The sequence below is a fragment of the Eucyclogobius newberryi genome, unplaced genomic scaffold, assembly GCF_026437365.1.
Source record: "Eucyclogobius newberryi isolate DKJ021-1_F unplaced genomic scaffold, fEucNew1.0.hap1 SCAF_465, whole genome shotgun sequence".
Taxonomy (NCBI): Eukaryota; Metazoa; Chordata; class Actinopteri; order Gobiiformes; family Gobiidae; genus Eucyclogobius; species Eucyclogobius newberryi.
In genome coordinates, this window is record NW_027316129.1 from 1 (window position 1) to 51135 (window position 51135).

At 52.2% G+C, this 51135-nt stretch overlaps 1 protein-coding gene and 1 long non-coding RNA gene across 3 annotated transcripts; both read left to right on the forward strand.

Annotated features, from left to right (window-relative positions):
* Window positions 1-4632: 4632 nt before the first annotated feature.
* Window positions 4633-5948, forward strand: LOC140380410 (uncharacterized). Its single transcript, XR_011931028.1, has 2 exons — window positions 4633-4793; window positions 5593-5948. It is a non-coding gene; the product is annotated as an uncharacterized lncRNA (long non-coding RNA).
* Window positions 5949-14523: 8575 nt separating this feature from the next.
* On the forward strand, window positions 14524-47747 carry LOC140380411 (uncharacterized). Of its 2 annotated transcripts, none has more exons than XM_072464413.1 (14): window positions 14524-14810; window positions 20671-20837; window positions 20963-21112; window positions 28306-28434; window positions 29701-29837; window positions 31375-32391; window positions 32606-32882; window positions 35735-35891; window positions 36764-36835; window positions 36906-37021; window positions 44715-44944; window positions 45157-45346; window positions 47125-47258; window positions 47547-47747. In XM_072464413.1, the coding sequence occupies exons 2-14, from the start codon at window positions 20816-20818 to the stop codon at window positions 47730-47732; spliced, it is 2817 nt and encodes a 938-aa protein (XP_072320514.1). In that variant the 5' UTR covers window positions 14524-14810; window positions 20671-20815; the 3' UTR covers window positions 47733-47747. The 2 variants fall into 2 exon arrangements, with proteins under 2 accessions (XP_072320514.1, XP_072320515.1); XM_072464414.1 differs by having other exon boundaries at window positions 14524-14797.
* The last annotated feature ends 3388 nt before the right edge of the window (window positions 47748-51135 follow it).

The following is a 51135-nucleotide window of genomic DNA, read 5'->3' on the forward strand; positions in this document are numbered from 1 at the left end:
CCATAATACTGCCATAATACTGCCATAATACCACCATAATACTGCCATAATACCGCCATAATACCGCCATAATACTGCCATAATACTGCCATAATACTGCCATAATACTGCCATAATACCACCATAATACTGCCATAATACTGCCATAATACTGCCATAGTACCACCATAATACCACCATAATACTGCCATAATACTACCAAAATACTGCCATAATACCACCATAATACCACCATAATACTGCCATAATACTGCCATAATACTGCCATAATACTGCCATAATACTGCCATAATACTGCCATAATACTGCCATAATACCACCATAATACTGCCATAATACTGCCATAATACTGCCATAGTACCACCATAATACCACCATAATACTGCCATAATACTACCATAATACTGCCATAATACCACCATAATACCACCATAATACCACCATAATACTGCCATAATACTGCCATAATACTGCCATAGTACCACCATAATACCACCATAATACTGCCATAATACTACCAAAATACTGCCATAATACCACCATAATACCACCATAATACTGCCATAATACTGCCATAATACTGCCATAATACTGCCATAATACTGCCATAATACTGCCATAATACTGCCATAATACCACCATAATACTGCCATAATACTGCCATAATACTGCCATAGTACCACCATAATACCACCATAATACTGCCATAATACTACCATAATACTGCCATAATACCACCATAATACCACCATAATACTGCCATAATACTGCCATAATACCGCCATAATACTGCCATAATACCACCATAATACTGCCATAATACCACCATAATACCACCATAATACTGCCATAATACTGCCATAATACCACAATAATACCACCATAATACCACCATAATACCGCCATAATACCACCATAATACTGCCATAATACTGCCATAATACTGCCATAATACCACCATAATACTGCCATAATACTGCCATAATACCACCATAATACCACCATAATACCACCATAATACCGCCATAATACCACCATAATACCACCATAATACTGCCATAATACCACCATAATACTGCCATAATACTGCCACAGTACCACCATAATACCACCATAATACTGCCATAATACTACCATAATACCACCATAATACTGCCATAATACCACCATAATACTGCCATAATACTGCCATAATACCACCATAATACCACCATAATACCACCATAATACCGCCATAATACCACCATAATACTGCCATAATACCACCATAATACCGCCATAATACCACCATAATACCGCCATAATACCACCATAATACTGCCATAATACCACCATAATACTGCCATAATACTGCCATAATACTGCCATAATACTGCCATAATACCACCATAATACCGCCATAATACCACCATAATACTGCCATAATACTGCCATAATACCACCATAATACCACCATAATACCACCATAATACCGCCATAATACCACCATAATACCACCATAATACTGCCATAATACCACCATAATACTGCCATAATACTGCCATAGTACCACCATAATACCACCATAATACTGCCATAATACTACCATAATACTGCCATAATACCACCATAATACCGCCATAATACTGCCATAATACTGCCATAATACCGCCATAATACCACCATAATACTGCCATAATACCACCATAATACCACCATAATACCACCATAATACCGCCATAATACCACCATAATACTGCCATAATACCGCCATAATACCGCCATAATACTGCCATAATACCACCATAATACCGCCATAATACCACCATAATACCACCATAATACTGCCATAATACCACCATAATACTGCCATAATACTGCCATAGTACCACCATAATACCACCATAATACTGCCATAATACTACCATAATACTGCCATAATACCACCATAATACCGCCATAATACTGCCATAATACTGCCATAATACCGCCATAATACCACCATAATACTGCCATAATACCACCATAATACCACCATAATACCACCATAATACCGCCATAATACCACCATAATACTGCCATAATACCGCCATAATACCGCCATAATACTGCCATAATACTGCCATAATACTGCCATAATACTGCCATAATACTGCCATAATACCACCATAATACTGCCATAATACCACCATAATACTGCCATAATACTGCCATAATACTGCCATAGTACCACCATAATACCACCATAATACCACCATAATACCACCATAATACCGCCATAATACCACCATAATACCACCATAATACCACCATAATACCACCATAATACCACCATAATACCACCATAATACCACCATAATACCGCCATAATACCACCATAATACTGCCATAATACCACCATAATACTGCCATAATACTGCCATAATACCACCATAATACTGCCATAATACTGCCATAGTACCACCATAATACCACCATAATACTGCCATAATACTACCATAATACTGCCATAATACCACCATAATACCACCATAATACTGCCATAATACCACCATAATACTGCCATAATACTGCCATAATACTGCCATAGTACCACCATAATACCACCATAATACTGCCATAATACCACCATAATACTGCCATAATACTGCCATAATACCGCCATAATACTGCCATAATACCACCATAATACTGCCATAATACCACCATAATACCACCATAATACTGCCATAATACTGCCATAATACCACCATAATACCACCATAATACCACCATAATACCGCAATAATACCACCATAATACTGCCATAATACCACCATAATACTGCCATAATACTGCCATAGTACCACCATAATACCACCATAATACTGCCATAATACTACCATAATACTGCCATAATACCACCATAATACCACCATAATACCGCCATAATACCACCATAATACTGCCATAATACCACCATAATACCACCATAATACTGCCATAATACTGCCATAATACTGCCATAATACCACCATAATACCACCATAATACCACCATAATACCGCCATAATACCACCATAATACCACCATAATACTGCCATAATACTGCCATAATACCACCATAATACCACCATAATACCACCATAATACCGCCATAATACCACCATAATACTGCCATAATACCACCATAATACTGCCATAATACTGCCATAATACCACCATAATACCACCATAATACCACCATAATACCACCATAATACTGCCATAATACCGCCATAATACTGCCATAATACCACCATAATACCACCATAATACCACCATAATACCGCCATAATACCACCATAATACCACCATAATACTACCATAATACTGCCATAATACCACCATAATACCACCATAATACCACCATAATACCACCATAATACCGCCATAATACCACCATAATACCACCATAATACCACCATAATACTGCCATAATACCACCATAATACTGCCATAATACTGCCATAATACCACCATAATACCACCATAATACCACCATAATACCGCCATAATACCACCATAATACTGCCATAATACCACCATAATACTGCCATAATACTGCCATAATACCACCATAATACTGCCATAATACCGCCATAATACTGCCATAATACCACCATAATACTGCCATAATACTACCATAATACTGCCATAATACTGCCATAATACTGCCATAATACTGCCATAATACCACCATAATACTGCCATAATACTGCCATAATACTGCCATAATACCGCCATAATACCACCATAATACTGCCATAATACCACCATAATACCACCATAATACCACCATAATACCGCCATAATACCACCATAATACTGCCATAATACCACCATAATACTGCCATAATACCGCCATAATACTGCCATAATACCACCATAATACTGCCATAATACTACCATAATACTGCCATAATACTGCCATAATACTGCCATAATACCACCATAATACTGCCATAATACTGCCATAATACTGCCATAATACCACCATAATACTGCCATAATACCGCCATAATACCACCATAATACTGCCATAATACTGCCATAATACTGCCATAATACCACCATAATACTGCCATAATACTGCCATAATACTGCCATAATACCACCATAATACTGCCATAATACTGCCATAATACTGCCATAATACTGCCATAATACTGCCATAATACTGCCATAATACCGCCATAATACCACCATATTACTGCCATAATACTGCCATAATACTGCCATAATACTGCCATAATACCGCCATAATACCACCATAATACCACCATAATACCGCCATAATACCACCATAATACTGCCATAATACTGCCATAATACCGCCATAATACCACCATAATACTGCCATAATACTGCCATAATACTGCCATAATACTGCCATAATACTGCCATAATACCGCCATAATACCACCATAATACCACCATAATACCACCATAATACCACCATAATACCGCCATAATACCACCATAATACCACCATAATACCGCCATAATACCACCATAATACCACCATAATACCGCCATAATACTGCCATAATACCGCCATAATACTGCCACATTACCAGTTCCTGCTTCAGAGCATGAGTTCCTGAAAATGTCGGTGTTTTTTCTTCCTGCTCAGATTCTGGACGGTCAGCTGACCGATAAATACCACGAGGTGCAGCAGCGAGTGGACACTAAGGCCAAGGCCGTGCTGGAGGCCAAGAGGAAAGCGGAGAGTATGAGGGAGGAAGCCAAAGCGCTGCTGCAGGACGCTCAGGCCAAGCTCAGCCGACTCGCAGGTTTGGACTGTCCCAGACTCACAACACAAACCGCCACCTTGTCCAAACTGTTACAGACCAAGCAGTGAGAGCAGTAAATGAGGCTAAAACAATAGCTGCTAACATGAACAATCTCTGCTTTTTGCTTCCTTAACACCACTTTTTATCATCATCAATAAAGAATAAGAACTATAAAGTGTTATAAATGCTATGCACCAGTCAAACCTTGAGTGAATGGCCTTTAAAAACACAGAGGAGCAATATGTTTGCACTTATAATCTACTAAATACATTCAAATGAAGGGAAAGAGAAGGTCGTCCCGGCGGGTGTGGCCTCACCCCGGCGGGTGTGGCCTCATCCCGGTGGGTGTGGCCTCACTCCGGTGGGTGTGGCCTCACCCCAGTGGGTGTGGCCTCACCCCAGTGGGTGTGGCCTCACCCCAGTGGGTGTGGCCTCATCCCGGCGGGTGTGGCCTCACTCCGGTGGGTGTGGCCTCACCCCAGTGGGTGTGGCCTCACCCCAGTGGGTGTGGCCTCACCCCAGTGGGTGTGGCCTCATCCCGGTGGGTGTGGCCTCACCCCAGTGGGTGTGGCCTCATCCCGGTGGGTGTGGCCTCACCCCAGTGGGTGTGGCCTCACCCCGGTGGGTGTGGCCTCACTCCGGTGGGTGTGGCCTCACTCCGGTGGGTGTGGCCTCATCCCGGTGGGTGTGGCCTCACTCCGGTGGGTGTGGCCTCACTCCGGTGGGTGTGGCCTCACCCCAGTGGGATTCTTTGTCCGTTCTGTTTCTGCTCGATCACTTCACACTTTGGTTTGGGCAGAACTGGAGCAGAATTATGAGGAAAACCAGAAGAAACTGGAGGGAAAAGCGGGACAGCTCGATGGTCTGGAGGACAAGATGAAGGACATCCTCCAGGACATCAACAAACAGATCCAGATCTACAACACCTGCCAATAACAGACAGGACCAGGACCAGGACCAGGACTGAGACCAGAACCAGGACCAGGACCAGGACCAGGACCAGGACCAGGACTGAGACCAGGACCAGGACCAGGACCAGGACCAGGACCAGGACCAGGACTGAGACCAGAACCAGGACCAGGACCAGGACCAGGACCAGGACCAGAACCAGGACCAGGACCAGGACCAGGACCAGGACCAGGACCAGGACTGAGACCAGGACCAGGACCAGGACCAGGACCAGGACCAGGACCAGGACCAGGACCAGGACTGAGACCAGAACCAGGACCAGGACCAGGACCAGGACCAGGACCAGGACCAGGACTGAGACCAGAACCAGGACCAGGACCAGGACCAGGACCAGGACTGAGACCAGGACCAGGACCAGGACCAGGACCAGGACCAGGACTTGCATCTTAAACGTTTCAGACGTTCATTTATTAAAAATGTCTTTTATCATAAATAATCAGATTTCACACTGAATATGAAGAATAAACATAAACGTTTGATTCTCTGTTTGAATAAAATCATGTGACGTGAGTGAAAGGACTTTAGAAACACAGAGGAGCACCACCTGATGACATCACAAGGTGGGGCAGAGTTATGACTGCTTAAAAAGGAGGAAGTACATCAACTGTTTTAATGAAGCAGAAGTGAAAGCAGTGACCAGCAGTGACCAGCAGGTGGTGCTCTGTGTGTTGAACCACCAAAGAATAAAAGCTCATGAACCACAAACATGTCCAGGCTCTGTTTCTCAACAAAGGGGCCTACGGGGGGAGAGAGGGGGAGAGAGGGGGCCTACGGAGGGAGAGAGGGGGGAGAGGGGGGCCTACGGGGGGAGAGAGGGGCCTACGGGGGGAGAGAGGGGGGCCTACGGGGGAGAGGGGGGCCTATGGGGGGAGAGAGGGGGAGAGAGGGGGCCTACGGAGGGAGAGAGGGGGGAGAGGGGGGCCTACGGGGGGAGAGAGGGGGAGAGAGGGGGCCTACGGGGGAGAGAGGGGCCTACGGGGGGAGAGAGGGGGGAGAGGGGGCCTACGGAGGGAGAGAGGGGCCTACGGGGGAAGAGAGGGGGAGAGAGGGGGCCTACGGGGGAGAGGGGGGCCTATGGGGGAGAGAGGGGGGAGAGAGGGGGCCTACGGGGGAGAGAGGGGCCTACGGGGGGAGAGAGGGGGGAGAGGGGGCCTACGGGGGAGAGGGGGGCCTACGGGGGGAGAGAGGGGCCTACGGGGGGAGAGAGGGGGGCCTACGGGGGAGAGGGGGGCCTATGGGGGGAGAGAGGGGGAGAGAGGGGGCCTACGGGGGAGAGAGGGGCCTACGGGGGGAGAGAGGGGGGAGAGGGGGCCTACGGAGGGAGAGAGGGGCCTACGGGGGAAGAGAGGGGGAGAGAGGGGGCCTACGGGGGAGAGGGGGGCCTATGGGGGGAGAGAGGGGGGAGAGAGGGGGCCTACGGGGGAGAGAGGGGCCTACGGGGGGAGAGAGGGGGGGGAGAGGGGGCCTACGGGGGAGAGGGGGGCCTACGGGGGGAGAGAGGGGGGAGAGAGGGGGCCTACGGAGGGAGAGAGGGGCCTACGGGGGGAGAGAGGGGGGAGAGAGGGGGCCTACGGGGGAGAGGGGGGCCTACGGGGGGAGAGAGGGGGGAGAGAGGGGGCCTACGGGGGAGAGGGGGGCCTACGGGGGGAGAGGGGGGGAGAGAGGGGGCCTACGGAGGGAGAGAGGGGCCTACGGGGGGAGAGAGGGGGCCTACGGAGGGAGAGAGGGGCCTACGGGGGGAGAGAGGGGGGAGAGAGGGGGCCTACGGAGGGAGAAAGGGGCCTACAGGGGGAGAGAGGGGGAGAGAGGGGGAGAGAGGGGGCCTACGGATGGAGAGGGGGGAGAGAGGGGGCCTACGGGGGAGAGGGGGGCCTACGGGGGGAGAGAGGGGGCCTACGGAGGGAGAGAGGGGCCTACGGGGGGAGAGAGGGGGAGAGAGGGGGCCTACGGATGGAGAGGGGGGAGAGAGGGGGCCTACGGGGGAGAGGGGGGCCTACGGGGGGAGAGAGGGGGCCTACGGAGGGAGAGAGGGGCCTACGGGGGGAGAGAGGGGGAGAGAGGGGGCCTACGGAGGGAGAGAGGGGGGAGAGGGGGGCCTACGGGGGAGAGGGGGGCCTACGGGGGGAGAGAGGGGGAGAGAGGGGGCCTACGGGGGAGAGAGGGGGAGAGGGGGGGCCTACGGAGGGAGAGAGGGGGGAGAGAGGGGGCCTACGGGGGAGAGGGGGGCCTACGGGGGGAGAGAGGGGGGAGAGAGGGGGCCTACGGGGGGAGAGGGGGGCCTACGGGGGGAGAGAGGGGGCCTACGGGGGGAGAGAGGGGGGAGAGAGGGGGCCTACGGAGGGAGAGAGGGGCCTACGGGGGGAGAGAGGGGGGAGAGAGGGGGCCTACGGAGGGAGAGAGGGGCCTACGGGGGAGAGAGAGGGGGAGAGAGGGGGCCTACGGAGGGAGAGAGGGGGGAGAGGGGGGCCTACGGGGGGAGAGAGGGGCCTACGGGGGGAGAGAGGGGGGCCTACGGGGGAGAGGGGGGCCTATGGGGGGAGAGAGGGGGAGAGAGGGGGCCTACGGGGGAGAGAGGGGCCTACGGGGGGAGAGAGGGGGGAGAGGGGGCCTACGGAGGGAGAGAGGGGCCTACGGGGGAAGAGAGGGGGAGAGAGGGGGCCTACGGGGGAGAGGGGGGCCTATGGGGGGAGAGAGGGGGGAGAGAGGGGGCCTACGGGGGAGAGAGGGGCCTACGGGGGGAGAGAGGGGGGAGAGGGGGCCTACGGGGGAGAGGGGGGCCTACGGGGGGAGAGAGGGGCCTACGGGGGGAGAGAGGGGGGCCTACGGGGGAGAGGGGGGCCTATGGGGGGAGAGAGGGGGAGAGAGGGGGCCTACGGGGGAGAGAGGGGCCTACGGGGGGAGAGAGGGGGGAGAGGGGGCCTACGGAGGGAGAGAGGGGCCTACGGGGGAAGAGAGGGGGAGAGAGGGGGCCTACGGGGGAGAGGGGGGCCTATGGGGGGAGAGAGGGGGGAGAGAGGGGGCCTACGGGGGAGAGAGGGGCCTACGGGGGGAGAGAGGGGGGGGAGAGGGGGCCTACGGGGGAGAGGGGGGCCTACGGGGGGAGAGAGGGGGGAGAGAGGGGGCCTACGGAGGGAGAGAGGGGCCTACGGGGGGAGAGAGGGGGGAGAGAGGGGGCCTACGGGGGAGAGGGGGGCCTACGGGGGGAGAGAGGGGGGAGAGAGGGGGCCTACGGGGGAGAGGGGGGCCTACGGGGGGAGAGGGGGGAGAGAGGGGGCCTACGGAGGGAGAGAGGGGCCTACGGGGGGAGAGAGGGGGCCTACGGAGGGAGAGAGGGGCCTACGGGGGGAGAGAGGGGGGAGAGAGGGGGCCTACGGAGGGAGAAAGGGGCCTACAGGGGGAGAGAGGGGGAGAGAGGGGGAGAGAGGGGGCCTACGGATGGAGAGGGGGGAGAGAGGGGGCCTACGGGGGAGAGGGGGGCCTACGGGGGGAGAGAGGGGGCCTACGGAGGGAGAGAGGGGCCTACGGGGGGAGAGAGGGGGAGAGAGGGGGCCTACGGATGGAGAGGGGGGAGAGAGGGGGCCTACGGGGGAGAGGGGGGCCTACGGGGGGAGAGAGGGGGCCTACGGAGGGAGAGAGGGGCCTACGGGGGGAGAGAGGGGGAGAGAGGGGGCCTACGGAGGGAGAGAGGGGGGAGAGGGGGGCCTACGGGGGAGAGGGGGGCCTACGGGGGGAGAGAGGGGGAGAGAGGGGGCCTACGGGGGAGAGAGGGGGAGAGGGGGGGCCTACGGAGGGAGAGAGGGGGGAGAGAGGGGGCCTACGGGGGAGAGGGGGGCCTACGGGGGGAGAGAGGGGGGAGAGAGGGGGCCTACGGAGGGAGAGAGGGGCCTACGGGGGAGAGGGGGGCCTACGGGGGGAGAGAGGGGGGAGAGAGGGGGCCTACGGAGGGAGAGAGGGGCCTACGGGGGGAGAGAGGGGGGAGAGAGGGGGCCTACGGAGGGAGAGAGGGGCCTACGGGGGAGAGAGAGGGGGAGAGAGGGGGCCTACGGAGGGAGAGAGGGGCCTACGGGGGGAGAGAGGGGGAGAGAGGGGGCCTACGGAGGGAGAGGGGGAGAGAGGGGGCCTACGGGGGAGAGGGGGGCCTACGGGGGGAGAGAGGGGGAGAGAGGGGGCCTACAGGGGAGAGAGGGGGAGAGAGGGGCCTACGGGGGAGAGAGGGGGGAGAGAGGGGGCCTACGGGGGAGAGGGGGGCCTACGGGGGGAGAGAGGGGGAGAGAGGGGGGCCTACGGAGGGAGAGAGGGGCCTACGGGGGAGAGGGGGGCCTACGGGGGGAGAGAGGGGGGCCTACGGGGGAGAGGGGAGCCTACGGGGGGAGAGAGGGGGGAGAGAGGGGGCCTACGGGGGAGAGAGGGGGAGAGAGGGGGCCTACGGAGGGAGAGAGGGGGGAGAGGGGGGCCTACGGGGGGAGAGAGGGGCCTACGGGGGGAGAGGGGGGGCCTACGGGGGAGAGGGGGGCCTATGGGGGGAGAGAGGGGGAGAGAGGGGGCCTACGGGGGAGAGAGGGGCCTACGGGGGAGAGAGGGGGGAGAGGGGGCCTACGGAGGGAGAGAGGGGCCTACGGGGGAAGAGAGGGGGAGAGAGGGGGCCTACGGGGGAGAGGGGGGCCTATGGGGGGAGAGAGGGGGGAGAGAGGGGGCCTACGGGGGAGAGAGGGGCCTACGGGGGGAGAGAGGGGGGGGAGAGGGGGCCTACGGGGGAGGGGGGGGCCTACGGGGGGAGAGAGGGGGAGAGAGGGGGCCTACGGAGGGAGAGAGGGGCCTACGGGGGGAGAGAGGGGGGAGAGAGGGGGCCTACGGGGGAGAGGGGGGCCTATGGGGGGAGAGAGGGGGGAGAGAGGGGGCCTACGGGGGAGAGAGGGGCCTACGGGGGGAGAGAGGGGGGAGAGAGGGGGCCTACGGGGGAGAGGGGGGCCTACGGGGGGAGAGGGGGGGAGAGAGGGGGCCTACGGAGGGAGAGAGGGGCCTACGGGGGGAGAGAGGGGGGAGAGAGGGGGCCTACGGAGGGAGAGAGGGGCCTACGGGGGGAGAGAGGGGGGAGAGAGGGGGCCTACGGAGGGAGAGGGGGGAGAGAGGGGACCTACGGGGGAGAGGGGGGCCTACGGGGGGAGAGAGGGGGCCTACGGAGGGAGAGAGGGGCCTACGGGGGGAGAGAGGGGGAGAGAGGGGGCCTACGGAGGGAGAGAGGGGGGAGAGGGGGGCCTACGGGGGAGAGGGGGGCCTACGGGGGGAGAGAGGGGGAGAGAGGGGGCCTACGGGGGAGAGAGGGGGAGAGAGGGGGCCTACGGAGGGAGAGAGGGGGGAGAGAGGGGGCCTACGGGGGAGAGGGGGGCCTACGGGGGGAGAGAGGGGGGAGAGAGGGGGCCTACGGAGGGAGAGAGGGGCCTACGGGGGAGAGGGGGGCCTACGGGGGAGAGAGGGGGGAGAGAGGGGGCCTACGGAGGGAGAGAGGGGCCTACGGGGGGAGAGAGGGGGGAGAGAGGGGGCCTACGGAGGGAGAGAGGGGCCTACGGGGGAGAGAGAGGGGGAGAGAGGGGGCCTACGGAGGGAGAGAGGGGCCTACGGGGGGAGAGAGGGGGAGAGAGGGGGCCTACGGAGGGAGAGGGGGAGAGAGGGGGCCTACGGGGGAGAGGGGGGCCTACGGGGGGAGAGAGGGGGAGAGAGGGGGCCTACGGGGGAGAGAGGGGGAGAGAGGGGGCCTACGGGGGAGAGAGGGGGGAGAGAGGGGGCCTACGGGGGAGAGGGGGGCCTACGGGGGGAGAGAGGGGGAGAGAGGGGGGCCTACGGAGGGAGAGAGGGGCCTACGGGGGAGAGGGGGGCCTACGGGGGGAGAGAGGGGGGCCTACGGGGGAGAGGGGAGCCTACGGGGGGAGAGAGGGGGGAGAGAGGGGGCCTACGGGGGAGAGAGGGGGGAGAGGGGGGCCTACGGGGGGAGAGAGGGGCCTACGGGGGGAGAGAGGGGGGAGAGAGGGGGCCTACGGAGGGAGAGAGGGGCCTACGGGGGGAGAGAGGGGCCTACGGGGGGAGAGAGGGGGGAGAGAGGGGGCCTACGGAGGGAGAGAGGGGCCTACGGGGGGAGAGAGGGGCCTACGGGGGGAGAGAGGGGGGAGAGAGGGGGCCTACGGGGGAGAGGGGGGCCTACGGGGGGAGAGAGGGGGAGAGAGGGGGCCTACGGAGGGAGAGAGGGGGGAGAGGGGGGGCCTACGGGGGAGAGGGGGGCCTACGGGGGGAGAGAGGGGGAGAGAGGGGGCCTACGGGGGAGAGAGGGGGGAGAGAGGGGGCCTACGGAGGGAGAGAGGGGGAGAGAGGGGGCCTACGGGGGAGAGGGGGGCCTACGGGGGGTGAGAGGGGGGAGAGAGGGGGCCTACGGGGGAGAGGGGGGCCTACGGGGGGAGAGAGGGGGGAGAGAGGGGGCCTACGGAGGGAGAGAGGGGCCTACGGGGGGAGAGAGGGGGAGAGAGGGGGCCTACGGAGGGAGAGAGGGGCCTACGGGGGGAGAGAGGGGGGGGAGAGGGGGCCTACGGAGGGAGAGAGGGGCCTACGGGGGGAGAGAGGGGGAGAGAGGGGGCCTACGGAGGGAGAGAGGGGGGGAGAGGGGGCCTACGGGGGAGAGGGGGGCCTACGGGGGGAGAGAGGGGGGAGAGAGGGGGCCTACGGAGGGAGAGAGGGGCCTACGGGGGAGAGAGGGGGAGAGAGGGGGCCTACGGAGGGAGAGAGGGGGGGCCTACGGGGGAGAGGGGGGCCTACGGGGGGAGAGAGGGGGAGAGAGGGGGCCTACGGGGGAGAGAGGGGGAGAGAGGGGGCCTACGGAGGGAGAGAGGGGGAGAGAGGGGGCCTACGGGGGAGAGGGGGGCCTACGGGGGGAGGGAGGGGGGAGAGAGGGGGCCTACGGGGGAGAGAGGGGCCTACGGGGGGGAGAGGGGGGAGAGAGGGGGCCTACGGGGGAGAGAGGGGCCTACGGGGGGATAGAGGGGGAGAGAGGGGGGCCTACGGAGGGAGAGAGGGGCCTACGGGGGAGAGGGGGGCCTACGGGGGGAGAGAGGGAGGCCTACGGGGGAGAGGGGGGCCTACGGGGGGAGAGAGGGGGGAGAGAGGGGGCCTACGGGGGAGAGAGGGGCCTACGGGGGGAGAGAGGGGGGAGAGAGGGGGCCTACGGAGGGAGAGAGGGGCCTACGGGGGGAGAGAGGGGGAGAGAGGGGGCCTACGGAGGGAGAGAGGGGCCTACGGGGGGAGAGAGGGGGGAGAGAGGGGGCCTACGGAGGGAGAGAGGGGCCTACGGGGGGAGAGAGGGGGAGAGGGGGGGCCTACGGAGGGAGAGAGGGGGGAGAGAGGGGGCCTACGGGGGAGAGGGGGGCCTACGGGGGGAGAGAGGGGGGAGAGAGGGGGCCTACGGAGGGAGAGAGGGGCCTACGGGGGGAGAGAGGGGGAGAGAGGGGGCCTACGGAGGGAGAGAGGGGGGAGAGGGGGGGCCTACGGGGGAGAGGGGGCCTACGGGGGGGGAGAGGGGGAGAGAGGGGGCCTACGGGGGAGAGAGGGGGGAGAGAGGGGGCCTACGGAGGGAGAGAGGGGGGAGAGAGGGGGCCTACGGGGGAGAGGGGGGCCTACGGGGGGAGAGAGGGGGGAGAGAGGGGGCCTACGGGGGAGAGAGGGGCCTACGGGGGGATAGAGGGGGGAGAGAGGGGGGCCTACGGAGGGAGAGAGGGGCCTACGGGGGAGAGGGGGGCCTACGGGGGAGAGAGGGGGGCCTACGGGGGGAGGGGGCCTACGGGGGGAGAGAGGGGGGCCTACGGGGGAAGGGAGGGGGCCTACGGGGGGAGAGCTGGGGGAGAGAGGGGGCCTACGGGGGGAGAGAGGGGGGAGAGAGGGGGCCTACGGGGGGAGAGGGGGGAGAGAGGGGGCCTACGGGGGAGATAGGGGGGAGATAGGGGGCCTACGGGGGGAGGGAGGGGGCCTACGGGGGGAGAGAGGGGGGCCTACGGGGGAAGGGAGGGGGCCTACGGGGGGAGAGCTGGGGGAGAGAGGGGGCCTACGGGGGGAGAGGGGGGAGAGAGGGGGCCTACGGGGGAGATAGGGGGGAGATAGGGGGCCTACGGAGGGAGGGAGGGGGCCTACGGGGGGAGAGAGGGGGGCCTACGGGGGAGAGAGGGGGAGAGGGGGGCCTACGGGGGGAGAGAGGGGGCCTATGGGGGGAGAGAGGGGGGCCTAGGGGGGAGAGAGGGGGCCTACGGGGGGGAGAGGGGGGAGATAGGGGGCCTACGGGGGAGGGAGGGGGCCTACGGGGGGAGGGAGGGGGCCTACGGGGGGAGGGAGGGGGGGAGAGGGGGGAGGGAGGGGGCCTAAAGACAGTGGAACGTGTCAGCGATGCAGGAGGAGGTACGATGCAGGAGGAGGTACGATGCAGGAGGAGGTACGATGCAGGAGGAGGTACGATGCAGGAGGAGGTACGATGCAGGAGGAGGTACGATGCAGGAGGAGGTACGATGCAGACGAAGTGTTCAGTTTAAGACATAATAAGTATATTATACTGAAAAGACCAGACGGGGAACGTGAGGCTTTATTAAAGCTCCTAAAGGAGATCAAACTGAAGAGGAAGGTGGGACTGTACTGAAGTGTACTCCAGCCCAGCAGGGGGCGCTACTCCAGCCCAGCAGGGGGCGGTAATGCACCTACTGCCGCGCGCCAAGGAACCACAAGAAGAAGAAGAAGAAGAAGACGTGACCGCGCAGCCGGCAGAGTGCGCGCTCCCGCTCCACACATTAAAGGACTAAACTCAAACTAATGACAAACTGTTAATTTACCCGCGGGAGGAAAATGTGCCGCCCGAGCCCCGGGTAACGCGCGTGGTCCCGAGTCCCGGAGCTCCACGTCCCGGAGCTCCACGTCCCGGAGCGGCGGAGGAGCTGCGGCCTGCGGCGGAAAGCGGCTCACAGCCCCGGGGATCAGCTGCGGTGCTCCGGCCTTCGTCTCCACACTGTCCCCCCGTAAGTGACGCGTGTTCCCCGGGTCCAGCTCCGAACAGAGCCGCTGGTCAGACGCATGTCACGGTTTAATGTCGCGGTCAAAGTGTTTTATGTCCAAACTGTGCCTCCGCTAGCATTAGCATTAGCATACACAAGAGCTAACGTTAGCTTCAGCTGTAGCTTCTGGAAGAAAAGCCGTAATCTCCTTAAACTCTTCCGAACACAAACGTCATCTTTATAGTTATAACGTGTATTTCGTGCTTTCGCTGTGTCACGTGGTGTTTCAGATCGTGTTCAACGTGAAATAACGTCATAATGTCTCATGTTCACGTCATTTGTTTATTTGTGAGTCTCGAGCACGAAACACGTTTAACCTGCTCACGTGACACGCAAGACAGGGCAGAAATAAATAAATATATATATATATATATATATATATGACATGACATGACTGTTTGGTTTTGGTTTCATTTGTGACGTGAGTGTTATCTAACAAAGGTCAAAGGTCATCTGACACCGCGCTGTGACCTGGGCCTGTCACGTTAGCACGGCTCTGTCCAGTTGCAGCTACAGTTCATGTTTGTGCTGCAGAAGGAGAAATAAACGCTCATAAGGATAAAAGTGTTGCCACGGTGATGAGCCGGACACATGGTCATCCTTGTTCTGGCTCTGACGGTGGTTGAATGACACTGAACTCTTGACCATCAGTTCTGACCTTCTCGCCGCTCCTGACGCTCATGTGACCACGTCGCTCTTATGCTAAAGAACCTGCGTCCGCTCCATTCCGTTCACTTTGAGCCCTTGGACTTTGAAGACGATGAATCATAAAGGCAGAGGTACGAGTCAGATCCACGCATAAGGCAGTCTGGGTGGAATAGTCTGAGGAATAAAGTCTGGCAGAAGAAAAAGACTGTGACGAGGAGGTGGCGCTAAATGCACGTAAAATACACGTACGTAAATGCAAATATGCTGAGTACGTCTTCTTGAAACGTAGTACTTACAGCAGTACTTACAGCAGTACTTACAGCAGTACCTACAGCAGTACTTACAGCAGTACCTACAGCAGTACTTACAGCAGTACTTACAGCAGTACTTACAGCAGTACCTACAGCAGTACTTACAGCAGTACTTACAGCAGTACTTACAGCAGTACCTACAGCAGTACTTACAGCAGTACCTACAGCAGTACTTACAGCAGTACTTACAGCAGTACCTACAGCAGTACCTACAGCAGTACTTACAGCAGTACTTACAGCAGTACTTACAGCAGTACCTACAGCAGTACTTACAGCAGTACTTACAGCAGTACTTACAGCAGTACCTACAGCAGTACTTACAGCAGTACTTACAGCAGTACTTACAGCAGTACCTACAGCAGTACTTACAGCAGTACTTACAGCAGTACTTACAGCAGTACTTACAGCAGTACTTACAACAGTACTTACAGCAGTACTTACATCAGTACTTACATCAGTACTTACAGCAGTACTTACAGCAGTACCTACAGCAGTACCTACAGCAGTACTTACAGCAGTACTTACAGCAGTACTTACAGCAGTACTTACAGCAGTACTTACAGCAGTACCTACAGCAGTACCTACAGCAGTACCTACAGCAGTACCTACAGCAGTACTTACAGCAGTACTTACAGCAGTACTTACAGCAGTACCTACATCAGTACTTACAGCAGTACTTACAGCAGTACTTACAGCAGTACTTACAGCAGTACTTACAGCAGTACTTACATCAGTACTTACATCAGTACTTACAGCAGTACCTACAGCAGTACCTACAGCAGTACCTACAGCAGTACCTACAGCAGTACCTACAGCAGTACTTACAGCAGTACTTACAGCAGTACTTACAGCAGTACCTACAGCAGTACCTACAGCAGTACCTACAGCAGTACTTACAGCAGTACTTACAGCAGTACCTACAGCAGTACTTACAGCAGTACCTACAGCAGTACCTACAGCAGTACCTACAGCAGTACCTACAGCAGTACCTACAGCAGTACCTACAGCAGTACTTACAGCAGTACCTACATCAGTACTTACAGCAGTACCTACAGCAGTACCTACAGCAGTACCTACAGCAGTACCTACAGCAGTACTTACAGCAGTACTTACAGCAGTACTTACAGCAGTACCTACAGCAGTACCTACAGCAGTACTTACAGCAGTACTTACAGCAGTACCTACAGCAGTACCTACAGCAGTACTTACAGCAGTACCTACAGCAGTACCTACAGCAGTACTTACAGCAGTACCTACAGCAGTACCTACAGCAGTACTTACAGCAGTACTTACAGCAGTACCTACAGCAGTACTTACAGCAGTACCTACAGCAGTACCTACAGCAGTACTTACAGCAGTACCTACAGCAGTACTTACAGCAGTACCTACAGCAGTACTTACATCAGTACCTACAGCAGTACTTACAGCAGTACCTACAGCAGTACCTACAGCAGTACCTACAGCAGTACCTACAGCAGTACCTACAGCAGTACCTACAGCAGTACTTACAGCAGTACCTACAGCAGTACTTACATCAGTACCTACAGCAGTACTTACAGCAGTACCTACATCAGTACTTACAGCAGTACCTACAGCAGTACTTACATCAGTACTTACATCAGTACCTACAGCAGTACCTACAGCAGTACTTACAGCAGTACCTACAGCAGTACCTACAGCAGTACTTACAGCAGTACTTACAGCAGTACCTACAGCAGTACTTACAGCAGTACTTACAGCAGTACTTACAGCAGTACTTTTTTGAGAAGGTCTGGTCTAATATGGAGTGAAGAAGAGAAGACCTGGATCAGAAGAAGACCTGGATCAGAAGAAGACCTGGATCAGAAGAAGACCTGGATCAGAAGAAGACCTGGATCAGAAGAAGACCTGGATCAGAAGAAGACCTGGATCAGAAGAAGACCTGGATCAGAAGAAGACCTGGATCAGAAGAAGACCTGGATCAGAAGAAGACCTGGATCAGAAGAAGACCTGGATCAGAAGAAGACCTGGATCAGAAGAAGACCTGGATCAGGAGGTTCAAAGTGCTGGTCGTGTGTAGCTCAGGTGAGATGGCAGAAAGCTTCTTGTGTCGCTGATGTCACTTCCTGTGTCACAATAAGAGTCCCATAAACATAAACCTGTTAAAGTTACATTTAAATAAAGTTACATTTACAATGGAAACAGAAGGAGAAGTATTTGCATTACTCGAGTATCACTCTTAAATCCTTTGAGCTGCAGAGTCTGGCCCGGGAATCGAACCCATGATCTCATCATATTGTAGTTTTCACGTCTCGACTTCAGGCACTGTGTCTTGTGTCACCGGTCACTCCGTCCTGCCCTGACCTATGGTCATGAGCTTTAATGACCCAAAGGACAAGATGGTGGCTCGGGCATCTGTTCCGAAGCCTCGCGGGGAAGACCCAGGACACGCTGGAGGGACTATGTCTCTGGGCTGGTCTGGGGACGCCCCGGGAGGAGCAGGAGGAAGTGTCTGGGGAGAGGGAAGTCTGGGAGTCCCTGCTCAGACTGATGCCCCCGCGACCCGGCCTCGGGTAAAGCAGAAGATGTAACTTGAAGCAGGGCCAAGCAGAACATTCAAACTGAACTGTTCTTATGAAGCAGAACATGCAAACTGAAGACTGTTCTTATGAAGCAGAACATGCAAACTGAAGACTGTTCTTATGAAGCAGAACATGCAAACTGAAGACTGTTCTTATGAAGCAGAACATGCAAACTGAACTGTTCTTATGAAGCAGAACATGCAAACTGAACTGTTCTTATGAAGCAGAACATGCAAACTGAAGACTGTTCTTATGAAGCAGAACATGCAAACTGAACTGTTCTTATGAAGCAGAACATGCAAACTGAACTGTTCTTATGAAGCAGAACATGCAAACTGAAGACTGTTCTTATGAAGCAGAACATGCAAACTGAAGACTGTTCTTATGAAGCAGAACATGCAAACTGAAGACTGTTCTTATGAAGCAGAACATGCAAACTGAAGACTGTTCTTATGAAGCAGAACATTCAAACTGAAGACTGTTCTTATGAAGCAGAACATTCAAACTGAAGACTGTTCTTATGAAGCAGAACATTCAAACTGAACTGTTCTTATGAAGCAGAACATTCAAACTGAAGACTGTTCTTATGAAGCAGAACATGCAAACTGAAGACTGTTCTTATGAAGCAGAACATGCAAACTGAAGACTGTTCTTATGAAGCAGAACATGCAAACTGAAGACTGTTCTTATGAAGCAGAACATGCAAACTGAAGACTGTTCTTATGAAGCAGAACATGCAAACTGAAGACTGTTCTTATGAAGCAGAACATGCAAACTGAACTGTTCTTATGAAGCAGAACATGCAAACTGAACTGTTCTTATGAAGCAGAACATGCAAACTGAACTGTTCTTATGAAGCAGAACATGCAAACTGAAGACTGTTCTTATGAAGCAGAACATTCAAACTGAACTGTTCTTATGAAGCAGAACATGCAAACTGAAGACTGTTCTTATGAAGCAGAACATGCAAACTGAACTGTTCTTATGAAGCAGAACATGCAAACTGAACTGTTCTTATGAAGCAGAACATGCAAACTGAAGACTGTTCTTATGAAGCAGAACATGCAAACTGAAGACTGTTCTTATGAAGCAGAACATTCAAACTGAAGACTGTTCTTATGAAGCAGAACATGCAAACTGAAGACTGTTCTTATGAAGCATAACATTCAAACTGAAGACTGTTCTTATGAAGCACAACATGCAAACTGAACTGTTCTTATGAAGCACAACATGCAAACTGAACTGTTCTTATGAAGCAGAACATGCAAACTGAACTGTTCTTATGAAGCAGAACATGCAAACTGAACCGTTCTTATGAAGCAGAACATGCAAACTGAAGACTGTTCTTATGAAGCAGAACATGCAAACTGAAGACTGTTCTTATGAAGCAGAACATGCAAACTGAAGACTGTTCTTATGAAGCAGAACATGCAAACTGAAGACTGTTCTTATGAAGCAGAACATGCAAACTGAAGACTGTTCTCATGAAGCAGAACATGCAAACTGAAGACTGTTCTTATGAAGCAGAACATGCAAACTGAAGACTGTTCTTATGAAGCAGAACATGCAAACTGAAGACTGTTCTTATGAAGCAGAACATGCAAACTGAAGACTGTTCTTATGAAGCAGAACATGCAAACTGAAGACTGTTCTTATGAAGCAGAACATTCAAACTGAACTGTTCTTATGAAGCAGAACATTCAAACTGAAGACTGTTCTTATGAAGCAGAACATTCAAACTGAAGACTGTTCTTATGAAGCAGAACATGCAAACTGAAGACTGTTCTTATGAAGCAGAACATGCAAACTGAAGACTGTTCTTATGAAGCAGAACATGCAAACTGAAGACTGTTCTTATGAAGCAGAACATGCAAACTGAAAACTGTTCTTATGAAGCAGAACATGCAAACTGAACTGTTCTTATGAAGCAGAACATACATGCAAACTGAACTGTTCTTATGAAGCAGAACATGCAAACTGAACTGTTTTCTTCGGTTTAGGCTCAGATGAGACACGGACTGTAATGTTCTGCTTGTGCAGCTGCGCCACTGTCTGGTGTTCCAGTACTTGCAGTACTCGCAGTACATGCAGTACATGCAGTACTTGCAGTACTTGCAGTACTCGCAGTACTTGCAGTACATGCAGTACATGCAGTACTCGCAGTACTTGCAGTACTCGCAGTACATGCAGTACTTGCAGTACATGCAGTACTCGCAGTACATGCAGTATTTCTTGGACCTTCTGGGCTGAATAATGGGCCCCGCCCCACAACGTTGGTAAATCTTTTTAAGCTGCTTAAACCCTTCTCATCTTTCAGGTCCTGATTCGGCTCTGGAAGAGTTCACACCAGAATCATCGCCAAAATAGCCGGCCCGGGCAGAAAGAGGCAACCCTCGGATTCAGAGCCCAGCAGTGGAAGCGAGAGCGGCGACGGGCGCCCACTGAGCGCCAAGTGCCTGAGGATGGACCGCCCAGCAGGAGGAGGTACAGCCTAAAGAGTCTACTGTCCGCTAAAGGAGCCTGTGTTTGTAGAATCGATTAGCCCTAGTCTGAATAGGATCTTATTTGAACATCAGAAAACCCCATGATTCATCTTGTTTGTCCTGTAGGGGGCAGCGGAGGGGGCAGGTCCCAGCAGAGGGCGGGGCCGATGGACCACACCTCCAGTAAAAAGAAGCAGAAAGATCGAGTGAACCTGGAAAGTCGAGAAGCAAAGAGGGCGACAGTCACCGAGCGAGTCATCGCCGAGGTCAAGAAAGGTACGTGTCCCACCACCGGGGGGCGTGTTTGTGTCCCACCACCGGGGGGCGTGTTTGTGTCCCACCACCGGGGGGCGTGTTTGTGTCCCACCACCTGGGGACGTGTTTTTGTGTCCCAGTCCCACCACTGGGTGTGTGTCCCAGTCCCACCACTGGGGGACGTGTTTGTGTCAAGAGAGAAACATGTGAACAGCAATAGAGGTCATTCACGTGACGTCACACGACGCCCCCCACGCTCCACCATGATCCCCCCACGCTCCACCAGGATCCCCCCACGCTCCACCAGGATCCCCCCACGCTCCACCAGGATCCCCCCCATGATCCCCCCACGCTCCACCAGGATCCCCCCCATGATCCCCCCACGCTCCACCAGGATCCCCCCCATGATCCCCCCACGCTCCACCAGGATCCCCCCCATGATCCCCCCACGCTCCACCAGGATCCCCCCACGCTCCACCAGGATCCCCCCACGCTCCACCAGGATCCCCCCATGATCCCCCCACGCTCCACCAGGATCCCCCCAGGATCCCCCCCACGCTCCACCAGGATCCCCCCCACGCTCCACCAGGATCCCCCCATGATCCCCCCACGCTCCACCAGGATCCCCCCATGATCCCCCCACGCTCCACCAGGATCCCCCCATGATCCCCCCACGCTCCACCAGGATCCCCCCCACGCTCCACCAGGATCCCCCCATGATCCCCCCACGCTCAACCAGGATCCCCCCACGATCCCCCCACACTCCACCAGGATCCCCCCACGATCCCCCCACACTCCACCAGGATCCCCCCACGCTCCACCAAGATCCCCCCACGCTCCACCAGGATCCCCCCCACGCTCCACCAGGATCCCCCCACGCTCCACCAGGATCCCCCCCACGCTCCACCAGGATCCCCCCCACGCTCCACCAGGATCCCCCCCACGATCCCCCCACGCTCCACCAGGATCCCCCCACGCTCCACCAGGATCCCCCCACGCTCCACCAGGATCCCCCCCACGCTCCACCAGGATCCCCCCACGCTCCACCAGGATCCCCCCCACGCTCCACCAGGATCCCCCCACGATCCCCCCACACTCCACCAGGATCCCCCCACGCTCCACCAGGATCCCCCCACGCTCCACCAGGATCCCCCCACGCTCCACCAGGATCCCCCCCACGCTCCACCAGGATCCCCCCCACGCTCCACCAGGATCCCCCCACGCTCCACCAGGATCCCCCCCACGCTCCACCAGGATCCCCCCACGCTCCACCAGGATCCCCCCCACGCTCCACCAGGATCCCCCCACGATCCCCCCACACTCCACCAGGATCCCCCCACGCTCCACCAGGATCCCCCCCACACTCCACCAGGATCCCCCCACACTCCACCAGGATCCCCCCACGCTCCACCAGGATCCCCCCCACGCTCCACCAGGATCCCCCCCACGCTCCACCAGGATCCCCCCCACGCTCCACCAGGATCCCCCCCACGCTCCACCAGGATCCCCCCCACGCTCCACCACGCTCCACCATGATCCCCCCCACACTCCACCAGGATCCCCCCACACTCCACCAGGATCCCCCCACGCTCCACCAGGATCCCCCCACGCTCCACCAGGATCCCCCCCACGCTCCACCAGGATCCCCCCCACGCTCCACCACGCTCCACCATGATCCCCCCACGATCCCCCCACACTCCACCAGGATCCCCCCCACGCTCCACCAGGATCCCCCCCACGCTCCACCACGCTCCACCATGATCCCCCCACGCTCCACCAGGATCCCCCCCACACTCCACCAGGATCCCCCCACACTCCACCAGGATCCCCCCCACGCTCCACCAGGATCCCCCCCACGCTCCACCATGATCCCCCCACGATCCCCCCACACTCCACCAGGATCCCCCCCACACTCCACCAGGATCCCCCCCACGCTCCACCAGGATCCCCCCCACGCTCCACCAGGATCCCCCCCACACTCCACCAGGATCCCCCCACACTCCACCAGGATCCCCCCCACGCTCCACCACGCTCCACCATGATCCCCCACGCTCCACCATGATCCCCCACGCTCCACCATGATCCCCCACGCTCCACCATGATCCCCCCACACTCCACCATGATCCCCCACGCTCCACCATGATCCCCCCACACTCCACCAGGATCCCCCCCACGCTCCACCATGATCCCCCACGCTCCACCATGATCCCCCACGCTCCACCATGATCCCCCCACACTCCACCATGATCCCCCACACTCCACCAGGATCCCCCCCACGCTCCACCAGGATCCCCCCCACGCTCCACCAGGATCCCCCCCACGCTCCACCACGCTCCACCATGATCCCCCACGCTCCACCATGATCCCCCACGCTCCACCATGATCCCCCCACGCTCCACCAGGATCCCCCCCACGCTCCACCACGCTCCACCATGATCCCCCACGCTCCACCATGATCCCCCACGCTCCACCATGATCCCCCACGCTCCACCATGATCCCCCCACGCTCCACCAGGTCCGGAGAATTAACGCTGTAGAATTAACATCGGTTTTATTTAGGCGTTGACCCTCTGTTCAAAATTGGGACTTGTGAACCATGGGACCAGAAGGTTTGGATAATGTCCGGGGTACAAGACATCCCAAAGACTGTGATTTAGGCATCAAATATGGATCTGAGTTGATTGATCTAAATATTGACCTCTGTGTAGCTCATCCAAGGAGTTTGTGGACTCATCATTTACTTTTGAGATCACTTTCCACGCTCTATCAGTGCAAAGGAACGCAACTCTGGACGGACAAGGGGGCGGCAACGTATGCGATCACGTGGTTTTGTGACGTTGGTGAATGATCTCTATAGAGACAGAGACGTAGTCCCTCCAGCGTGTCCTGGGTCTACCCTAGGGCCTCTTCCCCTTGGGACATGAACACCTCCACACGGAGGCATAAGCTGGAAGAGCAGCGGCTGTACCCCGAGCTCCTCCCCTCAGTTGGACCTCTTGTGTCCTCCATCTTGCAGCTCTTCTTTGTGCCGTGTCCTTATAGAACATAAATGATGGAGATTCTCCTGCTCTTTGGCTTTAGTAAAAGCTCAGTCTGCTGTGTCTCGTGTGTGTCGTCTCTAAAGCGGCGTGAGGGCGTGGCCCGTTTGTGTCTCGTGTGTGTCGTCTCTAAAGCGGCGTGAGGGCGTGGCCCGTTTGTGTCTCGTGTGCGTCGTCTCTAAAGCGGCGTGAGGGCGTGGCCCGTTTGTGTCTCGTGTGCGTCGTCTCTAAAGCGGCGTGAGGGCGTGGCCCGTTTGTGTCTCGTGTGCGTCGTCTCTAAAGCGGCGTGAGGGCGTGGCCCGTTTGTGTCTCGTGTGCGTCGTCTCTAAAGCGGCGTGAGGGCGTGGCCCGTTTGTGTCTCGTGTGTGTCGTCTCTAAAGCGGCGTGAGGGCGTGGCCCGTTTGTGTCTCGTGTGCGTCGTCTCTAAAGCGGCGTGAGGGCGTGGCCCGCGTGACAGTAGAAACCTGCTGAAGGGCGTGTCCGCTCTCACTGGCCCAGTTTGTGTCTTTCCTCATAGTTTTCATCATTGTCATAATGAAACTAACATGAACTTATGAGACTGACTCGACCTAACGCCACGTTCAAGATCAGAAACACCAGAAGACGAGCATTTTTCACCAGATGAAAGAACGACATGAAGAGCTTTGAAGTGAGCCGTTTGTCAGAGCTCATTACAGCGTTCAGAATAAGCGGTATCACAAAATGCGAAAGTGTGTTTGTGTCGCAGCTTTTGTGATACAAAAATGTGTCAATTGTGTAACCAAAGCTCCTAAAAGTTCTGATCACTGTCAATCCATCGTCAAAAACATCATGACACATGTAGGACGCTGTGTGGACATGACACATGTAGGACGCTGTGTGGACATGACACATGTAGGACGCTGTGTGGACATGACACATGTAGGACGCTGTGTGGACATGACACATGTAGGACGCTGTGTGGACATGACACATGTAGGACGCTGTGTGGACATGACACATGTAGGACGCTGTGTGGACATGACACATGTAGGACGCTGTGTGGACATGACACATGTAGGACGCTGTGTGGACATGACACATGTAGGACGCTGTGTGGACATGACACATGTAGGACGCTGTGTGGACATGACACATGTAGGACGCTGTGTGGACATGACACATGTAGGACGCTGTGTGGACATGACACATGTAGGACGCTGTGTGGACATGACACATGTAGGACGCTGTGTGGACATGACACATGTAGGACGCTGTGTGGACATGACACATGTAGGACGCTGTGTGGACATGACACATGTAGGACGCTGTGTGGACATGACACATGTAGGACGCCGTGTGGACATGACACATGTAGGACGCCGTGTGGACATGACACATGTAGGACGCCGTGTGGACATGACATGTAGGACGCCGTGTGGACATGACATGTAGGACGCCGTGTGGACATGACACATGTAGGACGCCGTGTGGACATGACACATGTAGGACGCCGTGTGGACATGACACATGTAGGACGCCGTGTGGACATGACACATGTAGGACGCCGTGTGGACATGACACATGTAGGACGCCGTGTGGACATGACACATGTAGGACGCCGTGTGGACATGACACATGTAGGACGCCGTGTGGACATGACACATGTAGGACGCCGTGTGGACATGACACATGTAGGACGCCGTGTGGACATGACACATGTAGGACGCCGTGTGGACATGACATGTAGGACGCCGTGTGGACATGACATGTAGGACGCCGTGTGGACATGACATGTAGGACGCCGTGTGGACACATGTAGGACGCCGTGTGGACATGACATGTAGGACGCCGTGTGGACATGACATGTAGGACGCCGTGTGGACATGACACATGTAGGACGCCGTGTGGACATGACACATGTAGGACGCCTTGTGGACATGACACACGTAGGACGCCGTGTGGACATGACACACGTAGGACGCCGTGTGGGCATGACACACGTAGGACGCCGTGTGGGCATGACACACGTAGGACGCCGTGTGGACATGAGACACGTAGGACGCCGTGTGGACATGAGACACGTAGGACGCCGTGTGGACATGACACGTAGGACGCCGTGTGGACATGACACGTAGGACGCCGTGTGGACATGACACGTAGGACGCCGTGTGGACATGACATGTAGGACGCCGTGTGGACATGACACATGTAGGACGCCGTGTGGACATGACACATGTAGGACGCCGTGTGGACATGACACATGTAGGACGCCGTGTGGACATGACACATGTAGGACGCCGTGTGGACATGACACATGTAGGACGCCGTGTGGACATGACACATGTAGGACGCCGTGTGGACATGACACATGTAGGACGCCGTGTGGACATGACACATGTAGGACGCCGTGTGGACATGACACATGTAGGACGCCGTGTGGACATGACACATGTAGGACGCCGTGTGGACATGACATGTAGGACGCCGTGTGGACATGACATGTAGGACGCCGTGTGGACATGACATGTAGGACGCCGTGTGGACATGACACATGTAGGACGCCGTGTGGACATGACACATGTAGGACGCCGTGTGGACATGACACATGTAGGACGCCGTGTGGACATGACACATGTAGGACGCCGTGTGGACATGACACATGTAGGACGCCGTGTGGACATGACACATGTAGGACGCCGTGTGGGCATGACACACGTAGGACGCCGTGTGGGCATGACACACGTAGGACGCCGTGTGGGCATGACACACGTAGGACGCCGTGTGGGCATGACACACGTAGGACGCCGTGTGGGCATGACACACGTAGGACGCCGTGTGGGCATGACACACGTAGGACGCCGTGTGGACATGACACATGTAGGTCGCTGCTGTCTCAGATCGAGAGTCTGAAAGTGGGAGGAGTCACAGATTCAGACTCTGAGGTCAAAGGTCAATATCTCCTAAACACACGTGCAGATCTTTCACTGCCAGAACATTCATATTTACAGTGTCACGTGACACGACCTCGTTTCAACAATCAGGAGAGTATTTTGGGCTCAGCCAATCACACGCTCCGAATGTGGAGCCGGAGCCGAGACGTGTGCTTAGGGACCGTCATCAAATAGAAAAACGAAAAATGGAATAGAACGTCAAATAGAGCGGTACAATTTGAACACAATAAATACACCATGATGGTCGCCACAGCAACCTGTATTTTTCCATCAGAATAATACATATTTTCTGTGAGTTTAAAGACAATTCATATGTAAATGAGACTCTGAGAAGTCGTCTGATGATGATGTGGAAGAACGTTGTAAATAAGACCGTCTGACTTTGTGTCAGTTTTCTGTTTCATGTGAAAAAAAGATGTTTAAAAAGTGTTTAAAAGTTAATTTGTTAAGAGTTTTTTTAAAATAGAATGTTTACAAATACATTTTAAATAAATAATCGTGTTCCATATCAATGGAAAATATTGATAGTCACTTTCGTGTTTTGCTCTGCAATTATGAAATTGCTATATAAATTTGAAAAAATGAACGGATTGTTTAGCTGCTGCTGCACAAGAGAAACTCCTTCATCTGACCCTTGTGTGACCCCATGTGACCCCTGTGTGACCCCATCTGACCCCTGTGTGATCCCTGTGTGACCCCTGTGTGACCCTTGATGTTCACCATGTTTGAGATGGTCATCACAAAACTGGACATGAACACACCACCGTCGCCACAGCACAACACTGGACAACAACACACACAGGGGTCAGACAGTCTGACCCCTGTGCGTTCTGTCTGACCCCTGTGCGTTCTGTCTGACCCCTGTGCGTTCTGTCTGACCCCTGTGCGTTCTGTCTGACCCCTGTGCGTTCTGTCTGACCCCTGTGCGTTCTGTCTGACCCCTGTTCGTTCAGTCTGACCCCTGTTCGTTCAGTCTGACCCCTGTGCGTTCTGTCTGACCCCTGTTCGTTCTGTCTGACCCCTGTGCGTTCTGTCTGACCCCTGTGCGTTCTGTCTGACCCCTGTTCGTTCTGTCTGACCCCTGTGCGTTCTGTCTGACCCCTGTGCGTTCTGTCTGACCCCTGTGCGTTCTGTCTGACCCCTGTGCGTTCTGTCTGACCCCTGTGCGTTCTGTCTGACCCCTGTGCGTTCTGTCTGACCCCTGTGCGTTCTGTCTGACCCCTGTGCGTTCTGTCTGACCCCTGTGTGTGTTGTTGTGTTGCAGATGTGTTCGTGGACTGGAAGCAGAATGCCAGTGACGTGATCGTGCGTCTTCGTTGTGGAGACGGAGTTCAGAGTCCAGACGACGTGAGCTGCAGCTTCAGCGACACTCACGCGCTTGTCCGAGTCCCCGGTGAGTAGAGCCGTGACTTTAGAGCTCCACGGTGAGTAGAGCCGTGACTTTAGAGCTCCACGGTGAGTAGAGCCGTGACTTTAGAGCTCCACGGTGAGTAGAGCCGTGACTTTAGAGCTCCACGGTGAGTAGAGCCGTGACTTTAGAGCTCCACGGTGAGTAGAGCCGTGACTTTAGAGCTCCACGGTGAGTAGAGCCGTGACTTTAGAGCTCCACGGTGAGTAGAGCCGTGACTTTAGAGCTCCACTGTGAGTAGAGCCGTGACTTTAGAGCTCCACGGTGAGTAGAGCCGTGACTTTAGAGCTCCACGGTGAGTAGAGCCGTGACTTTAGAGCTCCACGGTGAGTAGAGCCGTGACTTTAGAGCTCCACGGTGAGTAGAGCCGTGACTTTAGAGCTCCACGGTGAGTAGAGCCGTGACTTTAGAGCTCCACTGTGAGTAGAGCCGTGACTTTAGAGCTCCACGGTGAGTAGAGCCGTTACTTTAGAGCTCCACGGTGAGTAGAGCCGTGACTTTAGAGCTCCACGGTGAGTAGAGCCGTGACTTTAGAGCTCCACGGTGAGTAGAGCCGTGACTTTAGAGCTCCACGGTGAGTAGAGCCGTGACTTTAGAGCTCCACGGTGAGTAGAGCCGTGACTTTAGAGCTCCACGGTGAGTAGAGCCGTGACTTTAGAGCTCCACGGTGAGTAGAGCCGTGACTTTAGAGCTCCACGGTGAGTAGAGCCGTGACTTTAGAGCTCCACGGTGAGTAGAGCCGTGACTTTAGAGCTCCACGGTGAGTAGAGCCGTTACTTTAGAGCTCCACGGTGAGTAGAGCCGTTACTTTAGAGCTCCACGGTGAGTAGAGCCGTGACTTTAGAGCTCCACGGTGAGTAGAGCCGTGACTTTAGAGCTCCACGGTGAGTAGAGCCGTGACTTTAGAGCTCCACGGTGAGTAGAGCCGTTACTTTAGAGCTCCACGGTGAGTAGAGCCGTGACTTTAGAGCTCCACGGTGAGTAGAGCCGTGACTTTAGAGCTCCACGGTGAGTAGAGCCGTGACTTTAGAGCTCCACTGTGAGTAGAGCCGTTACTTTTGAGCTCCACGGTGAGTAGAGCCGTGACTTTAGAGCTCCACGGTGAGTAGAGCCGTTACTTTAGAGCTCCACGGTGAGTAGAGCCGTGACTTTAGAGCTCCACGGTGAGTAGAGCCGTGACTTTAGAGCTCCCTGGTCAGCCCCATGGTCAGACGTTGCTCCGGCCTCTTCCTGACCTCTTGTCTGTTTCAGATGGACGTGAGTGGAGCTGTTCTCTTCAGGAGGAGATCGAGGCGTCGTGCAGTCGTGTGCAGTACAAAGAAAAGGCTGGACTGCTGCACCTCGTCCTGCACAAGAAGATCCCCTTCCACATCTGGCCCTCGCTCATGGTACAGACGCTCAAGCAAAGGATCATGGTCTATGTAGTCCAGCTGCTCTGCACATCAGCACTTTAGTAACACAGGCCTCTATTCACAATGATGTGTGAGGGAGTGGTCAGTGGTCCAGATGTGTGAGGGAGTGGTCCAGATGTGTGAGGGAGTGGTCTGTGGTCCAGATGTGTGAGGGAGTGGTCTGTGGTCCAGATGTGTGAGTCTGTGGTCCAGATAAGATAAGATAAGATAATCCTTTATTGTCCCACATGGGGAAATTTCATTGTTGCAACGCAGGTAGATACAGAAGTAGATCCAGAAGAACAGATCACTTATAGGAAGTCTGAAAAACACTTTCAGTAGAAGATCTCCTATAAATAAATAAAAACTCCCATAGACAAATAAATAAATAAATACCATTGCGTGTGATCCTGACAGTAATTGCACATGAATATGTGTCACGACAGCACATAGATTGCACATGAATTTCACAGTAATTGCACATATGACAGAATTGCACATCAGTATTAGGTTAGGTCAGTATTGCGCCGGGATAACGTGACGATCTCCGGGTAAGACGACTGTTCTCCGCAGTTTCATGAGTTCCTCCTTTGTGTAAACGCGGTACGGCACCGGCCGGGGGGCGGGGCCAGAGCCGGGGGGCGGGGCCGGAGCCGGGGGGCGGGGCCGGAGCCGGGGGGCGGGGCCGGAGCCGGGGGACTCAGAGCCAAGACACATCGCCACGACACGACGAAAACACTCAATCCAGCCGAATAAAGTCAAAACAAGTTAATTTAAAGCGATTCCAGTGCGTGTCCCGATCGTTGGTGAAGTTCCTCTTTCATATAAACGTGTATATAAACGTGTATATAAACGTGTATATAAACGTGTATATAAACGTGTATATAAACGTGTATATAAACGTGTATATAAACGTGTATATAAACGTGTATATAAACGTGTATATAAACGTGTACCGACGACACGCCGTACTTTAGCGCGGCCGGAGGGCGCGGGGGGGGGCTGGTGGGCTCGCTCGGAGCTAGCTCACGTCACAACAACGCAACGAACGCAACGAAAAACGCTCAAATCCAGCCGAAAAAAGTCAAAAACAGTTGAATTAAAAAACTATTCCAGCGCGTGTCCCTATCGTACAGCAAAATAGAAAAAATATACTAACTATATTTACAAAATATAGGAGATAAAGCACAATAAGTGTGAGAAAGAAGAGAGAGCGTTTACACCGGGCTGCCAGCTGTACCAGCGCCTTATGACGATGTGTGAGGGAGTGGTCTGTGGTCCTCTTCTACAAATTGTTGTTCCATGAAAGCATTTTGTCAAGCGCGCGGCGAGGCCTGTGTGTGCGGGGGCCCGTGTGTGCGGGGGCCCGTGTGCGTGGGGGCCCGTGTGCGCGGGGGCCCGTGTGCGCGGGGGCCCGTGTGCGCGGGAGCCCGTGTGCGCGGGAGCCCGTGTGCGGGGCCCGTTCACAGATGCTTTGCTCTAAACCTGATCTCACTTCTCATTGAATCGTTGTTTGTTTTTCTGGTGTTTTCAGTCCAATAAAAAGAAGGAAGTCGTGCAGAACCCGCCAAGTGTTCTGAAGAAAGCGGAGACCCAACAGAACCAGACCCAACAGAACCAGACCCAACAGAACCAGACCCAACAGAACCAGACCCAACAGAACCAGAACCAACAGAACCAGACCCAACAGAACCAGACCCAACAGAACCAGACCCAACAGAACCAGACCCAACAGAACCAGAACCAACAGAACCAGACCCAACAGAACCAGACCCAACAGAACCAGACCCAACAGAACCAGACCCAACAGAACCAGAACCAACAGAACCAGACCCAACAGAACCAGACCCAACAGAACCAGACCCAACAGAACCAGACCCAACAGAACCAGAACCAACAGAACCAGAACCAACAGAACCAGACCCAACAGAACCAGACCCAACAGAACCAGACCCAACAGAACCAGAACCAACAGAACCAGAACCAACAGAACCAGAACCAACAGAACCAGACGCAACCCTGCGACCAGAGGAGGGGCAGCAGCAGGTCTGATCGTAAACGCGTCCTGCAGCACAGAACAGGGAGCGAGAAGACTTCAGAGGAGACTTCAGAGGAGACTTCAGAGGAGACTTCAGAGGAGACTTCAGAGGAGACTTCAGAGGAGACTTCAGAGGAGACTTCAGAGAAGAACAGGACAACGAAGGACGCTTCAGGAACCTGTGATCATGAGACACTGTCCACAGCTCTGCCTCTGACCACTGGACAGAGCACGCAACAACACACACAACAAGAGGAAAACACGCAACAAGAGGAAAACACGCAAGAGGAAAACACGCAACAAGAGGAAAACACGCAAGAGGAAAACACGCAACAAGAGGAAAACACGCAAGAGGAAAACACGCAACAAGAGGAAAACACGCAAGAGGAAAACACGCAACAAGAGGAAAACACGCAAGAGGAAAACACGCAAGAGGAAAACACGCAACAACACACACAGGAGGACAACATGGCGGTGTGTGGAGACTCTTCCAAACACGAGAAGCACCCTCAGGTCAGTGGAACATGAGTTTGCATGAGACATAGATGAGATAAGATCAGGCTTCATTAGTCCACACAGTGTTACACCTCACAAGGAGGAGGACTTATAGGAGACTTTTTTTAAATAAACACTCTTAATAGAGAAGCTCTTACAGATGCAGGAACTTGCTGAACGTTTGTATGTCAAATGCTCAAAACGACGTATTCAAACGATTTTGTATTTCCAGGATTCAGAATCTCCAGATCAAGAGCAGGAAACGAGGACATTACCATCACCACCAGAGGGCGATGTACAAACCGAAACTGCCAATGCAGAGCAGCAGAGGGCTCCAGACAGGCCACAGACTGAGAGCGCCGCGGGGTCAGAGGTCACGGCGGGGTCAGAGGTCACGGCGGGGTCAGAGGTCACACTGAACAGAGCTGAAGATGTTTCACTGAAGCAGAGCAACTTTGAAGAGAAAGAGAAGAGCGACCAGTGCAAAGAAGAGACGCACAGGCAAGAAGGTACGTTTGTCCGAGTTACACAGAGAAGAAGGTACGTTTGTCCGAGTTACACAGAGAAGAAGGTACGTTTGTCCGAGTTACACAGAGAAGAAGGTACGTTTGTCCGAGTTACACAGAGAAGAAGGTACGTTTGTCCGAGTTACACAGAGAAGGTACGTTTGTCAGAGTTACACAGAGAAGAAGGGACGTTTGTCCGAGTACACAGAGAAGAAGGTACGTTTGTCCGAGTTACACAGAGAAGAAGGGACGTTTGTCCGAGTACACAGGCAAGAAGGTACGTTTGTCCGAGTTACACAGAGAAGGTACGTTTGTCCGAGTTACACAGAGAAGAAGGTACGTTTGTCCGAGTTACACAGAGAAGAAGGTACGTTTGTCCGAGTTACACAGAGAAGAAGGTACGTTTGTCCGAGTTACACAGAGAAGAAGGTACGTTTGTCCGAGTTACACAGAGAAGAAGGTACGTTTGTCCGAGTTACACAGAGAAGGTACGTTTGTCAGAGTTACACAGAGAAGAAGGGACGTTTGTCCGAGTACACAGAGAAGAAGGTACGTTTGTCCGAGTTACACAGAGAAGAAGGGACGTTTGTCCGAGTACACAGGCAAGAAGGTACGTTTGTCCGAGTTACACAGAGAAGGTACGTTTGTCCGAGTTACACAGAGAAGAAGGTACGTTTGTCCGAGTTACACAGAGAAGAAGGTACGTTTGTCCGAGTTACACAGAGAAGAAGGTACGTTTGTCCGAGTTACACAGAGAAGGTACGTTTGTCCGAGTTACACAGAGAAGAAGGTACGTTTGTCCGAGTTACACAGAGAAGGTACGTTTGTCAGAGTTACACAGAGAAGAAGGGACGTTTGTCCGAGTACACAGAGAAGAAGGTACGTTTGTCCGAGTTACACAGAGAAGGGACGTTTGTCCGAGTTACACAGAGAAGAAGGTACGTTTGTCAGAGTTACACAGAGAAGAAGGTTCGTTTGTCCGAGTACACAGAGAAGAAGGTACGTCTGTCCGAGTTACACAGAGAAGAAGGTACGTCTGTCCGAGTTACACAGAGAAGAAGGAACGTTTGTCCGAGTTACACAGAGAAGGTACGTTTGTCCGAGTTACACAGAGAAGAAGGTACGTTTGTCCGAGTTACACAGAGAAGAAGGGACGTTTGTCCGAGTACACAGAGAAGAAGGGACGTTTGTCCGAGTACACAGAGAAGAAGGTACGTTTGTCCGAGTTACACAGAGAAGGGACGTTTGTCCGAGTTACACAGAGAAGAAGGTACGTTTGTCAGAGTTACACAGAGAAGAAGGTACGTTTGTCAGAGTTACACAGAGAAGAAGGGACGTTTGTCCGAGTTACACAGAGAAGAAGGTACGTTTGTCCGAGTTACACAGAGAAGGTACGTTTGTCAGAGTTACACAGAGAAGAAGGGACGTTTGTCCGAGTACACAGAGAAGAAGGTACGTTTGTCCGAGTTACACAGAGAAGAAGGGACGTTTGTCCGAGTACACAGGCAAGAAGGTACGTTTGTCCGAGTTACACAGAGAAGGTACGTTTGTCCGAGTTACACAGAGAAGAAGGTACGTTTGTCCGAGTTACACAGAGAAGAAGGTACGTTTGTCCGAGTTACACAGAGAAGAAGGTACGTTTGTCCGAGTTACACAGAGAAGAAGGTACGTTTGTCCGAGTTACACAGAGAAGAAGGTACGTTTGTCCGAGTTACACAGAGAAGGTACGTTTGTCAGAGTTACACAGAGAAGAAGGGACGTTTGTCCGAGTACACAGAGAAGAAGGTACGTTTGTCCGAGTTACACAGAGAAGAAGGGACGTTTGTCCGAGTACACAGGCAAGAAGGTACGTTTGTCCGAGTTACACAGAGAAGGTACGTTTGTCCGAGTTACACAGAGAAGAAGGTACGTTTGTCCGAGTTACACAGAGAAGAAGGTACGTTTGTCCGAGTTACACAGAGAAGAAGGTACGTTTGTCCGAGTTACACAGAGAAGAAGGTACGTTTGTCCGAGTTACACAGAGAAGAAGGGACGTTTGTCCGAGTTACACGGAGAAGAAGGGACGTTTGTCCGAGTTACACGGAGAAGAAGGGACGTTTGTCCGAGTTACACAGAGGAGAAGAAGGGACGTTTGTCCAAGTTACACAGAGAAGAAGGGACGTTTGTCCGAGTTACACAGAGAAGAAGGGACGTTTGTCCGAGTTACACAGAGAAGAAGGGACGTTTGTCCGAGTTACACAGAGAAGAAGGGACGTTTGTCGGAGTTACACGGAGGAGAAGGGACGTTTGTCCGAGTTACACAGAGAAGAAGGGACGTTTGTCCGAGTTACACAGAGGAGAAGGGACGTTTGTCCGAGTTACACAGAGAAGAAGGGACGTTTGTCCGAGTTACACAGAGAAGAAGGGACGTTTGTCCGAGTTACACGGAGAAGAAGGGACGTTTGTCCGAGTTACACGGAGGAGAAGGGACGTTTGTCCGAGTTACACGGAGGAGAAGGGACGTTTGTCCGAGTTACACGGAGGAGAAGGGACGTTTGTCCGAGTTACACGGAGAAGAAGGGACGTTTGTCCGAGTTACACGGAGAAGAAGGGACGTTTGTCCGAGTTACACAGAGAAGAAGGTACGTTTGTCCGAGTTACACAGAGAAGAAGTCTCCTGTGCTGTTAAGTCCTGATGAGGGAAGGGCATGTGCGGTTTTCAGTAAAAAAACAAAACATTTCAAGTTCTAATAAACAAAGGGCAAAGACGAGAAGAACACAGGTCATGCAGAAGGTGTGGACTTTAAGACCTCTGGGGAGTAAGTTTGCACCTTGATAAACGCTGTAGTAAATGGCTCCCTCTTGTGGCGTTTCAGCACCAGAGCAGATGGTGACGCTGCAGCTGGTGAAGAACGACTCGTATGAGAAGGGCACAGACCTCATGGTGGTCAACGTCTACATAAAGGGAGTCTGCAAAGAAAGTGCCCGCGTCATCTTCAGAGAGCAGGACTTCACTCTCATCTTTCAGACCAGGTGACTCGCTGTACACAGCACAGCCTGTGATTGGATAAGAGAGAACACCCACTCTAAAAAGCAGATGAAAACAGAAAACAATTATTTGTCACCAAAAGCTGACTTGATCTTGTGACAAAGCACCGTATTTCCACTGCTGCTAACCGCCAGGCTTAGCAAATCAAGGCTAGCAAAGCGCGTTAGCAACAGCCGTTTCCTGTTTCTGGCACTCGCTTTATCAAGAGCCACAATCTGATATTTCCAGCTCATAAAGCGTCACATGATCCAAAGCACGACATAAAGAGAGGTTCAAACGCCACGCCCCTCACACACACAATAGCTTTAGACACGCCCCTCACACACACAATAGCTTTAGACACGCCCCTCACACACACAATAGCTTTAGACACGCCCCTCACACACACAATAGCTTTAGACACGCCCCTCACACACACAATAGCTTTAGACACGCCCCTCACACACACAATAGCTTTAGACACGCCCCTCACACACACAATAGCTTTAGACACGCCCCTCACACACAATAGCTTTAGACACGCCCCTCACACACACAATAGCTTTAGACACGCCCCTCACACACACAATAGCTTTAGACACGCCCCTCACACACAATAGCTTTAGACACGCCCCTAGAGGCCTTTTGTGAATCGGCCTCAGGATTAATAAGTTTCATTCAGGAGGATTCAGTTAATTCATGGAATATGTTTGTCTGATGTTCCTCTGGAGACACTGTCATGGAGACACTGTCATGGAGACACTGTCATGGAGACACTGTCATGGAGACACTGTCATGGAGACACTGTCATGGAGACACTCGGACCTCTAGTGGCTCTGCTCATGATGGACAGTTACTGATGTTTATGTTGTTTCAGTGACACAAACTTCCTGCGGCTGCACTCGGGCTGTGGCCCCAACACCATGTTCAGGTGGCAGGTCAAACTCAGGTAAAACACCGATGATAGAAGAGCTCCTGAAGAGAAACGCCAATGTCTTCACTCTGTGTTTGTGCGTCAGGAACCTGATCGAGCCAGAGCAGTGCACGTACTGCTTCACTCCGTCCCGTCTGGACATCATCCTGAAGAAGAGGCACAGCCAGCGCTGGGGCGGTTTGGAGGCCCCAACCACACAAGGTCTGCTGCCACATTTCTGCTGCCACATGACACATAAACATGACTCAGTGACGACTGTGACACATAAACATGACTCAGTGAAGACTGTGACACATAAACATGACTCAGTGAAGACTGTGACACATAAACATGACTCTCAGTGAAGACTGTGACACATAAACATGACTCAGTGAAGACTGTGACACATAAACATGACTCAGTGAAGACTGTGACACATAAACATGACTCAGTGACGACTGTGACACATAAACATGACTCAGTGACGACTGTGACACATAAACATGACTCAGTGACGACTGTGACACATAAACATGACTCAGTGAAGACTGTGACACATAAACATGACTCAGTGAAGACTGTGACACATAAACATGACTCAGTGAAGACTGTGACACATAAACATGACTCAGTGAAGACTGTGACACATAAACATGACTCTCAGTGAAGACTGTGACACATAAACATGACTCAGTGAAGACTGTGACACATAAACATGACTCAGTGACGACTGTGACACATAAACATGACTCAGTGACGACTGTGACACATAAACATGACTCAGTGACGACTGTGACACATAAACATGACTCAGTGACGACTGTGACACATAAACATGACTCAGTGAAGACTGTGACACATAAACATGACTCTCAGTGAAGACTGTGACACATAAACATGACTCAGTGAAGACTGTGACACATAAACATGACTCTCAGTGAAGACTGTGACACATAAACATGACTCAGTGACGACTGTGACACATAAACATGACTCTCAGTGAAGACTGTGACACATAAACATGACTCAGTGAAGACTGTGACACATAAACATGACTCAGTGACGACTGTGACACATAAACATGACTCAGTGACGACTGTGACACATAAACATGACTCAGTGACGACTGTGACACATAAACATGACTCAGTGAAGACTGTGACACATAAACATGACTCAGTGAAGACTGTGACACATAAACATGACTCAGTGAAGACTGTGACACATAAACATGACTCAGTGAAGACTGTGACACATAAACATGACTCAGTGAAGACTGTGACACATAAACATGACTCAGTGAAGACTGTGACACATAAACATGACTCTCAGTGAAGACTGTGACACATAAACATGACTCAGTGACGACTGTGACACATAAACATGACTCAGTGAAGACTGTGACACATAAACATGACTCAGTGACGACTGTGACACATAAACATGACTCAGTGAAGACTGTGACACATAAACATGACTCAGTGAAGACTGTGACACATAAACATGACTCAGTGAAGACTGTGACACATAAACATGACTCAGTGAAGACTGTGACACATAAACATGACTCAGTGAAGACTGTGACACATAAACATGACTCATGATTCTCAGTGAAGACTGTGACACATAAACATGACTCAGTGAAGACTGTGACACAAACATGACTCAGTGAAGACTGTGACACATAAACATGACTCAGTGAAGACTGACACACATAAACATGACTCAGTGAAGACTGACACACATAAACATGACTCAGTGAAGACTGACACACATAAACATGACTCAGTGAAGACTGTGACACATAAACATGACTCAGTGAAGACTGTGACACATAAACATGACTCAGTGAAGACTGTGACACATAAACATGACTCAGTGAAGACTGACACACATAAACATGACTCAGTGAAGACTGACACACATAAACATGACTCAGTGAAGACTGTGACACATAAACATGACTCAGTGAAGACTGTGACACATAAACATGACTCAGTGAAGACTGTGACACATAAACATGACTCAGTGAAGACTGTGACACATAAACATGACTCAGTGAAGACTGTGACACATAAACATGACTCAGTGAAGACTGTGACACATAAACATGACTCAGTGAAGACTGTGACACATAAACATGACTCAGTGAAGACTGTGACACATAAACATGACTCAGTGAAGACTGTGACACATAAACATGACTCAGTGAAGACTGTGACACATAAACATGACTCAGTGAAGACTGTGACACATAAACATGACTCAGTGAAGACTGTGACACATAAACATGACTCAGTGAAGACTGTGACACATAAACATGACTCAGTGAAGACTGTGACACATAAACATGACTCAGTGAAGACTGTGACACATAAACATGACTCAGTGAAGACTGTGACACATAAACATGACTCAGTGAAGACTGTGACACATAAACATGACTCAGTGAAGACTGTGACACATAAACATGACTCAGTGAAGACTGTGACACATAAACATGACTCAGTGAAGACTGACACACATAAACATGACTCAGTGAAGACTGTGACACATAAACATGACTCAGTGAAGACTGTGACACATAAACATGACTCAGTGAAGACTGTGACACATAAACATGACTCAGTGAAGACTGTGACACATAAACATGACTCAGTGAAGACTGTGACACATAAACATGACTCAGTGAAGACTGTGACACATAAACATGACTCAGTGAAGACTGTGACACATAAACATGACTCAGTGAAGACTGTGACACATAAACATGACTCAGTGAAGACTGTGACACATAAACATGACTCAGTGAAGACTGTGACACATAAACATGACTCAGTGAAGACTGTGACACATAAACATGACTCAGTGAAGACTGTGACACATAAACATGACTCAGTGAAGACTGTGACACATAAACATGACTCAGTGAAGACTGTGACACATAAACATGACTCAGTGAAGACTGTGACACATAAACATGACTCAGTGAAGACTGTGACACATAAACATGACTCAGTGAAGACTGTGACACATAAACATGACTCAGTGAAGACTGTGACACATAAACATGACTCAGTGAAGACTGTGACACATAAACATGACTCAGTGAAGACTGTGACACATAAACATGACTCAGTGAAGACTGTGACACATAAACATGACTCAGTGAAGACTGTGACACATAAACATGACTCAGTGAAGACTGTGACACATAAACATGACTCAGTGAAGACTGTGACACATAAACATGACTCAGTGAAGACTGTGACACATAAACATGACTCAGTGAAGACTGTGACACATAAACATGACTCAGTGAAGACTGTGACACATAAACATGACTCAGTGAAGACTGTGACACATAAACATGACTCAGTGAAGACTGTGACACATAAACATGACTCAGTGAAGACTGTGACACATAAACATGACTCAGTGAAGACTGTGACACATAAACATGACTCAGTGAAGACTGTGACACATAAACATGACTCAGTGAAGACTGTGACACATAAACATGACTCAGTGAAGACTGTGACACATAAACATGACTCAGTGAAGACTGTGACACATAAACATGACTCAGTGAAGACTGTGACACATAAACATGACTCAGTGAAGACTGTGACACATAAACATGACTCAGTGAAGACTGTGACACATAAACATGACTCAGTGAAGACTGTGACACATAAACATGACTCAGTGAAGACTGTGACACATAAACATGACTCAGTGAAGACTGTGACACATAAACATGACTCAGTGAAGACTGTGACACATAAATGACTCAGTGAAGACTGTGACACATAAACATGACTCAGTGAAGACTGTGACACATAAACATGACTCAGTGAAGACTGTGACACATAAACATGACTCAGTGAAGACTGTGACACATAAACATGACTCAGTGAAGACTGTGACACATAAACATGACTCAGTGAAGACTGTGACACATAAACATGACTCAGTGAAGACTGACACATAAACATGACTCAGTGAAGACTGTGACACATAAACATGACTCAGTGAAGACTGTGACACATAAACATGACTCAGTGAAGACTGTGACACATAAACATGACTCAGTGAAGACTGTGACACATAAACATGACTCAGTGAAGACTGTGACACATAAACATGACTCAGTGAAGACTGTGACACATAAACATGACTCAGTGAAGACTGTGACACATAAACATGACTCAGTGAAGACTGTGACACATAAACATGACTCAGTGAAGACTGTGACACATAAACATGACTCAGTGAAGACTGTGACACATAAACATGACTCAGTGAAGACTGTGACACATAAACATGACTCAGTGAAGACTGTGACACATAAACATGACTCAGTGAAGACTGTGACACATAAACATGACTCAGTGAAGACTGTGACACATAAACATGACTCAGTGAAGACTGTGACACATAAACATGACTCAGTGAAGACTGTGACACATAAACATGACTCAGTGAAGACTGTGACACATAAACATGACTCAGTGAAGACTGTGACACATAAACATGACTCAGTGAAGACTGTGACACATAAACATGACTCAGTGAAGACTGTGACACATAAACATGACTCAGTGAAGACTGTGACACATAAACATGACTCAGTGAAGACTGTGACACATAAACATGACTCAGTGAAGACTGTGACACATAAACATGACTCAGTGAAGACTGTGACACATAAACATGACTCAGTGAAGACTGTGACACATAAACATGACTCAGTGAAGACTGTGACACATAAACATGACTCAGTGAAGACTGTGACACATAAACATGACTCAGTGAAGACTGTGACACATAAACATGACTCAGTGAAGACTGTGACACATAAACATGACTCAGTGAAGACTGTGACACATAAACATGACTCAGTGAAGACTGTGACACATAAACATGACTCAGTGAAGACTGTGACACATAAACATGACTCAGTGAAGACTGTGACACATAAACATGACTCAGTGAAGACTGTGACACATAAACATGACTCAGTGAAGACTGTGACACATAAACATGACTCAGTGAAGACTGTGACACATAAACATGACTCAGTGAAGACTGTGACACATAAACATGACTCAGTGAAGACTGACACATAAACATGACTCAGTGAAGACTGTGACACATAAACATGACTCAGTGAAGACTGTGACACATAAACATGACTCAGTGAAGACTGTGACACATAAACATGACTCAGTGAAGACTGTGACACATAAACATGACTCAGTGAAGACTGACACATAAACATGACTCAGTGAAGACTGTGACACAAACATGACTCAGTGAAGACTGTGACACAAACATGACTCAGTGAAGACTGACACATAAACATGACTCAGTGAAGACTGACACACATAAACATGACTCAGTGAAGACTGTGACACATAAACATGACTCAGTGAAGACTGTGACACATAAACATGACTCAGTGAAGACTGTGACACATAAACATGACTCAGTGAAGACTGACACATAAACATGACTCAGTGAAGACTGTGACACATAAACATGACTCAGTGAAGACTGTGACACATAAACATGACTCAGTGAAGACTGTGACACATAAACATGACTCAGTGAAGACTGTGACACATAAACATGACTCAGTGAAGACTGTGACACATAAACATGACTCAGTGAAGACTGTGACACATAAACATGACTCAGTGAAGACTGTGACACATAAACATGACTCAGTGAAGACTGTGACACATAAACATGACTCAGTGAAGACTGTGACACATAAACATGACTCAGTGAAGACTGTGACACATAAACATGACTCAGTGAAGACTGTGACACATAAACATGACTCAGTGAAGACTGTGACACATAAACATGACTCAGTGAAGACTGACACATAAACATGACTCAGTGAAGACTGTGACACATAAACATGACTCAGTGAAGACTGTGACACATAAACATGACTCAGTGAAGACTGACACATAAACATGACTCAGTGAAGACTGTGACACAAACATGACTCAGTGAAGACTGACACACATAAACATGACTCAGTGAAGACTGTGACACATAAACATGACTCAGTGAAGACTGTGACACATAAACATGACTCAGTGAAGACTGTGACACATAAACATGACTCAGTGAAGACTGTGACACATAAACATGACTCAGTGAAGACTGTGACACATAAACATGACTCTCGGTGAAGACTGTGACACATAAACATGACTCGGTGAAGACTGTGACACATAAACATGACTCAGTGAAGACTGTGACACATAAACATGACTCAGTGAAGACTGTGACACATAAACATGACTCAGTGAAGACTGTGACACATAAACATGACTCAGTGAAGACTGTGACACATAAACATGACTCAGTGAAGACTGTGACACATAAACATGACTCAGTGAAGACTGACACATAAACATGACTCAGTGAAGACTGTGACACATAAACATGACTCAGTGAAGACTGACACATAAACATGACTCTCAGTGAAGACTGTGACACATAAACATGACTCAGTGAAGACTGTGACACATAAACATGACTCAGTGAAGACTGACACATAAACATGACTCAGTGAAGACTGTGACACATAAACATGACTCAGTGAAGACTGACACATAAACATGACTCTCAGTGAAGACTGTGACACATAAACATGACTCAGTGAAGACTGTGACACATAAACATGACTCAGTGAAGACTGTGACACATAAACATGACTCAGTGAAGACTGTGACACATAAACATGACTCAGTGAAGACTGTGACACATAAACATGACTCAGTGAAGACTGTGACACATAAACATGACTCAGTGAAGACTGTGACACATAAACATGACTCAGTGACGACTGTGACACATAAACATGACTCAGTGAAGACTGTGACACATAAACATGACTCAGTGAAGACTGTGACACATAAACATGACTCAGTGAAGACTGTGACACATAAACATGACTCATGACTCTCAGTGAAGACTGACACATAAACATGACTCAGTGAAGACTGTGACACATAAACATGACTCAGTGAAGACTGACACATAAACATGACTCAGTGAAGACTGTGACACATAAACATGACTCAGTGAAGACTGACACATAAACATGACTCTCAGTGAAGACTGTGACACATAAACATGACTCAGTGAAGACTGACACATAAACATGACTCAATAATTCTCACATGAGGCCAATTCTTTTTCACCCCTGAACGTTCATGTCCAGGTGGTGTAAAATTCATATTTTTTTAGTCCCTATGAAACAAAAATGGCTCTAGGACCATTGAAATGTAGCTCACATCCTCCTCGTTGTATTGAACAAAAAGGCCAATGAGACCGTATCTCTTTCACACCGTGTTACCGTGGCAACAGAAACAATCGGCCGTAGAAATAGATGGAAATTTGGAAACTGAATATATTGCCTACAAAAGGCACGTGTTAACGTGATTTTATGACCCTGCGTTCAAGATCTGTAGTGTCCAGAACTATTTACAGCATGTTGCAAAATGACGCGCCAGCGCCACCTTCATATTCATAATGCATTACAGCAATGACCCTAACCCTCCTGTTTAAGGTGCAGTGGGGGTCAGGTGTTTTCTGACCACAAGCTGCTGTCTCCTGTTTAAGGTGCAGTGGGGGTCAGGTGTTTTCTGACCACAAGCTGCTGTCTCCTGTTTAAGGTGCAGTGGGGGTCAGGTGTTTTCTGACCACAAGCTGCTGTCTCCTGTTTAAGGTGCAGTGGGGGTCAGGTGTTTTCTGACCACAAGCTGCTGTCTCCTGTTTAAGGTGCAGTGGGGGTCAGGTGTTTTCTGACCACAAGCTGCTGTCTCCTGTTTAAGGTGCAGTGGGGGTCAGGTGTTTTCTGACCACAAGCTGCTGTCTCCTGTTTAAGGTGCAGTGGGGGGTGCAAAGGTGGCTGTTCCTTCGAGCCCTGGGTGTTTGGAGAAGAGTCAGCCGGGCAGCAGTCAGCACAGCCTGCCCGCCTCAGAGGAGCCTCCACGGGGCGGCGAGGACAAACCCAAGGCCCCTAAAGCTCCAGGGCGAGTGGACGATGGCGGCTTGGACACGGTGGCTCCTCGATCTGAACATGTGTCTCTGAAGAGCGAGCCGGCTGTCACCACGGTGAGAACGACACTCACTCTGGCAGATGACAGACGCTTGAGTCTGACGGAGGAAGAATCCCTGGCTCAAATCTGTGCTTACGACATGGAAGGAGCTGATCACAACATACAAACTAAACACACATGTTACAATCTTAAACTGGTCAAGCTTTATGACTGAAGCTGACCTGACCTGTGTTTTATAGAACATAAACAGTATTTGTGTGTGTGCAGCCCAAGCCCACGTGCATGGTGCAGCCCATGTCTCACGCTCCTGTGGTCAGCGAGGCTCGCGAGGAAGAGGAGGAGAGGAAGGTGTGTCTGCCCGGCTTCACTGGACTGGTCAACCTGGGAAACACCTGCTTCATGAACAGTGTCATTCAGTCTCTGTCCAACACGCGCGAGCTCAGGGACTATTTCCACGGTAACGCCTGACACCCCGGACGCCTGACCCCAGACGCCTGACCCCAGACGCCTGACCCCAGACGCCTGACCCCAGACGCCTGACCCCAGACGCCTGACCCCAGACGCCTGACCCCAGACGCCTGACCCCAGACGCCTGACCCCAGACGCCTGACCCCTGACGCCTGACCCCTGACGCCTGACGCCTGACGCCTGACGCCTGACGCCTGACCCCTGACGCCTGACACCCCGGAGACCTGACTCCAGATGCCTGACGCCTGACACCCCGGACGCCTGACCCCAGACGCCTGACCCCTGACGCCAGACGCCTGACGCCTGACGCCTGACGCCTGACACCCCGGACACCTGACCCCTGATGCCTGACACCCCGGACACCTGACTCCAGATGCCTGACGCCTGACACCCCGGACACCTGACCCCTGATGCCTGACACCCCGGACACCTGACCCCAGATGCCTGACCCCTGATGCCTGACACCCCGGACACCTGACCCCGGACGCCTGACCCCCCGGACGCCTGACCCCCCGGACGCCTGACCCCCCGGACGCCTGACCCCTGACCCCTGACCCCTGACGCCTGACCCCTGACGCCTGACCCCTGACGCCTGACCCCAGACGCCTGACCCCAGACGCCTGACCCCAGACGCCTGACCCCAGACGCCTGACCCCAGACGCCTGACCCCAGACGCCTGACCCCAGACGCCTGACCCCAGACGCCTGACCCCAGACGCCTGACCCCTGACGCCTGACCCCTGACGCCTGACACCCCGGAGACCTGACTCCAGATGCCTGACGCCTGACACCCCGGACGCCTGACCCCAGACGCCTGACCCCTGACGCCTGACGCCTGACACCCCGGACACCTGACCCCTGATGCCTGACACCCCGGACACCTGACTCCAGATGCCTGACGCCTGACACCCCGGACACCTGACCCCTGATGCCTGACACCCCGGACACCTGACCCCAGATGCCTGACCCCTGATGCCTGACACCCCGGACACCTGACCCCGGACGCCTGACCCCCCGGACGCCTGACCCCCCGGACGCCTGACCCCCCGGACGCCTGACCCCCCGGACGCCTGACCCCTGACGCCTGACCCCTGACGCCTGACCCCTGACGCCTGACCCCTGACGCCTGACCCCTGACGCCTGACCCCTGACGCCTGACACCCCGGAGACCTGACTCCAGATGCCTGACGCCTGACACCCCGGACGCCTGACCCCAGACGCCTGACCCCTGACGCCTGACGCCTGACCCCTGACGCCTGACCCATGACGCCTGACCCCTGACGCCTGACACCCCGGACACCTGACCCCTGATGCCTGACACCCCGGACACCTGACTCCAGATGCCTGACGCCTGACACCCCGGACACCTGACTCCAGATGCCTGACGCCTGACACCCCGGACACCTGACCCCTGATGCCTGACCCCTGATGCCTGACACCCCGGACACCTGACCCCGGACGCCTGACCCCCCGGACGCCTGACCCCCCGGACGCCTGACCCCCCGGACGCCTGACCCCCCGGACACCTGACCCCCCGGACACCTGACCCCAGACGCCTGACCCCGGACACCTGACCCCTGACGCCTGACCCCGGACACCTGACCCCCCGGACACCTGACTCCAGATGCCTGATGCCTGACACCCCGGACGCCTGACCCCGGACGCCTGACCCCCCAGACGCCTGACCCCGGACACCTGACCCCCCGGACACCTGACCCCAGATGCCTGACCCCGGACACCTGACCCCTAAATCTGACCTGTTTTCCAGATCGAGCGTTTGAGTCTGAAATAAACTGTAATAATCCTCTGGGGACGGGAGGACGTCTGGCCATCGGGTTTGCCGTTCTGCTCCGAGCTCTGTGGAAAGGGACGCACCACGCCTTCCAGCCGTCCAAACTCAAGGTGTGTCCTCCGCTCGCTCTGTTGTGCGTCCTCCGCTCGCTCTGTTGTGCGTCCTCCGCTCGCTCTGTTGTGTGTCCTCCGCTCGCTCTGTTGTGCGTCCTCCGCTCGCTCTGTTGTGCGTCCTCCGCTCGCTCTGTTGTGCGTCCTCCGCTCGCTCTGTTTTGTGTACTCCGCTCGCTCTGTTGTGCGTCCTCCGCTCGCTCTGTTGTGCGTCCTCCGCTCGCTCTGTTGTGCGTCCTCCGCTCGCTCTGTTGTGCGTCCTCATTGGTCTCTATTGTGCGTCCTCAGGCGATCGTGGCGAGCAAAGCAAGTCAGTTCACCGGTTACGCTCAGCACGACGCTCAGGAGTTCATGGCCTTCCTGTTGGATGGACTTCACGAGGATTTGAACCGGATCCAGAACAAACCCTACACCGAGACCGTGGACTCGGACGGACGCCTGGACGAGGTGAGGACACGAAGACACGATGAGTGAAGGACACAATCATGGTCAGACATTGTAGAACACAAAGGGCGTTCCACACATTCCAGTCCAACACGTGTTTGTAAAGAGCAAGTGGATGATGATGGGTGATGATGAATGATGATGAATGATGATGGGTGATGATGAGTGATGATGGGTGATGATGAATGATGATGAGTGATGATGGATGATGATGGATAATGATGATGGGGGATGACGGATGATGATGGATGATGATGATGGGGGATGATGGATGATGATGGATGATGGATGATGATGGGTGATGGATGATGATGGGTGATGATGGGTGATGATGGGTGATGATGAGTGATGATGGATGATGATGAGTGATGATGGATGATGATGGGTTGTGATGGATGATGATGGGTGATGATAGATGATGATGGATGATGATGATGGGTGATGATGGGTGATGATGGGTGATGATGGATGTGATGGGGGATGATGGGTGATGATGGATGATGATGGGTGGTGATGGGTGATGATGGGTGATGATGGATGATGATGGATGATGATGATGGATGGGTGATGATGGATGAAGGATGATGATGGATGGATGGATGAAGGATGATGATGGATGGATGGAGTAAGGATGATGATGGATGGTGATGGGTGATGATGGGTGATGATGGACGATGATGGGTGATGATGGATGATGATGGGTGATGATGGATGATGGATGATGATGGATAGATGATGATGGGTGATGATGGGTGATGATGATGGATGATGATGGGTGATGATGGATGATGATGATGGATGATGGATGGGTGATGATGGATGAAGGATGATGATGGATGGATGGATGAAGATAGCTGATGATGGGTGATGATGGATGATGGGTGATGATGGATGATGATGGATAGATGATGATGGATGACGATGGGTGATGATGATGGATGATGATGGGTGATGATGGGTGATGATGGATGATGATGGGTGATGATGGATAGATGATGATGGGTGATAATGGATGATGATGATGGGTGATGATGGGTGATGATGGATGATGGGTGATGATGGATGATGATGGGTGATGATGGATAGATGATGATGGGTGATGATGATGGGTGATGATGGATGATGATGATGGGTGATGATGGGTGATGATGGATGATGGGTGATGATGGATGATGATGGGTGATGATGGATAGATGATGATGGGTGATGATGATGGGTGATGATGGGTGATGATGGATGATGATGGATAATGATGGATAATGATGGGTGATGATGATGATGGGTGATGATGATGGATGATGATGGATGATGATGATGATGATGGGTGATGGATGATGATGGATGGGTGATGGATGATGATGGATGGGTGATGATGGATGATGATGGATGATGATGGGTGATGATGGATGATGATGATGATGGATGATGATGGATGATGATGATGGGGGATGATGGATGATGATGATGGGGGATGATGGATGATGATGGATGGTGATGGATGATGATGGGTGATGGATGATGATGGGTGATGATGGGTGATGATGAGTGATGATGGATGATGATGGATAATGATGGGTGATGACGGATGATGGGTGATGATGGATGATGGAAATGATGGATGAGTGATGATGGATGATGATGGATGATGATGGGTTGTGATGGATGATGATGGGTGATGATGGATGATGATGATGGGTGATGATGGATGATGATGGGTGATGATGGATGATGATGATGGGTGATGATGGATGAAGGATGATGATGGATGGATGGATGGATGGATGGATGGATGATGATAGCTGATGATGGGTGATGGATGGATGACAATAGATGATGATGGGTGATGATGGGTGACGATAGATGATGATGGGTGATGATGGATGACGATGGGTGATGTTGGATGATGATGGGTGATGTTGGATGATGATGGGTGATGATGGATGACGATGGGTGATGACTGATGATGATGGATGATGATGGATGGATGATGATGGGTGATGATGGATGATGATGGATGATTATGGGTGATGATGATGGATGATGATGGGTGATGATGGATGTTGATGGATGATGATGGGTGATGATGGGTGATGATGGGTGATGACGATGGGTGATGGGTGATGATGGGTGATGATGGATGATGATGGATGATGATGGGGGATGATGGATGATGATGGATGATGATGGGTGATGGATGATGATGATGGGTGATGATGGATGATGATGGATGAAGGATGATGATGATGGATGATGATGGATGGATGATGATAGCTGATGATGGGTGATGGATGGATGACGATAGATGATGATGGGTGATGGATGGATGACGATAGATGATGATGGGTGATGATGGGTGACGATAGATGATGATGGGTGATGATGGATGACGATGGGTGATGATGGGTGATGATGGATGATGATGGGTGATGATGGGTGATGATGGGTGATGATGGATGGATGGATGATGATGGGTGATGATGGATGGATGGATGATGGATGATGATGGATGATGATGGGTGATGATGGATGATGATGGGTGATGATGGGTGATGATGGATGATGATGGGTGATGATGGGTGATGATGGGTGATGGATGATGATGGGTGATGATGGATGGAGATGGATGGATGATGAATGGATGATGAATGGATGATGAATGGATGATGAATGGATGATTGGTGATGGATGATGATGGGTGATGATGGATGATGGGTGATGATGGGTGATGATGGTTGATGATGGATAGATGATGATGGATGATGATGGGTGATGATGATGGGTGATGATGGGTGATGATGGATGATGATGGGTGATGATGGATGATGATGGGTGATGATGGATGATGATGATGGATGATGATGGATGATGATGGGTGATGATGGATGATGATGGGTGATGATGATGATGATGATGATGGATGATGATGGATGATGGATGGATGATGGGTGACGGATGGATGACGATAGGTGATGATGGGTGATGATGGATGATGATGGATAATGATGGGTGATGATGGGTGATGACGGATGATGGGTGATGATGGATGATGGATGATGGAAATGATGGATGAGTGATGATGGATGATGATGGATGATGATGGGTTGTGATGGATGATGATGAGTGATGATGGATGATGATGGGTGATGATGGGTTGTGATGGATGATGATGATGGATGATGATGATGGATGATGATGATGGGTGATGATGGGTGATGATGGGTGATGATGGATGTGATGGGTGATGATGGGTGATGGGTGATGATGGATGATGATGGGTGATGGGTGATGATGGATAATGATGGGTGATGATGGATGATGATGGGTGATGGATGATGATGGGTGATGGGTGATGATGGATGATGATGGGTGATGATGGATGAAGGATGATGATGGATGGATGGATGAAGGATGATGATGGATGGATGGATGAAGG

Coding starts and splice junctions, on each gene's coding strand:
- LOC140380411 (XM_072464413.1), top strand. CDS start 20,816: ATGGACCGCCCAGCAGGAGGAG. Junction 32,392..32,605: donor AACACGAGAAGCACCCTCAG/GTCAGTGGAACA, acceptor TTGTATTTCCAG/GATTCAGAATCTCCAGATCA. Junction 45,347..47,124: donor GCTCAGGGACTATTTCCACG/GTAACGCCTGAC, acceptor CCTGTTTTCCAG/ATCGAGCGTTTGAGTCTGAA.